At 38.6% G+C, this 72,089-nt stretch overlaps 2 protein-coding genes across 2 annotated transcripts; one reads left to right on the forward strand and one right to left on the reverse strand.

Moving 5' to 3' along the window:
• Positions 1-28,458: 28,458 nt before the first annotated feature.
• Positions 28,459-31,077, forward strand: LOC140875557 (pentatricopeptide repeat-containing protein At4g32430, mitochondrial). Its single transcript, XM_073279273.1, has one exon. The coding sequence runs from the start codon at positions 28,513-28,515 to the stop codon at positions 30,856-30,858; it is 2,346 nt and encodes a 781-aa protein (XP_073135374.1). The 5' UTR covers positions 28,459-28,512; the 3' UTR covers positions 30,859-31,077.
• Positions 31,078-31,506: 429 nt separating this feature from the next.
• LOC140879216 (uncharacterized) lies at positions 31,507-36,741 on the reverse strand. Its single transcript, XM_073282892.1, has 3 exons — positions 36,393-36,741; positions 35,392-35,560; positions 31,507-34,474 (listed from the first exon to the last, which is right to left on the reverse strand). The coding sequence occupies exons 1-3, from the start codon at positions 36,504-36,506 to the stop codon at positions 31,719-31,721; spliced, it is 3,039 nt and encodes a 1,012-aa protein (XP_073138993.1). The 5' UTR covers positions 36,507-36,741; the 3' UTR covers positions 31,507-31,718.
• Between the last annotated feature and the right edge of the window lie 35,348 nt (positions 36,742-72,089).

Here is a 72,089-nt window from a genome sequence, read left to right on the forward strand (position 1 = left end):
TTATGAGATGATGTTACAAGTAACGAAAGAATATTTTTACAAGAGTTGGAGATGAATATCTTCAATTTTTTTTAGAAAAACTATATGATTGATATTATTTAAATATTATTGAAGTCTGTAAATATATCTATGTTAATTAATCTACTACGGGTTAGTTAATAAAAAAAAAATCTAGAAAAATTATGAATGACACGTCTCACATTAAATTAAAGATCATGTAAAAATTACATTGATTCAAATTTTCAATCAAATGAATAAATAAAAAAAATATGCAACAAAACAGTTGAGATAAATATGGAATGTTAACATTTGTAATTAAAGACATTCAAAATTCAATCAAAAATTTCAGCAATTAGAGCATTGTAAGCAAAAAAAAAACCAGTAGATTTTGAAAAACGAAAAATCAAAAAGAAAAGAGGATGTCCAACAAATGCATTGATCGTTAACGATACTGACATACAAGTAATGGAAGACGATAACGTACCAGAATGCAGATGAGAATGATGAAACTATTGTTATTCTTTGCAAGTAAATATTTTTAGCAAAAAAAAGAGACCGTCGAATTAAATAATAACGACAAAAAAATGCAAATGATTGATGAAGATAGTATCACAAGAATTGTTATTAAAGATGATGATAATAATGATTCTTTCATGGAGAATAAAAAACACATGATATGAAAAATCGTTAAAGAGAGAATAATCCCAAATATAAAATAAAAAAAATATTTGACGCAATATTTTAAATTAAGGTTTAGAATGCATTATCTATACCAATTTTTTTCCATAAATAAATAGTGATCAACATATAACATAGAAAATTACAAAATCATATTTAATATAATTTGATTAACATATCTCACTTATTAACAAATAAAGAATAAATCATACATACATGAGATAGAAAATAAAACGAATTCATTGTAGGAAGCATGTCATAATTTCTCAAGATTAATAAAAAAAATAGAAAACTCGATTGAGCTGTAATAATTACATAAGTTTCAATATCAATATTGTGTTAATGTAAAACTACAACAAACGTAACACTTATATTTATAAGCTTACATGAAGTATTGATAAGTAATTTGTGTTAATGTAAAACTACAACAAACTGCAATGAATCTGACTTCTGCTTTTGTATTTATTCTAACTAGTAATTTGTGGACAACTATTCAAATTATGATCTGATGACAAGCTTGCTCGTCATGTTGAAAAATGTGTGATATTTGATTTTTTCCCCATGTTTATTGTCTTGTCTGTAGTCTGATGCTTCTTTTCTCCTGCAAATTGGCGCAAAATTTCTAAATTTTATCTATGTCTTGAAAAGTCGTAATATATTCCTTAAAAATTAAGAAGTCATATTAGCACCATTATATTTACAAATGAATACATGAGGGGAAGATTTGGAATGTAGTTAAGAAGATCTGACCCGACGAGGTTCTCCAAGTTTGAATCTAACCTGCCTCATGACCTGTTTTTCGTCACCCATTTCACCTCCAGATGATCCAGTTTCCGGGTTGTTTCCTGTATCCGAAGGCATCCCTGTGTAGTGTATGGCACAGTAGTGCAAGTTTGACTTTGTTTTATTATTCAAAATAATGTAGAGTAGATAAAAGTGGAATGAATTAGTTCACTATATTGCCAGAGTTTGTTAAGAATTCACATGCTTGCTTTCTAAGAACTCACTTCTACTACCTGCACTGCAGTGTAAAATCTGAAGAGGAGCATATTGTACCAAATTTTGGTATGATGTTGCCATGTTATCATAAAAATTACAACTATTGAAAAGTTAATTGGAAAAAAATTTGTCATTCACCTTAGACGAATTAGAACATAATTTTTAAATAGTATTAGGATATTATTTAAATTTGCCAACCCTCCTAATATTATTTAAATTTTTCATAATATGTAACATATTATGTACATATGGGGAGGATTAGGTTTGAGTTTAAGGAGTTAATAATCGGATTCAGAACGATCAAAAATGGTTCAGAGGGTTCAAGTACTTGGTCAGTTCGAAAGTTCCGAAGAGCGATTTGGATGTACCGAACTAGTTCAGAAGCCAATGGTGTGGATCGAAAGTACGGAGAAGTTTGGAAGTTTCAAACTGGAGATCGGAAGCTCCGATCTTGTGACAAGTCAGACAGAGTATGAGTTTTGATTGGGTGATTAGACTAGACAGAGTTCGGAAGCTCCGATCTAGATTTCGGTAGATCCAAACTATGTCGGCAGCAGTGAGTTGTCCAATCAGGACACGCGATCGGTAGAAGGAGTTCGGAAGGACGATCGGTGTAGTAGCCCGTTTCCAAATTACGTTAATCAAGTGTGAAAGGAATTTTAATTCCTTGATATTTCGATCTTAATTATTCAATAATATTCGATTTTGCTTTTTAGACAAGTTATAATATTTGGCAAATATTGTGTGTATATTTCGAATATCTTATGAAATATATTTGCCATGATCAATTATATCTTGATAAGGTAGATAATTGATATATTAAGTATTAGATATTATCAAGATACGATTTGCTAGATTTGATAGAGTTTTATTCCTACTTAAACTTGTTTCCTTATTCGTGTAGGACTCTATCTAAGAAAACCTTCAAGACTTGGATGTTAATTATAAAGGGAGGTTTTCACGCACAAGAGAGTAAGACTTCATACGTACAATTCTCTGCGCATAGACTGAAGAATTCCATTGAAGAATTCGAAGATTCTGAAGCAAGGTTTTTGCAACCTTCGTTGTTGATTGTCCCCGTGTTGCCGTTAGTGTTGAAGACATCGAAGACAACACTATGGGAACTGTGTTGTTGAAGATCTTTGTGTGTTTCTTCAATTAAGGCTACGTGAGTTGCATCTCATTAGTTTTTACTCTGATTTGTTTAGGATGCAAGTTTGATTTCTCAACCTATTGAGAAATTTAGGATTCATTGATTTTTCATAAAATCACTAGTATTGCTTTGTAAGACCGATCTTACGTTTTTTAGTGATATTTAGTCCTAAGGCACCCGCACGAGTTTTTATACTCATGCAAAATTATTTACTTGTGTTTTATTTACGCTTTAAATTTTCGCTGCACAGTGTTGTCATTGGTGCTACAACACCGAGTACAACACTGCCTGTTTCACATAACAAACCATGTACAACGTTTTTTTTTTACGTGGCATCAGAGCCACCACTTGACTTTACTAAGTGAGTTCCTGGTTTTTGTTACAGGTTTGTTATGGATACTCCGTACACCAATTTTGCAATTCGTCAACCTATTTTGGATTGGACAAATTACGGCCCTTGGAAATTGAAGATGAGCATATACATTCAATCCATTGAGTCCAGGTCCTGGCAATGTGTTCTTGATGGTTGGTCACCGCCTATGAGAGATGATGATATACCCGGACCAAATCCAAGAGCACAATGGACAGCCGATGAAAACACTGCGGCTATTTATTGTAGTGACCCTTACCCGAATCACCTACTAAACAGAACTTAGGCATGCAATTAACTTAATTAAACAAAAATCAGAATTCAACTGCGGAAACCATAACATTAATACAATCCCAAGAAAAGAAATCTGCAAAGATCCAAAATAATATACAACCAAATCGAATAACTGTATAAACTCAAAACAACAGAATAAAAACCTAAACGAAGCTCCAGCTGATCAACCACTGCCTAGCCCCTCTTGGATCCACCCGTCTCATCCAATCGCAAACCTGCCTCATGGAATAGGGTGTCCAGAAACACAGAGTACGAGACGTGAGCATAAAACGCTCAGCACGAGAGTATGAGTATACATGCATGCAAAGTGAACTTCCTATAAACTCGAGGTCAAGGATCAGATAACAGAGATAGACCGGGCCCTGGTATGTATCACGTTGTGCCATCGCTTCAGGAGGTGGCTCCCATACCAAAAATACCAGTGGATATGCCGGACTCAAATCGATGAAAGTCCAACCACTAACAGGATAGGGTAAAACCCAACTAAAGACATCTCGAACGAGATAGCTCAATATGCAAATGAATGCAGCATAAATCAATGACATATAAATCATGCAGTCACATAATAAATGCATACTCAGTTAGGATATCTCGAACAGTACTTTCGTACCTCAAATACTAGGCAAGTGCTATCAGCCATAGGTCCACGCCTATAATCCGCGCTACACTGCCAAATGATACTACTATCATTATAGCGCTCTAAAAGCCTTAACTAAGCTAAAGCATACTCCTAAATATTTTTAGGAAGAAAAAGCTATACCTTCGTCCGTCGTTAGCCCTTTGCTGTCGATTGCCTCAAAACTAGGCCACAGCTTCGCTACAACGCCTGGACTGCTATACCACTTCCGGATTCCCAACGGGACGCCTAGAATGCCCTAAATATAAGCTGGAAGACTAAGGAATCGAGAGAGAAGATGTGATCGGTGTGCTCAAAACTGAATCTCGGCCTTCCTATTTATAGACGTAGTTCGGGCCGTCCGAACTGGACTTCGGAGCGTCCGAACACGATCGGATCGTCCGATCCTGACTTTGGGTCGTTCGAACCCAATAATATGTCATTGCTTACATCAGCACAATGACGTCATCCATGAAGACTGTCGGCAGCACGTTCGGAGCGTCCGAACCACTCTTCGAACCGTCGGAACTCGGACTTCGGACCGTCCGAACTCACCAACGGATCCTCCGAACCCGACAACCCTCTAACCATTATCGAGCGTTCTGAATCCATTTCCGAACTCTGCTAATCCATCTGGGACTCCCTTAATCATGTTTTATTACATCTAAACATGATCGTATTATTAATTACTCGTAAATCGTTAATTCTGGATACGGGTTACTACATTCTCTCCCACTTAAGATATTTCGTCCTTGAAATCCGATCTTAAGTACCGAATGTAAAACAACAATCCAAAATATTCTTTATTCAACTAAACGATTACAGAGTTTACAACTGATTACAACTCAAAACGATATCAAAACAACTCAGGATGTTCTTTACGCATCCTGCTTTCGAGATCCCAAGTAGCTTCCTCAGCGCCTCGGCGCTGCCACTGAACTAAAACCAAAGGAATGACCTTGTTCCGCAAGACCTTATCCTTATGATCCAGGATACGAATAGGTCTTTAAACATAGGTCAAATCCTTATCTACTTGAACTTCAGACCACTGTAGAATATGAGATGGATCTGCCACATATCGTCGCAACAGAGATACGTGGAACACGTTGTGAATACTGGACAGATACGGTGGCAAAGTCAAACGATAAGCCAAATCGCCTATGCTCTCCAAGATCTCAAACGGACCGATAAATCTGGGAGACAACTTGCCTTAAGGCCAAATCTGAGAATCCTGCGGAAAGGTGACACCCTCATAAACACTTTCTCCCCAACATCAAACTGCAAAGGCCTACGCTTAGTGTTAGCATAGCTGGCCTGACGATCCTGTGCAGTCTTAATCCGTTTCTTGATCTGATCAACAATATCTACTGCCTGCTGGATAAACTCCGGTCCCTCAGCCTGTCTCTCCCCCACTTCTTCCCAGAAGAGTGCAGTATGAAAACGTCGCCCGTACAATGCCTCAAAAGGTGCCATCCCAATGCTAGTATGATAGCTGTTGTTGTATGCGAACTCGATCAAGGGTAAATGATCCTGCCAGGCTGAACCAAAATCCATAACGCACGCTCGAAGCATATCCTCCAACGTACGGATAGTGCGCTCTAACTGACCATCTATCTCCGGATGATAGGCAGTACTCAAACTGAGAGTAGTACCCATCGCACGCTGAACACTCCCCCAGAACCTAGAAGTGAACTTGGGGGTCTCGATCGCTGACAATGCTCACAGTCACTCCATGAAGTCGAACGATCTCCTGAACATACAATCGTGACATACGATCCACAGAGTACTCTCGACTATAGGCAATGAAATGTGCTGACTTGGTGAGTCGGTCCACCACAACCCAGATAGCATCACAATTCCTCAAGGACATCGGCAAATGGGTCACAAAATCCATCGTGATAAACTCTCATTTCCACTCCGAAATAGGCAGACTGTGAAGAAAACCTCCAGGTCGTCGGTGTTCTGCCTTGACTTGTTGACACACCAAACATCTTGAAACATACTGATACACGCTGCATTTCATCCCCTTCCATCAAAACCGAGTACGTAGATCCTTGTACATCTTGTTACTTCCTGGATGAATACTCAACTTGGTGCCATGTGCCTGAGACAAGATCTCCTATCGCAACTCTTCATCCTGCGGAATCACAAGTCTACCAGACAAACACAGAAAACCATCTGATTGATAGTGAAATCCAGACGAGCTACCCTCATTAGCTAGGCGAGCTAAATGCTGGGTCTTCGAGTCAGACATCTGAGCTTCTCGAATCCGCGAATACAAAGCTGGCACAGATAATATTGCAAACATCTGGATACTCTGCATACCTTTATTATGCTTGAAGGTATACCCCGAAGTACAACAGTCACTGATCGCACTAGACATCGAACAAGTCTGTAGTGCGGATAGTCCTACCTTGCGACTCAAAGTTTCAGCGGTGAGATTAGCAGCTCCCGGATGGTACTTAATCTCGCAATCATAGTCCTTAAGCAAATCCATCCAACGTCTCTGCCTCATGTTCAATTCCGCCTGAGTGAACAAATATTTGAGACTCTTGTGGTCGGTGAAGATCTCAAATTTTTCGTCATATAGATAATGACGCCAGATCTTCAAAGCAAACACAATGGCTGGCAATTCCAAATCATGAACTGGATAGTTGTCCTCGTGAAGATTTAGCTGTCTAGAAGCGTATGCAATCACATGCCCATTCTGAGTCAGGACACAACCTAATCCCTGAAGAGAAGCATCAGTGTATAACACATACCCTCCAGATCCTGATGGTAATGCCAACACCGGCACAGAAGTCAACCCAAATGGCATCACTAGAAACTCATAATGCCCATAGCGAGTACGAAATGCAGTCTTGGCTACGTCCTGATCTCGGACTCTCAACTGATGATACCCAGATCTCAAGTCAATCTTGGAGTAAACCAAAGTACCCTACAGCTGATCAAACAAGTCATCAATACGAGGCAAAGGATACTTGTTCTTCACAGTAACTCGACTCAGCATGGGGACCCAAAGAACTAGCAGGCCTCGACCGAGAGAAAGACATGTTCCGCCGAATGCTGTCCTCTGCCTGGTGACAATGGCTCACCAAACCCTCGTAGGATATGTCATCACCGACCGCCACACAGTCATGGATCTCAGGGTTAAGGCCCTGAAGGAACAGATTATACTTCATCTCAGAGCTGTCAGCAATCTCGGGGCAATAGGATAGCAGATCAAAGAACTTCTGCTGATACTCGTCAATAGACATGGCTCCCTGTCGCAGACTCAATAGCTCGCCCGCCTTCGACTGACGGAGTGCAGGAGGAAAATATAGCTTCTAAAAAGCTGTGCGGAACTCGGCCCAGGTGGCCACTCCTCTCTCCATAACAAAGGGTGCAGAAGTAAACCTCCACCACCTACGAGCTCGCCCATCCAGAAGATAGCTAGTTCTCCGCATCCTCCGGAGACTCACCTCCAACCAAGGGCTTAGGTGCCATCTGTAAGAATCGGCGCACGCTAAAACGTTCCTCATCACGACGACGATGATGATGGTCCCGACGACGCTCACGATCGTCATCTCCCCAGCGTCCACCTCCACTACCATGGCTACTCTGGTCATCGTAGTTCGCCATCTACAAAAGTACCTCACGGTTACCTTATGCAGAATCTAAATCCCAAGAATACTATGCATTCTCTGATACCATAAATGTAGTGACCCTTACCCGGATCACCTACTAAACAGAACTTAGACATGTAATTAACTTAATTAAACAAAACTCAGAATTCAACTGCGGAAACCATAACATTAATACAATCCCAAGAAAAGGAATCTTTAAAGATCCAAAATAATATACAACCAAATCGAATAACTGTATAAACCCAAAACAACAGAATAAAAACCTAAACGAAGCTCCAGCTGATCAACCACTGCCTAGCCCCTCTTGAATCCACCTGCCTCGTCCAATCGCAAACCTGCCTCATGGAATAGGGTGTCCAGAAACACAGAGTACGAGACGTGAACATAAAACGCTCAGCACGAGAGTATGAGTATACATGCATGCAAAGTGAACTCCCTATAAACTCGAGGTCAAGGATCAGATAACAGAGACAGACCGGGCCCTGGTATGTATCACGTTGTGCCGTCGCTTCAGGAGGTGGCTCCCATACCAAAAATACCAGTGGATATGCCGGACTCAAATCGATGAAAGTCCAACCACTAACAGGATAGGGTAAAACCCAACTAAAGACATCTCAAACGAGATAGCTCAATATGCAAATGAATGCAGCATAAATCAATGACATATAAATCATGCAGTCACATAATACATGCATACTCAGTCAGGATATCTCGAACAGTACTTTCGTACCTCAAATACTAGGCAAGTGCTATCAGCCCTAGGTCCACGCCTATAATCCGCGCTACACTGCCAAATGATACTACTATCATTATAGCGCTCTAAAAGCCTTAACTAAGCTAAATCATACTCCTAAATATTTTTAGGAAGCAAAAGCTACACCTTCGTCCGTTGTTAGCCCTTTGCTGTCGATTGCCTCAAAACTAGGCCACAACTTCGCTACAACGCCTGGACTGTTATGCCACTTTTGGATTCCCAATGGGACGCCTAGAATGCCCTATATCTAAGCTGTAATACTAAGGAATCGAGAGAGAAGAGGTGATCGGTGTGCTCAAAACGGAATCTCGGCCTTCCTATTTATAGACGGAGTTCGGGCCGTTCGAACTGGACTTCGGAGTGTCCGAACACGATCGGATCATCTGATCCTGACTTCGGATCGTTCGAACCCAATAATACGTCATTGCTTGCATCAGGACAATGACGTCATCCATGACGACTGTCGGCAACACGTTTGGAGCGTCCGAACCACTCTTCGGACCGTCCGAACTCACCAATGGAGCCTCCGAACACGACAACCCTCTAACCATTATCAAGCGTTCTGAATCCATTTCCGAACTCTGCTAATCCATATGGGACTCCCTTAATCATGTTTTATTACATTTAAACATGATCGTATTATTAATTACTCGTAAATCGTTAATTTTGGATACGGGTTACTACATTTATAATGCAAAAACTCTTAATGCTATTTTTATCTATGTTGATATGAACATGTTTAATCTGATTTGTACTTGTATTTGTGCAAGGGATGCTTGGAAAAAACTTCAAACTCATTGTGATGGCTCGGCAAGTGTCAAAAAACAAGGATGCATCTCATAACCTCAAAATTTGAGAAAATGAGAATGGAAGAAAACGAGACCATCATGCAATACAACACTAGATTGAAGTGTCTTGCAAATGAAGCCTCTGTTCTTGGTGATCCTATTTCGAACGAGAGACTTGTGTCCAAAGTGCTTCGTTTTGTCCCTAAAAGATTTCACACCAAAGTTTGTGCTATAGATGAATCCAAAGATACATCTATAATGGGTTTGTATGAGTTGAAAAGTTCTCTTCACACATATGAGATGGAGATGGAAGCAGAAGATGACTATAAAGGTAAGTCAATTGCCTTTCAAGTGTCTAATGATGTTTACAATGATTTTTCTGAAGTACAACAGGAAGTGAAAGAATCTGATCTTGAAGAAGATTCTATTGTCTTGATTTCGAATAAATTCACTGATTATCTCAAGGTAATGAAAGAAAAGAAGGATGTGAAAGGTGCACAACCTTCGAGATTTCCTAAGCTGCCTACTTCATAGAAGCCTCAAAAAATAGATACTACTCGAGGACCTCGTCAAAGGTATGAAGGTAAGAATCATTCCTCAAGTAAAAGTTTTGAGAACGTTCAATGCAGGGAAAGTAAGGGATATGGACACTATGCATATGAGTGTGTCAATCGCCTTCGTAAAGGTATGAATGTTTCTCTGAGTGATGATGATTCTGAAGGAGAACAGGAAAAGGCTGAACAGGTAGATCTCATATCTTTTACTGCTTTGCTAGAAGGTAAGAAAAATTTTCAGATTAATCCACTCGGTGTTGGATCTAGTGTTGCAACACTTGGGCACAACACAGTTCAAAAATCTGTTTGTTTTGTTGCTTCTAACCTTGATAATTCCAGTGATCATGAAGAACATGTAGCTGATGCTTACATTCTGGAAGGTATCCAGAAACTTTATGAAGAGTTGTACATTGACTGGATCAAGAGAAATAAGTTGAACACAACTATCACTAAAGATAATATTGAATTGAAAGCGTTTGTGGCTAGACTAGAAGTTATCATGAACAATCTGGAATTAGGATTGCTGAATTCAGAACTTGAAAAAGAAAAAACAACTCTTGCCAGATTTAATTCAAGTTTAAACAAACTTGATACTCTTTTGACTATGGATAAGGATGACAAGTTTGGACTCGGTTTTAAAAAAAGTGTTTTTGAAACTGGTGAATCTTCCAAATCACCAGTGTTTGTGAAGGAAGGTAGTGATTCCTTGAACCATCCTTCAGTTGCTTTTAAAGGTAAGAAACCTATTGATGAGAAAAATGTTTCTGTCCCAAAGCCAAAACAATGGAAGCGTCCTTTTGTGTGACATTACTGTCTCAAACCTGGTCACATCAGACCATTTTGTCATAAGCTTAAGAATGACTATCTTTTGTGGGAATCTAAGCAGGTGTTGCCTCCCGTGTTGCACAACACCAAGAACAACACTGGGAGAAAAAGACCCACTGTAAAGAAAATTTGGGTACCAAAATCTGATGGTAGATGTTTTGTTATTTATACTTCCCTAAAAGCTAACACTGCAGAAAGTTGGTACTTTGATAGTGGAAGCTCTCGGCATATGACAGGTTTGAAAGAACACCTCACAGACTACATTAAACAAAATGGTGGTAAAGTGACCTATGGAGGTGGTGCAAAAGAAAGAATTGTTGGCAAATAAACACTCAATGTGGAAGGATATCCAAAGCTTCATAATGTGTTTCACGTTGAAGGACTTAATGCGAATTTAATTTCAATTAGTCAACTGTGTGATGATGACTTGCATGTGAAGTTTGATAAGAATACTTGTGAAGTTTTTGATAATGCTAATCGTTGTGTTATGACAGGTACAAGATCAGTTGATAATTGCTACCAACTAGGTGAAGAATTGGCTTGTAGACACTCAAAGATTGATGAGTTTAGTCTATGGCACCAAAAGCTTAGACACGTGAATTTCAAGACTTTAAAGAACTTGAGTAAGTTTGAAGCCGTGAGAGGTCTTCCAAATTTAAAGTCTAGTGTTCCATACATTTGTGGTGCATGCCAAAAAGGTAAGCAAACCCGTGTTTCGCACCCCGTGTTACAACACTGCGGGACAACACGATGTCTTGAACTTTTTCATATGGATTTGATGGGTCCTATGAAATTTGAAAGTTATGGAGGTAAAAAGTATTCTTTGGTATGTGTTGATGATTTCTCTCGTTTTACATGGGTGAGATTTCTTAGAGAAAAATCTGACACTTTTGATATTTTTAAGAAGTTATTTTCCAATATTAGTAACCTACATACTTTGACAGTAGCAAGGATCAGAACTGATCATGGAAAGGAATTTGAAAACTCATTTTTTTCTTCTTTGTGTGATAAGAAGGGCATTTTACAAGAGTTCTCTGCTCCAAAAACTCCTCAACAGAACGAAATTGCCGAACGAAAGAACAGGACGTTGCAGGAGATGACTAGGGTGATGTTGAGCTCAAAAAATATCTCCAAGATATTTTGGGCAGAAGCATTGAATACAGCTTGTCATATTTTCAATCATGTTTATTTGAGAAGTGGTTCTTTGATGACCTCCTATGAAATACTCATGGGAAAGAGACCAAACTCAATTATTTTCATGTTTTTGGCTGTGTGTGTTATGTTTTGAATGATAAAAATCACCTAGAAAAATTTGATTCCAAAAGTTATAAGTGTTTGTTCCTTGATTATTCTACTAATAGTCGTGCATATAGGATGTATAACCTTAGAACCAGAACATTATGGAATCTATTAATTTTGTTTTTGATGATGGTGCAGATCTCAAAGGAAAAACTGCTGATGATGATATTGAGGGCTTGCTTGAAATTCATCTCAAAGAACACAGTGTTGACCCTGATGTTATAATACCAAACACAACACTGGTTCCTCCAGAAAATGTCCATGAAGAAAATTATCAAAATGATGAGGAGACTGAGGTAATTACTGAAAAGGACATTTCAAGCAAGATACAAAAGAATCATCCATCATTACAGATCATTGGAGATTTTCATGGAACTAGACAAACCCGAGCTAAGGACAAAGTTGACTACCGTAAGATGGTTGGGTTAGTATGCATGAGTTCTGTGTACTCACAGGTAATGCATTCTTGTTTTGTCTCCAATGTTGAACCTAATAATGTCAATGATGCTTTGAATGATAAATTTTGGGTAAATGCCATGCGGAACTTGAGCAATTTGTTCGAAATGATGTGTGGTTTTTAGTTCCACATCCTGATCATGGTAATGTCATTGGTACAAAATGGATTTTCAAAAATAAAACCGATGAATCAGGAAACATTATTAGGAACAATACAAGGTTGGTTGCTCAAGGGTATACGCAGGTTGAGGGGGTTGATTTAGATGAGACCTTCGCTCCTGTTGCCCTTATTGAGTCTGTCCGACTATTGCTTGATATTGTATGTCATATGGGTATAAAACTTTGTCAAATGGATGTGAAAAGTGCGTTTTTGAATGGTATTTTGAATGAGGAAGTATATGTGAAGCAACCCAAAGGCTTTGAGGATCCACACCACTTGGATCATGTGTACAAGTTGAAGAAGATACTTTATGGCTTGAAGCAAGCTCCACGAGCTTGGTATGGTAGGTTGATCGAGTATTTGCTGGAAATTGGCTTCAAACGAGGTGAGGTTGACAAAACTTCTTTTATTCAAAAGGCCAAATGTGAAATTATTATTTGTCAAGTTTATGTGGATGGCATAATCTTTGATGCTTCCTCTCAAAAGTATGTTGACAGTTTTGTTGAATGCATGTCTTCTACTTTTGAAATGAGTATGGTAGGAGAATTAACTATCTTTCTTGGATTGCAAGTTAAGCAATTGAGTGATGAAATTTTTCTTTGTCAAAGTAAGTATGCAAAGAATTTGGTGAAAAAGTTTTGCAAAGAGAATGTTAAGAACATGAAAACTCCAATGGGCTCGAGTGAAAAATTAGGAAAAGACAATGTTGCGGCTGGTGTTGACAACACCATGTATCGCAGCATGATAGGGAGTCTTTTGTATTTGACTGCTATTCGTCCTGATATCATGTTCAGTGTGTATTTATGTGCAAGGTATCAATCTGATCCAAAAGTAACTCATTTAAAAGTTGTTATGAGAATTTTGAAATATGTTTCGGGTGCATTGGATTTGGAATTGTGGTATACGAGGGAAACCAACACTAACATTGTAGGTTTTAGTGATGCTGATTGGGCTGGTGATGTGAATGATAGGAAGAGCACTACGGGTGGGTGTTTTTATTTTGGTAATAATTTGGTTTCATGGTACGGTCGCAAGCAAAATTGTGTGTCACTTTCGACTGCTGAATCTGAATATGTGGCAGCCGAAAGTTGTTGTTCACAACTTGATGAACCAAATGATTGAATATTATGGTTTTAAGAGTGAACCCCGCATTGTTTATTGTGATAATTCGATTGCTATTGATATATCAAAGAATCCAGTTCAACACTCATGCACAAAACACATTGACATTCCTCATCACTTTATTCGAGATTTGGTAGAAAAATGTATGATTCAAATGGAGTTTGTTGGAACCAATAACCAATTGGCAGATATTTTTACTAAAGTTTTAGATTTTGAGAGATTCTCAACCCTTCGGAGGTCTCTCAGCATGTGTGCATTATAATCCTTTGACTGTGTTGTCCTCGGTGTTACAACACCACAGACAACACTGTTGTTTTTCCTTTCATGCATTTTTAGGTTTTTAGGCATTCTGCATTCACTTTGTGGTGTTTAGTGTTTAATCTCTGTTACAGTGATTCGACTAATGCCAAGTTTTTCAGCAAAATTTTTCTTGTACAAGCTGGCCCTTGCAATTCGAATTCTGACTGAAACACCAAGTAGTTAAGGGATCTACGTGTATTCCATGTTCCTGTCCCATGTGAACGGTGGTTTCGCAAATTCAGTGTTCATATTTTTAATAAGTTTGATGACGAATATCATACGTACAAACTTTATAAATAATCGGAAAAAATAGAAAAAGTTACCTAATTGAGTACAATGAAGATTGTTCTTTTAGTGTGCAGGCTTCCACTTTTGGAATTTTTCTGAAAAACAAGGGTAATCAAGTGTGTAAGGTTCAAATACTTTTTGAAAAACTTTGGTGTTGTTGATGATGATGCAACACGAGAGATAACACTATACCTGTGAACATTTCATGTGCTTGTGATTGCATTTTTATTTTATGTTACATTCTGTTTTAGACATAAAATAGGTCATGCATATGCATTTTGCTAATAGGGATCTGTTTATGGGTAAGGGTCCAAATAAACAAAATTCGAAAAACTACCCTATTTACTAAATTTGAATTTTTGTGATTGATTCTTGTTTTAGTGGAGTTAAGCTGATGCGGAGTTAATTTTGGAAAATTTGGGCTGAAATATGTATCTTGGATTATTGCCTTATTTATGGGATTTTATCTCTAAATTTCAAATTTTATTTTCGGCCGTTGGGGAAAAGTTACCGTTGGTAACCTGTTGAGATAAGGAAATCAGTGTAATTATGAGTTTTTTAGGAAAATATTACCGTTTGTGATAGGGGTTATATATATGAGTTTTCGTAATTATCGGGCATTATCATCTTCTCAAAATTCTCTAATCCCGATTGTTTTTTCTGTAAACCCTACCTCTATCTCACTCCCAAATTGTTTTTTCAAATGGCAGACTTGAATCCCCAAGATATCCGAAGCGCGATGGGCCAAAAAGAACCCGATTTTGCCGCCAGTGTTGCAACACCGGAGAACCTATCTTTAGCCCCTTCTATGCCAATCATTCCAGTCCCAATGGAACCTGTTCCACTTGCTGTTATCGTACCAGGCAAACCTGGAAACGAGATTGATGTGCAGAATCTGCCAAATTTTGATGTCCTGAATCGAGTTCATCCTTCTCCACCAATGACTCATCGATCAAAGAGGCAAGATGGGTATAATCCCGATTTTAATCAGTCCATGAGGTTTTATAAAGGTCCTCGCATCTCCATGGCCAAAGAAGATCACACTTCAGGTGATGACTCTGAGGATGCGAATTATGAGTTCATGGCTCGAAAAAACCCCTCATCCACTGCTGCCTCTGCCTTTGCTCCGATTGTGGATTCTGCTTCCGAGAGCAGTGATTCACACTCTTCTGATGATGTTCCCCTTCCTGCTCAACACAAGAAAGCAGATGCGACATCATCCTCTTCTAAGGAGACTCCATTTTCTGATGAAGATGCCACGTTGGCACAAATCTTGGAGAGCCTCAAACAAGGGAAGGCTACTACCTCTGCTCCCATTGTTCATCACTCAGATGATGACCCTGATACTGAGATGTTGGAAGAATTTGCCTTGGGCAAAGAACATCAAGATGTAGTTCATTCCTCCACATCCTCTTCGACTGATTCTTCTGCAAGTTCATCTGACAAAAGTGCCAATATTGAAGAAGAAGAAGAATCTGATGATGTTTCCAGCATGGATGCTGATGAAGAACCTTTGGAGCAAGAGGTTGTCTCTGCTGGTGCAACCAGTGTTGCAGTTGGTGTTGTCAACACCACAGGCAAATCTGTTGTTGATGGATATGATGTGGAGAATGCTCACTCCCTCCAATTTTACTCTGGTGATGCTGCTGCTTTATGGCCACTTTATGTACACAAAGGGATGTGGGATGAAAAGAACATCGATTTGGAGTTCTACAACAGGTATAATGGATTGAATTTTTAAAGCTTCAAAAGCTCTACTCTACAGTTGTTGCTGTGATACCCTACTGTAAGAGAGTTATTTTGGAATTCTGCACCAACCTAAATTCAAGCATTGAAAATCCAGACTCGGCGAAGTATGGTTTGGTTTATCTTCGGGGTAGGCTGTTTGAGTTCACTCTAGCCGTAATCAATTCCATTTGCTCAACCCCTGAAGTATATGAAGGACACCACCCGGACATTCATGAAGTAATTTATGTCCTTACTGGTGATATGGTCAAGCAATTTTCTGAGCACTTTTCTGCAGCCAAGCTAACTTCATTTTATTTGGTCCTTCATAAGATAGCTGTGAGGAATTGGACGCCTTCATCAAACTCTATAGTGATCACAATACCACAGACGTTTGTTCTTTATGCCATTGGGACTGGGAGTCCTTTCAATTTTGGGAAGCTGGTGTTTAAAACTGTGCTCCAGTTTGCTGATGGAGGCCTCAAGTCAACAAAGTTGTCGTTCCCATCCTTGCTTTATGGCATTTTGGAATCTCAAGGGTTTATCCACAAAATCACTGTGGAATTAACTGATCAACCTGAGATTTTGAAGATTGCAGCTGGATTACTCAAGGGAAATCGTGTAAATTGATTTACCCTGGACCGCCACTTCTACTTTTGCTGCTGCAGTTGCTGATGTTGCACCCGGTGTTGCCAACACGGGTGACAACACTGAAGAAACAGTGCCTATCACTACTCCTCTGGAATTTACCACTACTACTATTCAGCTCTTGATTACTCGTCCTGAGGAGAAGATTGCTCAAGCGCAGGAAGACATTGCTTTCTATAGCACGGTATTAGCTGATTGTCGAAGACAACTTGGCATTTCTGGCCAAAAAAGGGGAGATAGTAGTGCACAATCTGATGAAGCTGGTCCATCTGGGACAAAAGACGATAAAGCTGATCGAGAAGGATCTGATAGTGATCAGTTTTATATTTGTTTTGCTTTCTTCTCTCATCTTTGCTTAGTTTTTAATGTTAATATAACTGTTTTTGTTTGCTCTAGTTATGCGCTTTCTTGTTCTAATCTATCCTAACTAGACTCACACCTTCTAATCCTCTTATGCTCTGTTATATGAATTATAAAATCCCTAAGTCATGCTTCGTGTTATCCTTGGTGTTGCCAACACGAGGGACAACACTTCAAGGGGAGACTTAAAATTCAGGGGGAGAAGTCTTTTAAACTCAGGGGAAGTTTATATTTAATTCTTACTTGTGCTTTGTTTTGTCCAGAAAGCAAAAAAAAGGAAGATTGAAAGGAATTTTAATTCCTTGATATTTCGATCTTAATTATTAAATAATATTCGATTTTGCTTTCTAGACAAGTTATAATATTTGGCAAATATTGTGTGTATATTTCAAATATCTTATGAAATATATTTGTCATGATCAATTATATCTTGATAAGGTAGATAATTGATATATTAAGTATTAGATATTATCAAGATACGATTTGTTAAATTTGACAGAGTTTTATTCCTACTTAAACTTGTTTTTTTATTCGTGTAGGACTCTATCTAAGGAAACCTTCAAGACTTGGATGTTAATCTATAAAGAGGTTTTCACGCACAAGATAGTAAGACTTCAGACATACAATTCTCTGCGCATAGACTGAAGAATTCCATTGAAGAATTCAAATATTCTGAGGCAAGGTTTTTGCAACCTTCGTTGTTGCTTGTCCCCGTGTTTCCGTTAGTGTTGAAAACATCGAAGACAACACTGTGGGAACTATGTTGTTGAAGATCTTTTTGTGTTTCTTCAATTAAGGCTACGGGAGTTGCATCTCATTAGATTTTACTCTGATTTGTTTAGGATGCAAGTTTGATTTCTCAACCTATTGAAAAATTTAAGATTTATTGATTTTTCATAAAATCACTAGTATTGCTTTGTAAGACTGATCTTACATTTTCTAATGATATTTAGCCCTAAGGCACCCGCACGAGTTTTTATACTCGTGCAAAATTATTTACTTGTGTTTTATTTACGCTTTAAATTTTCGCTGCACAGTGTTGTCATTGATGCTACAACACCGAGTATAACACTGCCCGTTTCACATAACAAACCACGTACAACGTTTTTTTTCAAAGTTCGTAATTATGTTTAATTGGATAAAACATGATTAAGGGTCTTCAAATGGGTTTAAACTTAAAGAGTTGGAAAATGGATTCAGAACACTTGGAAATGGCCCGAAAGGTTTAGGGTATCGAGTAGGATCGGAGGATCCAACCTAAGTTTGGACCATCCGAACTAAGTGATGATCGGACGCTCATGTTGCATAACTGAAGATATGGTCGAAAGCCGGTTAAAGGAATTGAATCTATGGAAAGAAGATATGACTACGGCAACTTGTGGAACAATGTGAACATAATACAATATGTACCTCGCAATTCATTTCTTGTTGTCTTCTGACCTTGTACGTCATTTAAACCTCCATTTCATAGGTTTCCAGTATTTCTTCCTAGACCAGTTGAAGATAGAAGGAGATTTAGGTTCTGAAAACTTGAAGTTTATAGAAAATAAGTGTGTTCTCATGCATAACTATATACCTTGAAAACTCATATAAATTGGGTTCCAAAGAAATTGGAAGATGTTCACACAAGTTTGGTAATTATCCGGGTAATGTACTCCAGTTTTGGGAGAAAACACATTTTGGTCGGTCCTAAAATTATATATAGGTGGTAAAGGGTGAGGGGCTCGAGAATATTGTAATAGTGATCATCTTCTGTCTTTTTTTTTTATTTTATTTTATTTTCTTTACATTAATTATGTATGATATATTAATAAATATATATTTAATTATAAATTTTTCACTTGCATCGCACGTGATCTTTCCTAGTTTATATAAATTCATAAAATACATAAAAAAAATATAAAATTAAATAATAAAAAAACACACATTTTTTAAAAAATAAATATTTTTAATAAAATATGATTGAAATTTTATGAATTCCATTTAAAACTCATATATATATATATATATATATATATATATATATATATATATATAAGAAAGTCTCGAGTTCAAGATCCAAAGTTATAAATATCACGTCTCAGACCCGAAGCGATGGACATCAGCGTTGTTCTCAAATTATTCATTCAAAAACAACAAGGCTCAGAAGTACAAAATTCAGAAATAAAACTAATTTTTTGTGTCAATATATTCTTTCCTTATTTAGTCTATTGAATATCTCTTTAAGATTTTCATTTGCATACACAATATCAGAGTACTCAGCCCAAAGATTCTCAAAGGAAGAATAAAACTCTTGGATTGACATGCTTTCTTGACTGAGTTGTCCCAACTCGAGTTCCAAATAAAACTTTCTTGCTGAGTTGCTTTGGTTATAAATTGTCTTAAAGTAACTCCACATTTCTTTAGAAGTCGTATAAGGCTTGAGATTGAGAAGTTTGGAGGGTTCCATACTCCCAAGGATCCAATACCTAATTTGAGCATCTTTCACCTCCCATTTTACATATTCTTTCTCCTTGTCGCTGTTAGGTTCAGAATTTGTGCCATCAATATAACCCCATAATTCCTTTCCATTAACAAAGATTTAGAATTGGAAAGCCCAAACAGAATAATTCTTTCCATTAAATCGAAGAAGAAAATGTTCTGATCGTTCCAAAGACATTATTCAACTAGAAACAAGAATTTAGAGATCAAGTCCAAGAAAACACCAAGATCTCAGAGTCAAATCCCTTGATCCTAGCCCTATTATAAGAAGAAATATAGCATAATTACAGCAAGAATATATACAACAATATAATGAAAATCTTAAAGAGATATTCAAGGGACTAAATTAGGAAAGAATATATTGGCATGTTGTTCAAAAACTGGAATGTATTGTCATCCATAAAACTAGAATTACACTCTTTTTACAATGCTTAAAATAAACTAATACAAATATTTACGCATCGGCTTAATAATATAAAACTAAACAATAAACAACAAAATTCACAAGTCTTTTTCACCAGCCCCAAAACAGATTTTGTTCATCTTCTTCCAGTTCTTCTTCGTTCTTATATGAGATGGTGTTTGGTAGGTAAGTAATATGGTTGGTAGGTAAGTAATATGGTCGTCACTCAATAATTAGGGAAATCATCACATCTTTTAAAATTATTTTTAATAGAAATCTCATATACATACATATCAGAACAGAAATTCATGTATTCATCATAAATAAACAAGAATCGTTTAATGCACAAATCCACTTATCAGTTTCGTGACTAATTAGTATTAGTCCCTTATATGTTAATCCTCTAAGGGACGAAGCATGAATCAGGTATGTTCAAAATATATATTTCTACCACTATTTCACATGTTTCAAGACAACAGAAAATGCAGGTTTCAAATTCATACTTTGAACAGATCATACACATACTGGAATCATTTAAGACATATTATCATGTTTTAAAACAGAAATCCAACTTACAGTAATTTGATAAAATATATTTTGTTTTTCCTTGAAAAGAATCTGGACTTGCTCAATTGGTCTACCTTTTTCCCGAAACTAATCTCCTTCCGCTTGAAATCTGCTTCCTTTCACTCAAATTTCTAGATGTTTATGATCAGAATTTGTGTAAAATGAGTGCTATTTATAGGGAGAAATCTTATTGTTAGGCTCCAATTTATTGCCATTATTTGTCATGATCTCGAGTTAATGCGTCAATTACAACATTGAAGCAGAAACTGGACTGTTGAAATTTCAGTCTGACTGATCTCGTTAGTCTAGCTGGACTGAACTAGTCCAACTGATTTGAACTTTATTAAATTGAAGTTGTCTAACTGAATTGAATTTGTTTGACTAGAATGATCTTGTCTAACTGATCCAGTTTTCTCTAATCAACTGATCAGTTTTCCTCCATCTATCCCAATTGATTTCGGGTTCTCATATTCCTCCCTCCTTATGAGATGTTTCATCCTCGAAACTTGATTCTTCCAATGGTTTGAAGATGTAAGGATATCATTTGTGCATATCTTCTTATAGTTCCCATGTAGCCTCACATGCATTTCGTGTGGTTGGACCACTAGACTTTGACATATGGTATAGTTATTCGTCTCAAAACTCGGTCCATGGTATCCAATATGCAGATGGAAACTTCTTCATATTGCAAGTACTCTTTCAGATTTTCACTGTTAAGGGTCTTATTTTCAGTACATGACTTGGGTCAGGTATGTATCTTCTCAACTGCCATACATGGAAAACTGGGTGAATTCGAGACAAGTTAGGGGATAGGGCTAACTGATAAGTCAGTGTCCCAAATTTCTTCAGTATTTCAAATGGTCCCACATATCTTGGATTCAACTTTCCGGCTTTGTTGAATCTAATCACCCCCTTCATTGGAAAAATTTTCACGTACACTTTTTCTCCCACATCAAATGTCAGAGGTCTTCTTTTAAGGTTTGCGCCCTAATTTTTGTCAGAATACAACCGGCACTAAAAGCCCAAATATATTTTCACATACATATTTAAAACATACAACTGACTACAGGCAATATAACTCCCAACAGCTCCTGGACCTGCATCTAACCCTGCCTCGATCCACTCGCTTCGTCCAACCTGAGACCTATCCCGTGTAATGGGATGTCCAAGATAATACCATGGACGTGAGTGATTAACGCCGAGTACGTAAATATGAGTATACAAAACTAATATGATTCATGCAGCGTGATATGACTGGGGTGACTGGTCAAATACTAAGTCTTGCTCATACTAGGTGCCAATGAGTATGTAGAACCATCTGGGAATCCGACCACGGGGTGTCTCACACACTCCTACAGACCACTGTAATATCAGTCTACGTGAATTGCGGTAACTCCCGGTTTTAGACAGTATAAACAAGTGTAAGCTATGAACGACCCTACGAGAAAAGCTATCTCGAAGGAGATACGACTCAACATGTATGTGCACATACAATATGTATGTAAAGCAATAAAACGTGTATCATGTTACATAAATGCAACATATAAGCATGCATACTCAGTTAACAATTTGAATCAGTACTTACGTACCTCTAGGTGATAGATCAAGTCTAATCAGAGTCTTGGTTCCAAGCCTACAGTCAAGTAATTATCATATCACTAATCATGCTTTAAAAGTCTTAACTAAGTTAACATATACTCCTATATTTAAATAGGATTCTCGAACCATACATTCGTATGTTGTTAGCCCTTTGATTTCGATAACCTAGTTTCTACTCACAACTTGATACTATTCCAGAAGCACCTCTCTATTATCTTCAGGCTCTCTATTTATAGAATGATCAAGAAGGAAATTCAGAAATTTTTGACTTAAAAATGAAGCAGTGAGCCCCTATTTATTGACGGAGTTCGGAAGCTCCAAACTCGAGTTCGGGCGTTCCGAACTCTACATGTGTGACATGTTTTTGGGTGCCTGATTTTGGACCTTTCCGAACTCTGCTTGCCGAGATGAGTCATCGATGCTTAGAATTCCACGTCTACGACAGGCTTCGGAAGCTTCGATCACAGCTTCGGAAGCTCCGATCGTTGACGTGGCCAATTTTCGAACGTGAATTCATTTTCTTATAACCTGGATGCTAGAGATCGGACTTCTGATCTACAGTTCGGAACTTCCAAACCAACCCACGTACACTTTGTTGCTTCCAAAGGGGGGGGGGGGGGGGATTCGGACCTTCCGAACTATGGTTCAGATCTTCCGAATTCTCCAGTAGTTCCGAAGTCCATAATTTATATTTTAACTCTATTTATCCCTTGATTTGTTCACTTAATAACCTTGAATCATATTTAACATTTTATTAACTTAAAATAAGGTACGCGCTACTAAAATTTTAGTCATTCTTCCTAAAAAAAACATGGGCATTCGTAATTATCCACGTGTGGATTACAAAACGTAAGGGGAAGGGTGTGTGCTCTACAGAGCCGAACCCACATGGGTTTTATTAGCTCAAACAATTGTCATCGGGGAGTTACAAAACCAATATTACATAGGAAAATTATATGCAATTTCTCCAATAATTAATGTATGATTTCAGAAAATTCATCGCATCTCATTGATGAAATATATATATATATATATATATATATATATATATATATAAAATAAGGTATCTAGTAAAATAATTAATAAATTAAAGAATAAATAAAATACATTAAATTCTAGGTAGATATCTATGTGTAGTATCATTAATTGTAATTAATATTAATGTATTGACACACGCGTAGCGTACTTGTTTAATATTTTTATAATTAATTTTATTTATATTCAAATAAAATTAATATCATCAGTGTAAAAAGTAATACAGGGTCATACTGTAATTTTAATTGATTATATTTATATGAGAGTCATATCATACTTTTAAAAATTAATGAGAGATTAAAATACAATTTGAAAAGATGAAAAAAAAAAAACAAAGGATAAAACGAAGACAATGACACTATGCTCTTCTATCTATTAAGCTTACACTTAAATAATAGTAATAGAATATTTATATGAGGATCATATCTAATTGTAAAAATCAATATGTGAGAGAGAGAGAGATTGATTTTAGGTATGATAGTTAAACTTTTTTTAAAATTCCACCAATATATTTTTCTTAAAGCAAAATATATGAAAAATTGTAATTAAAAATTATTCAATTTTTTTATATAAATTTATCAATCACACATTTTTAATTTTCCACTAAACAAATGAAAACCACATCAAATTTCTATGTTTAGTGTTTATCATTAATTGTTTCATATATAATGTGTATGTTTCGACCACTAGTTCATATCAAAGTTGTCATACATTATTTTTCTAGCCTTCCTGTCCACGTGTTGTGTTCATATCTAGTCGATTTTTTGGGCTAACGGTATATCGACTATTAAATTTTAATTTTCCAAAAACTCCATATGAAAATTTAATAAGCTAATATCATGTCCTTAAACTTTGTAACTTTGGCGCGCTTCACTCTAGCGACATGTGAGTGCACATGCTATACATGCAATTTTTTAAGGTATTTTGGTGTTTTTTTCACATGGTCTAACTTAACTCTTTCTACCTTCAAATTTTTTTTAATTATTATATTTATTTTTTTTCTTCTACGAGCACAAGATCGAGGGTTTGGTTTTATCAACTAACAAAAGTTGGAATTCAAGGCAATAATGGAATCTCAAAGAAGATGTAGAAAACCAACTCTGAAGCCCAATTTGGTTTTAAAGTATACGACCACTTTGTTTGTGCAAGATTTCGACTGATATTAAGATTGTGTGTCCGAGAACAAAAATAAAAAAGAATGTTATATTATAGTTTGGTAATGAACCAATGTGAATTTTTCCAATTGCGCAATCTTGAAAGTTATTTTTTCCTACCAAATGGAGGTGAAAGTGAATCATGTGGTGACCTAGGTGCGAGTTAAAACAACTACACTAGTAATGAGAGGCGTCATGAAGAAGGCCATGTCCGAAGTGCGAGAGACAAGCACTTATTAAAGGAAGTGTAGTGCATATGAATGGTGTTAGTATGATTTTTGTTTATGTAAACTTTTGTTAGGCGGATGAATGCCAACATAATTTCAATCATATTTTGTGGCTATGAATGAAGTTTGATTATGTTAATAATTTATTTTTCATTCAATTTGTTAATGTAATTTTTTAGAGAGGAAGGAAAAATTCTATAATGTAAATTATGTAAAATTGCACCAAAGATAACATTGTTCAATTTTATAAATTACGTAAACTTGCACCAAAAAGTAATATCATAATAGAAAATGACACCAAATAGAACAATTTTAAATTCTGAAATTTTGCATTCAAACATCAGTAATTAAATAACAACATTAAAAGTACAACATTGTTCAATTATTTGTATTTCACATAGCACCAAAACCTATAGTAGATACCAAACATGTCTCCAACCCCATCTCCGATCTCCATCGCATAAACTATAATATCAAGTCTTTAATTTAATCCCGTAAATTGAAATACAAAATATTTGATAGGCAAAATATATGCTAAACAAGAAACATCAAACAAGTTGATTGAAGTATAAAATCTTCATCTTGAAGACTTGTCTTTGCAAAGGCATCACCAGTTGTAATTCTTGTATTTGTTCCTTCAACGTGACCTCTTCACTACAAGAAAAATGGCAAACAACGCCGCTTTTTTCGCGTTGTTATTGTCACAAAAAAGCGTTGTCGTAACCAGTGTTGTGAAAGATCGCGGTCAAAGACAACGCGAAAAAAGGGTTGTCGTTTTGAGCAAAGACAACACATAAAAAACGTTGTGATATTTGAAAAATACAACGCTTTTTCCGCGTTGTCTTTTTTAGCAACGACAACGCTTTTTATGCGTTGTCTTTGAGTGGACTTTTTACAACACAGCCATTTACAATGCTTTTTCACAACGTTTTTAAAAGCGTTGTGTTTTGCAAAGACAACGCTTAAACCACCTACTACAACGTTTAAAAAGCGTTGTCTTTTCTCAAATAAAAAACAAAAAAAATAAAATTTAATTCACAAATTTTCAATATTATAAATCACTCAATATTCAAAATTTTTAAAAATTAAATCTAATATACAATATTTCAATATTATAAATCATTCAAATATAATAAAAATCATTCAAATATAACAAATAATTGAATTCTTCATGTTCATCTCGGCCATGTGGGCTATACTCTCTGCCTCAAACCGGAGTCGGCGATTAGACCAACTCTCAAGAACGAGTGTCTGCTCTCAAAGAGCTCATTATCTAATATAATATCTTTATCATCTGTGTTTTCAGGTACATCCACGGCAATCTGAAAAGGATCAAAAACCAAATATGAAAAATTAATGAACTAAAAATGTTGAGTGCAGAATTACCAGCAATCGAGACAAGAAATTTTCAGGTTAAATAAAGTACCTGAAGGAGGAGATGTTTTTCCGGGCAGCAGGATTGAATGTCTGTTTCCTTCGCTGGATTTTCCATCACGGCATGGCATCTGGGATTAAAATAACACAAAAAATGGTATTAAAGGCTCTAGGGAAATTATCCTCTGTAAAATTAATGTTATGTAGAAATATTAATTTCATTTCTTTGTTCTCCAAATTAATCACATGATTCAACACGCACTCAAGAATCATATTGGACATGCTGATGGTTTGCAGACAACTATCACTCAACTAGCATGAATAATAAAACACAGATTTATGGGGGAAAAAGGGAAACCCATTGAGAAGTGACACTATACCCACCGAGGCCATACAACATAAATACTTATTTATCCAAACCTTTTATTTAATCTCCTAAGTATGTGGCTTAAATACTTATTTATCCAAACCTTTTATTTAATCTCCTAAGCCACATACAGAATGCAAAATCATATGAAACACATCAAAAAATATCTACTTGCTGATTCAAAACAAGGCAGAGATTTCTCATGAGAGCAATACAGTAGATCTGTCTTCATGTTTCTTAGAGGAACAAAATACAAGATTCACTTTTATCAAAGAAATTATATATATGGAGCTGAATCGAATGCTACGAGCCTAAACCATTGGATAAAGTATGAAATTCAACAAACCACTTATATATAGAATATTCAGTGGAAAAAACTCAAATTTAGATCTTAGAACCATATATGCAACTAAAAAAGTAGATCTACTGAGAATATAAGTCCAACTGAGTTTTAAGGGGAAAAAAAAACAAAAACAAACCAAGAAAATTACATCACAAGCTTGAAACATCGATTAAAACTTTTAAATTACCATAAAAAAAAGATAAACATCACAGAAAAGTCATCTTCAAAATCAACGAAACCAAGAAATTCTGCAACAAAACATTACAGCTCTCGGGCCCTAGCACTGCAATATGTTTATACTTTTGACCCAGCCTGGGAATCCACTAACGGCTCTAAGTTTCTAAGTTTGGTAATTAACAGAAGTACTAAAGCACAAACTTAGAAACAAAACATTACACATCAAAAGTCTTGGGATTTACCTCTCGGGTCTAGCAGAGGCTTCCTCCCTTCTTTTATAGCCTTCCTTATATCTGCCGCTTTCCATGCTGCATACTTCTGTTTCTGCTCAAGCTGTAGGAAAGGGGAAACAGAGAGAACAATGGAAGAAAAGTGAAAAATATACGGTAGAAGAAATCTGCACGATAAAGTGTCTGAAATGCAATGTTGGTCAATAACTTATAATGTAGATTCAGGAATGCAGTGGGAAACCTAGAGTTTGCATTTGTTTCTTGAGTTGAACCATGAATAGTAACAATTGCAGCTTCTTTAGAGCTTCCCTCTCTAGTTGCACTTGATCTTGCTATTATTGTCTCTCTTACTTTTTCTCTTGTTCTTGCACTGACACGTGTACTAGAACTTGCACTGACATGTGCACTGGCACTTGCATTCCCTTCTAGACATTCCATTGCACTCGATTGAGTATTTGGTCTAGTATAATGGCTCATCCACACCCTTTTAGTTAGCATGATGCAATCACTTTGGATTATGCGAACCCTAATTTTTTGGTTTCGAACTCGATTAAACACTGGATTTGCTTAAGTAATGATCTTTTAATCATGTTTAACATTTTAATCACTTCGGATGATGCGAACCCTAATTTTTTGGTTCCGAACTCGATTAAACACCGGATTTGCTTAAGTAATGATCTTTTAATCATGTTTAACATTTTAATTAATTAAAATAATACTTGAGTCGCTACAGTTTTGTGTATATTTTATTTTGTGAGGGAAACTTTCGAAATAGAGTGATTAATTATGATATTTTTAAGAGTGTGAATTATCATACCACTTCATTTGTCAATATAAAAAAATACTAAATAAAATTTATAAAATAATAATTAAATTTTTTCGGCTATTTGATTGATAAAAAATCTGTCCATTAGAGAAAATATGATATCATCTTTTTTTTTTTGCCAAAATTACCCTTATATGATATAGATATTACCATTTTGTTATTTCCTTTGTTTTTTGTTTTATTTTTTATTTTAACATTTCAAATTGCAATTTGGTCCTTCGATAATTTTATACCTATGATATTACTACTATTTGAATATAATCAAATTAATTAAAAAAATATTATATAAGGACGCAACGCGTGCGTCCATACACTATTTATATATAATAGTTAAGCCCCTTAGATAAGGGACACTAATTTTTTTTTTTAAATTGTCATTATGTACTAATAAATATGTAAATTTGATTTTATTTGTACATAATTTTTTTCAACTAACAATTATTGATAAGATAAATAATTTTTCAATTTATTTATGCATTCCTATAGAAAATTTTAAAAAAAAATCATAATTATATTATTTATATATAACGTATAATAATAAATATATTATATTATTTTATACACACGCATCGTGTGTGCCCGATTATGCAGATGCTAGTTATTAATAAAACATTAATTAATTTAAATTGCTAATTATTGATTTTTAGATTTTATAGAAAATATGTTTTGGAAAATATAATAAAATTTTCCTGTGCAGTACAACATAAGATTCTGATGATAGCCCGCCAACTGAAACTCAAGATCCTCAACGAAATACCGATACAAGGATTTGGGTGTCGCAAGAACTTTTGCTTGTTTTATCATGGGCACTACCTGCTCGATGAAATTCCGAAGCCAGGCCTTTCATCTGTTCACAATCTCATGCTCAATCTCATACACCAGAATCGCCATGATGAGTCGATTAGTGTTTTCAAGAAACAGAATCAAAAGGGTCTCTCCAATATTGACGAAGTCGCGGTTGCTGTTGCCCTTAAGGCTTGTCGTGGGGATGCGAAACTTGGTTCTCAATTCCATGGTTTTGTTACAGCTTCTGGTTATATGTCTTATGTTTCCGTGTGCAACTCTTTGATGAATATGTACTGTAAATCACGGGAATTGAGCAAGGCTTTATCGATCTTCGAGGATTTGGTGAACCCGGATACTGTTTCTTACAATACGGTAATATCAGGGTTTGAAGATAGCAGAGATGCATTGTTTTTTGCTTGTGATATGCATTCGGCGGCTATTGGCTTTGATGCGATAACTTATACTAGTGTGCTTGCACATTGTGCTGATTGCTATGAGCTGGATTTTGGGATTCAGCTGCATTGTGTTGTTTTCAAGTTTGGTTTGAACAATGAGATTTTTATCGGGAATGCTCTAGTGACATTGTACTCGAAATGTGAAAAACTTGTGGAAGCAGAAAAAGTTTTCTTTGAAATGCCTCACAAAGATTTAGTTTCTTGGAATTCAATCCTCTCGGGCTATGCTCAGGAGGGGAGCTACGGATCGGAAGCCATTGTAGCATTTATTCAAATGGTGAGAGGTGGCATGTGTCTGGATCATGTCTCATTTACTAGCGTAATTACTGCTTGCGGCCAGAAAGGAAACTTAAATTTTGGGAAGCAGGTGCATACTTTGTCAGTGAAAAGAGGGTACAGAACACATGTTTCAGTTTGTAATGTTCTGATGTCATTGTATTCAAAGTGTGAGATTGTTGGAGATGCCCTATTGGTCTTTGAGAATACTGTTGATCGGAATGTAGTTTCGTGGACCACAATGCTTACCATAAATGAGGCCGATGCTGTGAACATATTTAGGGAGATGAGAAGGCATGAAATTTATCCAAATGATGTTACTTTTGTTGGGTTAATCCATGCCATAACAACAAATAGTATGGTGCGAGAAGGCCAAGTGGTACATGGATTATGTGTCAAGTCAAATTTCCTTTCAGAATTGAATGTCGCAAATTGTTTCATTACTATGTATGGTAAGTTTAACTTCCTGGAAGAATGCATTATGGTTTTTGAAGAGCTCAACTACAGAGATATTATATCATGGAATGCTCTATTATCCGGATATTCGCTAAATGGTATGTATCAAGAAGCTTTACAGGTGTTTTTATTGATTTCGTTTGAGTCAAGACCAAATCCTTATACATTTGGAAGTGTCTTGCATGCAATTGCCTCATCTGAATCACTTTCTCTAAGGCAGGGCCAACTTTGTCACTGTTTTATAAGAAAACTAGGATTGAATACCCATCCAGTTGTTTCTGGTGCACTCCTTGATATGTATGCAAAGCGTGGGAACATATCTGAATCCCAGAAGATCTTCAGTGAGTTGACAGAGAAAAACCAAGTTTCTTGGACTGCTATAATATCTGCCTATTGCAGGCACGGAGACTATGAATCAGTCATGAATTATTTCAAAGAAATGGTTATGGAAGATGTGAAGCCTGATTCAATCACATTCCTCTCAGTCTTAACAGCATGTGGTCGGAATGGAATGGTTGATACAGGGCTTGAAATTTTCAGTTCAATGGTCAATGACCATTCTATCGAACCCACACCTGAGCATTATTCGTGCATTGTTGATATGTTGGGCCGAGCAGGTAGGCTGGATGCAGCTGAACAGTTCATGAACCAGATTCCTGGAGGGCCAGGAGTATCTGTGCTACAAAGCTTGTTAGGTTCTTGTAGGATTTACGGAAATGTGGAGATGGCCATGAGGGTTTCTAATGCTTTGATTGCTATGGAACCCAATGAATCCGGTTCTTACGTACTAATGTCTAACTTATTTGCTGAAAAAGGGAAGTGGGAAAAGGTAGCAAAATTGAGGGCCATGATGAGAGATAGGAGAGTGACAAAAGAAATAGGATTTAGTTGGGCAGACATCGACCATGTCGATGATTCAGCGTATTTGCATGGATTTTCGTCGGGTGATAAGTCTCATTCGATGTCTAAGGAAATCTATTGGATGGCTGAGTTTTTAGGATCAGAAATGAAAAGAAGAAGAGAATACCATGCAACATTTGATACTAAGAAACTGGAATTTTCGGAGGCCTTGATATCTTCAAGTTGATCACTCTCTGAAAAGAAAACAAAACTATGTATGTTGCAGGTATGGTACCATTACCTTATGAGCTAATTGTATTACCAAGTGAGTCACAGTCAAGAGATGACATCAAAAAATTGCTCAAATTCAAGAACTCAAGAAATCTTCGAGTTGATTTTTTGGCTTCTAGTATTTCTGTTATCAATATTTGCATGTTCATTCAGGATGTGTATTATAACATTGATTACCAAAGCCTGCTAAAAATTATATGTGGCGATATGTCTCGATGTCATTTTTTTTATGGTCTCATCGATTTTTCAAACCAATTCTTCTTGTATACTTGTTTTTGAATCATATACCAATGCAACTTCTGAACAAGTATACTGATTGAAAATTAACTGAGCATTGCCGGCTCAACAAAAACTCAGTCATTTGTATATTCTGGGTCCAAAATGCATCCCAAAAATGAACCGACCGTGGACATTTGTTTATTGAGCTCGGTGATGGGATGTTGTAGCATACCCAACCTGTGATTTGTCTCCATTCCGGAGTAAAGACCATTGAGTAGGCAGTGTGGACGGGAGTTTTTACAGTATTCTGCTTAGTTTCTGCATCTGTTACTGATTATGATCGAAGCTACAACAAAAACACAGAATATGGAGTCCATGTCTACATTTTAGCTTGCAACAATCCTTTCATAATCGTGAAAAAGAATACAGTGTCTCTTATAATGCAATTTCACGAAATACATGGCACAAATTGCTTAAAGCATGTTTCAGCTCTATTTTCTGGAATAAGCACAAACTGCAGCTAACTCAAGCTCATATGTAAAATAATAATCCAAAAAATAAATTGCTCTGTTACCGCTGAGAAATTCCAAGAATCCCTCATCTTGAAGTCAAGGACTGCAACTTCTTCTCGTAAAGCTTGGCACGTCTAAGGGCGTCTAACGCCTCAGCTTGATTTCCCAAACGTTTCAAGTTCACTGCCTTTACCTTCTCAGCCTTCCACAGTTCCATTAACTTATCTCTCTCACTGTTACTATGATCGACATTGGACTTGGGTGGCTCCGTTGTTTCTGCATCACGATATGTATTTTGGGCATCTTCCAATCCAAGTGACCGCAAAGCAGACAATAGTTGAGGATCGAGAAAATCCTCGACACTAACATCATCAACTGGTTCAGAACTTTTAGAAGAATCCAAAGATTCCGAGTCCTGCAACTGAGATTCAAGGGCTTTTGCCAATTCTAATTCTGCGTCAGCTTCTGCTGTTTTTCCTTCCCTTCTAAGCTTCAGTGCTTGTCTCTTATGATTAAGGGACTCCTGCTGTAATTTGAACCGTTCACGACTGGATAATGGTTTCACTGCAGAACTAGTATTAGCCTCTTTCTTATCCGAGGAAGAGACTTCACTTATTGAAGGATTATTAGAGTTGGTGTTTGTATGAGATGTTTCCTCCACACGCTTTTCCAAGAGCTTTGCCTTCCGAAGCTCCTCCTTTGCTTCAGCCAATTTTCCTTCTCTTTTCAAGGTGACTGCCTTCCTCTTGTGAGCCAAGATTTCTGTTTGGAGGGAACTAAAATGCAGTTGAGTATCTGCAGCCTGAGAGGAAGTCAATTCATGAGTAATTGGCTCATCATTCTCACGAGGTATCTCTTCAGGTTTGTCAAGTCCAACATTTTCTTGGTTTCTTGAATCTCCAATTTTGTTCTCATGCAGATCAACCGGAAGGGATAATACGGTATTTTGGAGGGCATCAATGGATGCACTTCCTTCATTATTTCCATATGAAACTTCTGGTTGTGTTGCTTCTTCATATGCTTGCAATTGTGCCTCCAATGATTTTGCCATTTTCAGCACTTCATCAGCCTCCTCGGTCTCCCCTTGGCGTCTCAAAGTGAGAGCTTTTCTTTTCAATGTTAACAATTCCCTCTGGATTTCACTCTTACTTTTTCTAGGTTTCTCAGCTTGGACATCGAAAGTAGATTCTATAATAGAGGATCCACTCCTGTACTTTGAGCCCTTGTCTTTTTCTTTATATGTATTAGATGAAATTTTCGCATTATCTTCATCCTCCCACCCCATGTTCTTCAAAAGAGAGAGATAAGATGGATCATTCATATCTTGATCAGTCACTTCCTCTTCATCTCCGTCACCGGAAGTCATATTCCCCTCGTCAGGAATCTGCCTGTTTCCACTACTTGGCCGTGTGATAGAGGGGGTTTTATTCATATCCTCAAGCTGCTCCTCAAGAACCTTAGCCCTTTTCAGTTCTTCTTCCGACTCATCCAATCTCCCTTCCCTTCTGAGAGATAGAGCCTTTTTCTTCAGGGATATAAGCTCTTTTTGGATGGCCAGTTTACTCCTGCGGGTATTGTTGGCGGGGTTCAAATTTTCGACAGTTTCCTGGGTTGAAAAGGACGGTTCACCCACAGATTGGGAGATGGAACCTTGGTTAACTATGAAAGATCCGTGAGTATCAGAGTCCTCGAGTTCCTTCTCAAGTACTTTTGCCTTCTTTAGCATTGTCATTGCCTCTGCAGTATTACCAGCCCTTTTTTGTGTCACAGCTTCTCTTTTTAAAGATTGAACCTCAATCACTAATGATTCCCTGTTAGAAATCACATTCTTGTCCAGAAAATCCCCACTCTTGGTATCTTCAGTCCAACCCAGTGATTTCAAAGCAGAAGCCATTTCTGGATCATCCATATCTTCATCAGTCACCTCAAAATTACCATGAACACCGAGATCATCGGGAAGGACTACAAACTGATCTAAATCAAAATTAACATCAGATTTAAATCTTGCAGAAAAGTCATTGTTTTCATCAGCCGCCATACCACGCATCAGTAATGATAGTTCATCGTCAGAATCATCGGCCTGACCCAAAAGTTCCTCCTCCTCTATCTTTCTCTCAAGAACTTTTGCTTTTTTCAATTCTTCCTTGGCCTCAATGAGTTTCCCCGCACGCTTCAGTTCAAGAGCATTTTTCTTATGAAAAATAACCTGAGATTTTTCAACACTCAAAGCTTGGTTTTCTCGATGAGGTTTCTGTGAGACTTCTTTAATGAGAGCAGAAAGCTCACCCTCCAAAGTCAATGTCACAGGCTTTTTTTGAGTGTCACGAAGATCTAAGTCTGACCATCCCAATTCTTTGAGTGCGGAGGAAAGATCATCCTTTTCTTTAGTAATCCGTGTAACTGACTTATTCTTTTCAATGGGGGCTTTAAAATCATCTTTATTTTGCTGAATATCATCCATGTTACTTGATGATAAAGCCTTTTTGCGATTTTTTCTGATAGACAACTCCAGCGCTCCAGCCTGCCTTTCTAGTTCCTTTCCCCTTTTAAAGGCTCTCAATGCTTCTTCAGATTTTCCTTCAGCTTTTAAAGTTCGATAGTTATTCTTTTCAACTAGAGCTTGGTGCCGCAAGTCTTCAGGGGTAGCTGCTCCAACATCTGAAAATGGTTGAGCAGGCTGCTCAAGAGAGAGATTTCTAACTATATCTCCTTCAACCTGAGAAACTATTTCTTGTATGTTCGAGCATGATGCACTGTAAGCAGTTTTTTGAGAAGTGTTGTCATTACCCAAAACTTGGTTAAACATTTCATCCTCTTTCTTTGAAGTGAGTTTGGAGCCACCTGCAATGAGAGACACATGGTACAATGAGATACGATCTGCAAGATTTAGCATATACTACAACCTGGGAATTACAGAATCTTGACAACTCCATTTCCCAATCAAGATAGACATAAAGATTTGGTACTTAATTTCTGTATTTCATCAGCTGAAGGGAATTTAGAACAGCAGGCATACAACGTTTTCAAAATCCATTCCCAGTTTTACTCACAAGACAAAGGATTTCAACAAAATCTCTCTATCATAAATTTGAAAGATGAGTAATCTAAACAAAATTTGGAACTTTTCTCACCAAACGGTCAATGTAATCACATTAAATTACTGTAAGGATCAGAAAGTCGCTATGGGTACCCAGTCAAGTAACAAAAAGAGCTCATGTGACTAGAACATCGACCAAAATCATTTGCACAGATTAGACTACGGCATCTACAGCCAATCGTGGAGTAAGTTTATTTAGAAACACCATAAATTGTATCACTTTCAGTACACAAGTTTTAGAATTTTCTCTAGTAATAGAGCAAATTTATATCTACTCAGTAAAGTGTATTAAAATAGCATTTCAAAAAGTGATCCAATGGTGTGCAGAGAATATATTATGCTATTTACATAACCCATTTGTTTAAATAAAATCAAGAAATGATATCATGCTTTACTAAAATAGTGATAAATCTGGTAATATAAAGAGCCAGTATCCAAGGAATAAATTACAGAGCAAGTAAAACACGGACTAACAACAAATCAACAGGAGAACCACCATGAAAAGAGTCAAATTTTCCATAAATGGTAAAAATTGATATAAGAAAAGATCCCCAATCGAAGACAAATAGTGGCAACATAAAATTTACAGCGCTAAATTAATCTAAGAACAGATAACACAACCTTGAATAGTAATAAAGTAACATAAGTTTGAAAAAAATACCTTTCCCAGATCTATTTTTATATCCATAGCGCATTTCAAATCGCGCAGCCTCTTCTAATGCTTTGCAAGGTTCACAAATACGCACCGGTGAATCACCTTGTCCACGTAACACCATTCTTGGCTGGGTACAACTGTTACAGAACAGGCCCCCACACCTGCGGCAATGGTGCTGAAAATTCATTGAGAACTTCAATAGTTAACAGCGAGTGGAATTCAGAATATTCATGGGGTAATTCTTACAAAAGGAGAATAATAACAGTTTTAAATGAGATCGAAGTAAGATATGTAATCTATGCAGTACATTTAACCAACTTCTTCGGAAATATATGTCAACCTAGATGATATTTAGACTGCCAGATACTTAAAAATATATGCTATAAGAAAACATCGAAATCAGAGAAAGTTCTGCAACCATGAATAATTGCATAATGCACCTCAAGAACACAATTTCTACCACCGAGCCCAATGCCGAACATCCCATAACCGATTATTAAGCAAAAATATGAAGATCACCACTTCAAGATCATTCAACAGAACCCAAAAGAAACAATACGGGGGCCAGGTGCATATATATGTCTGTGTAAGTGTATATATATATATATATATATATATATATATACACATATATCAGAATAGAGATACTAGGTAGCTATCTAGCTATATCAAATTAACTATCTTAATAGATGCAAGGGATAACAAGACCTTTTCGAATCCACATCCAACTTATACATCATTTTATGATGTAATAACGCAATCAAGGTCGCGCACACTTGGCCACGGATCTAGACTTGCCCCTGGACCAGCTAGAGGAGAAAACTAAAGCAGCCACTCATAAATGATAGCTCAATACACCAAGAACCACTAAACCCCAGTAGGAAAAAACATCTTCAACATGGGTATCAGAGAAAACCACAAAAAAAAAACTGATGGGAATCGGATCAGGAACTGAAAACAAGAAAAAAAAAACCCAGAAGTCAAGGAAGATGATGAACTAAAGGGACCTTGCGGTTGATGAAAGTGAACTGCGATGAACATCCCTGGCAATGCGAGGCGTCAACCACCCAATTATTCCCCCTCAGAGATGGCTTCGGCGGCAAACCAATTTTCTCCAGCATCTTCCCCCTTTTCCCTTGTCGCTTCTTCGGTTAATTTTCAGATTCTTTGATCCTCAGCGCTTCTCGGAGGCGATAGTGATGGATTTTTTCATCGATCAAACATTATTCTTAAACAGAAAATCACAGAAAGATCAAAATATGGGATGGATAATTCATTCGTACGTAGGGGCCGGTCGAATCTTCTATGAATTTTCCTCCCCAAGTCCAGGCTTCTTAGCACCCAAGACGACGTCGTTTCCAGGATGTCCTATTTGGGAAAAATGAGCCATACCATATTTAAAACAATAGACTCATCTCCAAAGACTTGTACAATGGGCGAGTGGGCTTTCTCCTTATAGCATGTTTAACAATTTGATTAAACTTGTAATTAAAGTCTTTGCATGATTCAATAATATTACAAAGACACCATTTGGTTTGAGTGATAGGATAAGTAATACATAGATATGTAATATAATGTAAATTAAAAATAAATAAGAAAAAATAGTTAGTACATTATTTGATTTGATGAATAGATTGTAATTTATTTGATTTAACTAATGTAAAATTAATAATTAATAAATGGATAAATAATATGACGAGAATAACGCAAAATTAAATGGGATAAGTTATACATAGATTAATAATACATCCAACCAAACAATGCCTAAAAAAACAAAGTGATAACTTGTGGTATAGTGATTTTGTAATGGTGATGTTGAAATAATATTTTTTTATTTTACTAAATAATTTTTTTAAAACATTATAAAAATGCACATAAATATAACAAACTAAAAATAAACATAATTAAATTTAAAAATTACATAATAAAAATGCACATAAATATAACAAATTTAAAACAATTTTTTTAAAAACATAAAAAAATACACATAATTTTAAAAACATTACATAATATTCCAAAATAAAAAATACACATGAAAAAAAAAGATACATGAATTAAAATTGACAAAAGTAAATAAAAATGGACGAGTTCCACTGTTCATCCCCTTGTAAATTTCAAATATGTTCGATCAGGTCTTTTTGAAGCCTATGATGCAATTTTCGGTTTCGAATGCCGATACGTCGTTCTAGAAAGACGTTGAACTCTACAGTAGGATCTCTCGAAGGGACAACGTTTGGTGGCACATATTCATCATCTCTAGTTGAGAAATCGTGATTCTCGAGTATATCGTTCCTTTCGTCCTCCACAATCATGTTATGTGGAATTATACATGTTTTCATTATATAATCTACATTAATTATATCCCACAAGCGAGACGATCCTCTCACTATATGTCAGCATGCTTGGAGTATACCAAAGGCTCGCTCAACATCTTTTCTCACCCCTTCTTGATATCGTGCAAAAATCCAATATTTTTGCGAGAGGGTTTGTAGTGACCCTTACCGGGATCACCTACTAAACAGAACTTAGGTATGCAATTAACTTAATCAAACAGTAAACCAGAATTAAGCTGCGGAAACAATAAACATAAATACAATCCCAAGAAAAGGAATCTGCAAATATCCAAATAGTTATACAACCAAATCGAATACTGTATCAACCCAATACAATAAGATAAAACCCTAGGCGAAGATCCAGCTGGCCAACCACTGCCTAGCCCTTTTTGGATCCACCCGCCTCATCCAATCGCAAACCTGCCCCATGGAATATGGTGTCCAGAAACACAGAGTATGAGACGTGAGCATAAAACGCTCAGTATAAGAGTATGAGTATACATGAATGCAAGTGTACCGTCTACTTACTAGAGGTCAGGAATAAGTTAACAAAGACAGACCGGGCCCTGGTATGTAGCACGCTGTGTCGTCGCTTCAGGAGGTAACTCACATACCAAAATACCAGTGGATACGCTGGACCCAAATCGATGGAAGTCCATCCACTAACAGGATAGGGTAGAACCCTACTAACAGACATCTCAAAAGAGATAGCTCAAGATGCAAATGTATGCAGCATAAAATCATGTCATATTAAATCATGCAGTCACATAATACATGCATACTCAGTCAGGATATCTCGAACAGTACTTTTGTACCTCAAATACTAGGCACACTCTACTAGCTCTAAGTCCACGCCTATAATCCGTACTATAATTCCAAATGATACTAATATCATTAAAGTACTCTAAAAGACTTAACTAAGCTATTGCATACTCCTAAATATTTTTAGGAAGCAAAAGCTATACCCGTCGTTAGCCCGTTGTTGTCACTTGCCTCAAAACTAGGCCACGACTCCGCTACGACGTCTGGATCGCTACGACAATTCCAGATTCCCAATGGGATGCCTACAATGCCCTAGATCTAAGCTGGAAGACCAAGAAATCGAGAGAAGAGAGGTGATTGGTGCGTCTGAAAGTTAATCTCGACACCCCTATTTATAGACGAAGTTCCGGTCGTCCGAACCCCACTTCGGAGCCTCCGAACACTTTGGACCGTCCGAACTCAACTTCGGAGCGTCCGAAGTCCCATCAACACGTCAGCCGTGACGTCGTCTTGCTGACATAAGCAATGAAATAATACTGGACTCCGATCGGACCATCCAAACCTGCCGACGGAGCGTCCGAACACGTTCGGAGCCTCCGATCTTCCTTTCGGAGCGTCCAAACTCAAATTTAGTAAAAGCGATTAGTTTCTCAATTTCTTTAATTGGTTACGGGCTACTACATTCTCCTTCACTTAAGATATTTCGTCCTCAAAATTAAATCTTAAGTACTGAAAACGAAACAGCATGCAGAAACATCTTTTATTCAAAAGCAAAATTTACAGAGTCCATAACTGAATACAATTCGAAATGAAATCAAAATAACTCAGGATGTTCTGTATGCATCCTGCTTTAGAGCTCCCAAGTGGCTTCTTCAGTGCCTCGACGCTGCCACTGAACTAAAACCAGATGAATGACTTTATTCCGCAAGACCTTATCCTTATGATCTAGGATACAAATAGGTCTCTCAACATAGGTCAAATCAGTATGCACCTGAACTTCAGACGGCTGCAGAATATGAGACTGATCCGCCACATACCGTCGCAACAGAGATACGTGGAACACGTCGTGAATATTGGACAGATACGGTGGCAAGGATAGCCGATAAGCTAAATCGCCAATGCTCTTCAAGATCTCAAACGGACCGATAAATCTGGGAGACAACTTGCCCTTGAGGCCAAATCTGAGAATCCTGCGAAAAGGTGAAACTCTCAGAAACACTTTCTCCCCAACATCGAACTGCAAAGGCCTATGCTTAGTATTAGCATAGCTGGCCTGACGATCCTGTGCAGTCTTAATCCGTTTCTTGATCTGATCAACAATATCTGCTGCCTGCTGGATTAACTCCGGTCCCTCAGCCTGTCTCTCCCCCACTTCTTCCCAAAAGAGTGGAGTGCGACAACGTCGTCCGTACAATGCCTCAAATGGTGCCATCCCAATGCTACGATGATAGCTGTTGTTGTACGCGAACTCAATCAATGGCAAGTGATCCTGCCAAGATGAACCAAAATACATGACGCACGCTCGAAGCATATCTTCCAAAGTACGGATTGTGCGCTCTGACTGACCATCTGTCTCCGGATGATAGCCAGTACTCAAACTGAGAGTAGTGCCCATCGCACGCTGAACACTCCCCCAAAATCTAGAAGTAAACCTGGGGTCTTGATCTCTGACAATGCTCACAGGCACTCCATGAAGTCGAACAATCTCCTGAATGTACAATCGAGCCATATGATCCACATTGTACTCTCGACTATAGGAAATGAAATGAGCTGACTTGGTGAGTCGATCCACCACAACCCAGATAGCATCACAATTTCTCGAGGATACAGGGAAATGGGTCACAAAATCCATCGTGATAAACTCCCATTTCCACTCAGAAATAGGCAGACTGTGAAGCAAACTTCCAGGTCGTCGATGCTCTGCCTTGACCTGTTGAAAGACCAATCATTTCGAAACATACTAATACACACTGCGTTTCATTCCCTTCCACCAAAACCGAGTACGTAGATCTTTGTACGTCTTGTTACTCCCCAGATGAATACTCAACTTAGTGCGATGTGCTTGAGACAAAATCTCCTCTCGCAACTCCTCATCCTCCGGAATCACAAGCCTACCAGAAAAACACAGAAAACCATCTGACTGATAGTGAAATCCAGACGTGCTACCCTCGTTGGCTAAACGAGCCAAACGCTGAGTTTTCGGATCAGACATCTGAGGATCCCGAATCCGAGAATACAAAGCTGGCTCAGATAATACTGCAAACATATGGATACTCTGCATACCTTTCTTGTGCTTGAAGGTATACCCTGAAGAACAACTGTAAGGCCCGAGATTATTTAATTTTAATCCGAGAATATTTAATTTGAGAATTTTTGGAGTTTAGATTTAAATTCTAATATTCTTAAATTATTTAGGATTGAAATTGAATTAAAAAGAAGTTTCAAGGGCTAGTTTGCAAATATTGAAAAGTTGAAGGGCCAAAGTGCAATTATGGCTTTTTGAGTGGGACACTTATCTAAACATGCATATTCACGTGTATTACCACCATTTTGCATCAGATTTATCAGATTATTCAGTCAAGAAACCGAGAGCTATCTTCTTCCTTGCAAATTTCATCTTTAATCTTCAATATCTTAAGATACGGGCATCCGAATTAAATTCCGGGCATAGTTCCGCGATCCTTGGAAGACAAGCTTCGTTTTGGTGTAAGTATATTTATGATCCAGCATATTTCGAAATTGAGATGATACAAAACTCAGAATTTGATGTTAGATATGTGTTCTTGAGCTTCTATGTGTTGTATTATCGCAATCGGATCGAAAATTGGATGTCGTTTGTATTTCTTGTGAATTTTACAGCATGTATTTCGAAACTATAGCTGCTGATATGCTGGTATATTGATGTATGTTTGCTGGTATATCATGTATATGAAGTTGGTTTGATTGATAGATTGGTTAGATTTTAGTTTCGGTTACCGATTTCGTACCGTTATGCCGTCGGTTTGAAAAATGATTAAGTTTGAGTCTAGATTGTTTGAGCTGAGTATGATGTGAGTTCTTGCTGATGTTCTTAGACATGTTTGATGTATTTTCAGATTGAAAACTGGAGACTTCAAGTTAAGAATCACGACTTCGAAACCGATCGACGGATGAACAAGGTTTGTGACTTGTTAGCCTTGAAGATTGAGAAGAGTATGAGCAGATTTTGATTGTGTTCTTGTTGTGCAGCTATATCAGATTTGAAGAGCTTTGAAACCAAGTTTGAAAGGTATAAGACAACCTTAGAATAAGGGCTTTGAATATTCAAGAGGTTTCCTTGAATGCCCTTTTCAAAAGCACATACTATGTGCTTATATGTGTTGTATTTGCACATTTACTTGCTTGTTTGACTTAGCTTGTTATTAGTTGGTTTTTACTCTTATGCTTTTAGATTTTGATGCATTCATCTTGAGCCAACAACCCTTTGAGATTTGAAATGGCAGATTCGCCAAAAGAATACGGATGTTTGGATATATATAAAGGAACCTAGGAGATAGATCAACTCATATGGTTAAAAACTTGATATAATATGCCAAAGTCCGGGAAAAGAGCTCAACGCCACCCCGAAAGGGAGATTTGTTGTGTTCTTCTTCCCCGGGATCCCAAGAGCTGATATAGAACTTGATAGCAGATTTTTTTAAAATCATGCATTGCAATAGATTGGTTTAATGCTTGTTGAGAGGTTTATATGAGTATTTCTTTGAACTATATGTTATGCATGATCTAGTTTTTTTATACTGGGATTCAATTCTCACCGGAGATATCTGGCTATTTCTATGTTTGTATGTGTGCATGGGAATAGATGGGGCGAGCACAGGACAAAGAAGATTGTAAGAAGAACGAGTGCAAGAGTAGCATGTGGTGAACTCGGGTTTATGCAGTAGAGTTGATGTCAACCTTTGTATTTAGATCTTGTCTATGTTTTGTTATAAACACTTGCATATAAAGACTTGTATGAATGGCAAGAATAAGAACATTTGAACATATAGATATGTATGTTTGTCAAGAACAAGAGTATGTAAGATCTTGTGGGTTGTATGTCAAGTTCCATGTTTAGTTACTTGATTAGTTAATGGATTTGCATGTTTTCATCTAGATTTTGATGTTAAATTCATGCTATATATGTTTGTCAATGTTTGAGGATCAAAACAGGGACAAAGACATCATTTTTCAGCTGTTTGAAAGGCAAATCAGAGGGCCAGGCGCGCCCGCCCAGCCCAGAGGCGCGGCCGCGCCTAACCAAGGCACCTTGGGTGCCTTGGACCGAGCCCTATGCGCGCCTGCGCCACATGAGGCGCGCCCGCGCGTCAAGGTCTACTAAAAAAAATAATAATAATAATTTGTTGATCTTTTGCGACGTGTTTTTGCGTCACCAAATGTATGGTTTTGCGTCGCCAAATGTCCTGTATTATTTATTTGATTTTTAAGCAGATTAATATTCTGATTGAATATTTCTTGTTATTAATCGCCCTATAAGATGAGATTAGCACCCGAGGTCCCCACAACAGGTGGTATCAGAGCGTAAGTTCTGGACTGATTAGAGAGAAGCGAGCGGGGTAGATCGAGTCCTCTTGATTGATTGATTTTGCTTGCATGATTTAATGTTTTAGATTAAATTGATCACATGGTTATGTGTATTGATTTTATAATCATGCCTTATTGCTTTATCAAGTATGTATTATTTGAGAATGAATTAGAACCGGTTTTGGATCAGAACTTGATCTCTAGAGAAGGCATGAAAATGCTAATCAGAGGGGGACTGAAACAGAATGGGTGAGTCTGATATATTGATACTTTTGTGTGCTAATCCTTTTGAATATCAGATATGCCTCCTCGTCAAGCGCCGGTTACTAGACAGACATTGGCCGTTCCTCCACCAGAACAGGCAGATGTGCCACAGGCCGCAAAAGCTCCTAGACTAGAACAGGGCAGTACATCCAATGATCCAATGGATGTTACAGCAACACCTATGGAGACTTTACTGAAAAGATTTCAATCCTTCAAGCCGCCTACTTTGAAAGGAACCGAGAACTCAGTTGAATGTGAAGGCTGGTTAGAGGATATGGAAATGTTGTTTGATTCCCTAGATTATGCAGATGACAGAAGAGTCAGACTGATTGGGCATCAACTACACGAGGTTGCCAAGAGTTGGTGGATAACAAACAAGAGAGCTCTTGAAAATCAAGGTACACCTATCACTTGGAAAGTATTTACAAAAGAATTTTATCAACGTTTCTTTCCAGTATCGTACAGAAAGGACAAGGGTGCAGAGTTTGCAAATCTGAAGCAGGGGAATCTGAATATAGAAGAGTACGTTGCCAAGTTCTCTACATTACTAAAGTTTGCTCCACATGTAGCTGGAAGTGAAGAAGCCAAAGCTGATCAGTTCATTAATGGACTGAATCCAGATTTCTTTACCCTTGTGAACTCTGGGAGGCCGAATAACTTTGCTGATGCACTTGATAGAGCAAAGGGAGTGGAGGCTGGTTTGATTAAACAGCGAGGAGCATCATTTGTTGCACAGTCTCAACGACAATCACAAACCCAAGCTCAGTTTCAACAATCATTTCCTAGATTCGAGGGAGGTAGCAGCAGCGGTGGTAAGAAAGATTATCTGAAAGCAAAAGGAAAGCAGTTTAAGATGTCAGGCAATGGTTCATCCAGCTCTAGTGGGCCAAGACAGAGCAGTGCTAGATAGGGTTCAGGCTATACAGGAATGTATTGCAACAAATGTGGAGGAAGACATCCTAGTGATCAGTGCAGAGGTGTGTCTGGGAATTGCAACATATGCCATCAGCTAGGACATTTTGCCAAGGTGTGTACACAGCGTGGTCTTGTGAGGTCTCAAGGTGCGGGGTCATCACGATCAGTGGCTCAGCCTGAAAGTCAAGCATCTACTGTACACTCCTTCCAACCACAGCCTCAGCAACAGAATAGAGCAGGAGGTAGTCAAGCAATGAATCAACCTCCAAGACAACAAGCTTGAGTCTTTGCCTTGACTGAAGAGCAGGCTCAGGCAGCACCTGACGACGTTATAGCAGGTAACTGTACTCTCTGTGGTTATCCTGCTTATGTGCTCATAGATACAGGTGCATCTCATACGTTTATATCTGAACAATTTTCTATATTACATGCATTGTGCTTGGATTGTCAGACTTTGATTGCATTATCGGAATCGATATGTTAACCAAGTACAGGGCTGTATTGTGCTTGGATTGTCAGACTTTGATTGCATTATCGGAATCGATATGTTAACCAAGTACAGGGCTACCGTAGACTGTTTTCAGAAGGTTGTGAGAGTCAGACCAGAAATGGCAGGGGAATGGAAATTTTACGGTAAAGGTTCGACATCTCGAATACCTTTGATATCAGTTCTATCTATGACTCGTTTATTGCAGAAAGGGGCAGAGGGATTCCTTGTTTATGCAGTAGATATGTTGAAAAATAGCCCAGAATTGGCAGATCTGCCAGTGGTTAGTGAGTTTGCTGATGTCTTTCCAAATGAAATTCTAGGATTACCTCCAGCTCGGGAGATAGACTTCAGTATTGAATTGATGTCAGGTACGTTACCGATTTCTAAAGCACCTTACAGAATGGCACCAATAGAGTTGAAAGAATTAAAAGAACAACTTGAAGATCTATTAGCAAAAGGGTAAATTAGACCGAGTGTTTCACCCTAGGGCGCTCCGGTTCTATTTGTACGAAAGAAAGACGGTTCAATGAGACTTTGCATTGACTACCGGCAATTGAACAAGGCGACGGTAAAGAATAAATATCCATTGCCTAGAATAGATGATTTGTTTGACCAGTTGCAGGGTTCCTCAGTGTATTCCAAGATTGATTTAAGGTCCGGATATCATCAGTTAAGAGTTCGGGATGAAGATATATCGAAGACCGCATTCAGAATGAGGTATGGTCATTTTGAGTTTATTGTTATGCCGTTTGGTCTGACGAATGCTCCAGAAGTATTTATGGGTCTTATGAATAGAGTATTTCAGAAATATCTCGATGACTTTGTTATTATTTTTATTGACGATATTCTGATTTATTCTAAGAATCTGTGTGATCATGCCGAGCATCTCAGAATTATTTTAAAGACTTTGAGAACAGAAAAGTTGTATGCCAAACTGTCAAAGTGTGAATTCTGGTTGAAGAAAGTGGTCTTCCTTGGACATATTATATCCGGAGATGGGATTTCTGTTGATCCTAGCAAAATTGAAGCTGTGATCAGTTGGCATAGACCGACATCTGTACCAGAGATACGGAGTTTTATGGGCTTAGCAGGTTATTATCGCAGATTTATTAAAGATTTCTCCAGTATTGCCAAGCCTATTACTCAGTTGACTCAGAAGAATGCACCGTATGTCTGGACTGAAGCATGTGAAGCCAGTTTCCTTGAGTTGAATAAGAGATTGACGAGTGCACCAGTCTTGACTATTTCTTCAGGTACTGGTGATTTTACTGTATATTGTGATGCTTCTCACAGGGGATTAGGTTGTGTGCTTATGCAGCGAGAACATGTCATTGCTTATGCCTCGAGACAGCTAAAACCACACGAGACCAGTTATCCTATCCATGATCTGGAACTTGCAGCCATCGTATTTGCATTGAAGATATGGCGACATTATCTATACGGTGAGAAATTTGAGATTTATTCTGACCATAAAAGTTTGAAATATCTATTTTCACAGTCTGAGCTGAATATGAGGCAACGAAGATGGCTAGATTTACTGAAAGATTTTGATTGTGAGATTAAATATTATCCGGGAAAGTCCAATGCAGCTGCAGATGCCTTGAGTAGAAAGGTATGTGCCTTATCCTTATCTACGATAGGTATCACTAAATTGGCAGAAGATTGTTGTGTTTTTGGATTGATATTTAAAACAGATATGAAGTTTATCAGAATTTGTGCACTTCAAGCTGAGCCAGAATTGTTGGTTAGAATCAAAGAAGCACAGAGAAATGATCAGAGTATTCAAAAGTCCGTTGACATGGTCAGATCAGGGCATCAGTCTGAATAAAAGGTTAGTGTAGATGGTGTTTTATATGTGAATAACAGACTTGTTGTTCCAGATATTTCAGATTTGAAACAGCAGATATTAAAAGAGGATCATTGTAGCAGATACAGTGTTCATCCTGGTGGCAGAAAAATGTACAATGATTTGAAAACTCAATATTGGTGGAAACAGATGAAATCTGATGTTACAGAGTTTGTATCTCGTTGTCTGAATTGCCAGCAGGTAAAGGCTGAAAGAAAGAAACCAGGTGGTTTATTGCATAGCTTAACTATTCCAGAATGGAAGTGGGATCATATTTCTATGGATTTTGTAACGAAGCTACCGCGTTCATCCAGAGGTTGTGATGCTGTTTGGGTAGTTATCGACAGATTGACGAAATCAGCCTGTTTTATTCCGTATAGAATGACATACAGACACGATCAGATGGCAGAGATTTATGTCAGAGAAGTGGTAAGATTACATGGTGTGCCTAAATCTATCGTTTCAGATCGAGACCCTAGATTTACATCGCACTTTTGGCACAGCTTGCAACAAGCTCTTGGTACTCGATTGCATTTGAGTACTGCATATCATCCTCAGACTGACGGACAGTCAGAGCGGACTATCCAGACACTCGAGGATATGCTTAGAGCTGTAGTGCTAGATTTTGGCACTAGTTGGCAAGATTCATTACCACTTGTGAAGTTCTCGTACAATAACAGCTACCAGACTAGTATTGAGATGGCTCCATTTGAAGCATTGTATGGAAAGAAATGCAGATCTCCTCTTTATTGGGATGATATCTCAGAGACACCTGATATTGGGCCAGATATGATTCGAGAGATGACCGAGAAAGTAAGACTGATTCAAAAAAGAATGAAGACAGCACAAGATAGACAAGCCAAGTATGCAAATGTTCGACGCAGGCCTTTGTGTTTTGAACAGGGGGACAGAGTATTCTTAAAGATTTCACCTTTCAGAGGCACTGTCAGATTTGGCAAGAGAGGGAAATTATCTCCACGATTTATCGGTCCTTACGAAATTCTTGAGAAGATAGGCAATCTTGCCTATAGACTTGCTCTTCCTTCAGCTCTTTCTGGAATACATGATGTCTTTCATGTTTCTATGCTGCGGAAGTATCAACCTGATATTTCTCATGTTCTCCAGCCAAATGAAGCAGAATTAGATGAGACTCTGAGTTACTTTGAGAAGCCGATACAGATACTTGATCAGAAAGAAAAACAACTCAGAAACAAGACTATTTCCCTTGTGAAAGTTCAGTGGAGTAGACATGGAGTTGAAGAAGCAACTTGGGAAGTCGAATCAGATATGAGACAACGCTTTCGAGAGCTATTTCACTGATGTGAAAACTTATTCAGTATTTCTATTATTTCCTTATCTTATATGCGTACAGATTGCATGAGATTTTGAGGACGAAATCATATCTTAGAGGGGGAGAATTGTAAGGCCCGAGATTATTTAATTTTAATCCGAGAATATTTAATTTGAGAATTTTTGGAGTTTAGATTTAAATTCTAATATTCTTAAATTATTTATGATTGAAATTGAATTAAAAAGAAGTTTCAAGGGCTAGTTTGCAAATATTGAAAAGTTGAAGGGCCAAAGTGCAATTATGGATTTTTGAGTGGGACACTTGTCTAAACATGCATATTCACGTGTATTACCACCATTTTGCATCAGATTTATCAGATTATTCAGTCAAGAAACCGAGAGCTATCTTCTTCCTTGCAAATTTCATCTTTAATCTTCAATATCTTAAGATACGGGCATCCGAATTAAATTCCGAGCATAGTTCCGCGATCCTTGGAAGACGAGCTTCGTTTTGGTGTAAGTATATTTATGATCCAGCATATTTCGAAATTGAGATGATACAGAACTCAGAATTTGATGTTAGATATGTGTTCTTGAGCTTCTATGTGTTGTATTATCGCAATCGGGTCGAAGATTGGATGCCGTTTGTATTTCTTGTGAATTTTACAGCATGTATTTAGAAACTATAGCTGCTGATATGCTGGTATATTGATGTATGTTTTCTGGTATATCATGTATATGAAGTTGGTTTGATTGATAGATTGGTTAGATTTCAGTTTTGGTTACCGATTCCGTACCGTTATGCCGTCCGTTTGAAAAATGATTAAGTTTGAGTCTAGATTGTTTGAGCTGAGTATGATGTGAGTTCTTGCTGATGTTCTTAGACATGTTTGATGTATTTTCAGATTGAAAACAGGAAACTTCAAGTTAAGAATCACGACTTCGAAACCGATCGACGGAAGAACAAGGTTTGTGACTTGTTAGCCTTGAAGATTGAGAAGAGTATGAGCAGATTTTGATTGTGTTCTTGTTGTGCAGCTATATCATATTTGAAGAGCTTTGAAACCAAGTTTGAAAGGTATAAGACAACCTTAGAATAAGGGCTTTGAATATTCAAGAGGTTTCCTTGAATGCCCTTTTCAAAAGCACATACTATGTGCTTATATGTGTTGTATTTGCACATTTACTTGCTTGTTTGACTTAGCTTGTTATTAGTTGGTTTTTACTCTTATGCTTTTAGTTTTTGATGCATTCATCTTGAGCCAACAACCCTTTGAGATTTGAAATGGCAGATTCGCCAAAAGAATACGGATGTTTGGATATATATAAAGGAACCTAGGAGATAGATCAACTCCTATGGTTAGAAACTTGATATAGTATGCCAAAGTCCGGGAAAAGAGCTCAACGCCACCCCGAAAGGGAGAGTAGGTGAAAGATTTGTTGTGTTCTTCTTCCCCGGGATCCCAAGAACTGATATAGAACTTGATAGCAGATTTTTTTAAAATCATGCATTGCAATAGATTGGTTTAATGCTTGTTGAGAGGTTTATATGAGTATTTCTTTGAACTATATGTTATGCATGATCTAGTTGTTTTATACTGGGATTCAATACTCACCGGAGATATCCGGCTATTTCTATGTTTGTATGTATGCATGGGAATAGATGGGGCGAGCACAGGACAAAGAAGATTGTAAGAAGAACGAGTGCAAGAGTAGCATGTGGTGAACTCGGGTTTATGCAGTAGAGTTGATGTCAACCTTTGTATTTAGATCTTGTCTATGTTTTGTTATAAACACTTGCATATAAAGACTTGTATGAATGGCAAGAATAAGAACATTTGAACATATAGATATGTATGTTTGTCAAGAACAAGAGTATGTAAGATCTTGTGGGTTGTATGTCAAGTTCCATGTTTAGTTACTTGATTAGTTCATGGATTTGCATGTTTTCATCTAGATTTTGATGTTAAATTCATGCTATATATGTTTGTCAATGTTTGAGGATCAAAACAGGGACAAAGACATCATTTTTCAGCTGTTTGGAAGGCAAATCAGAGGGCCAGGCGCGCCCGCCCAGCCCAGAGGCGCGGCCGCGCCTAACCAAGGCACCTTGGGTGCCTTGGACCGAGCCCTATGCGCACCCGCGCCACATGAGGCGCGCCCGCGCGTCAAGGTCTACTAAAAAAAAAAAAAAAATTTGTTGATCTTTTGCGACGTGTTTTTGCGTCACCAAATGTATGGTTTTGCGTCGCCAAATGTCCTGTATTATTTATTTGATTTTTAAGCAGATTAATATTCTGATTGAATATTTCTTGTTATTAATCGCCCTATAAGATGAGATTAGCACCCGAGGTCCCCACAACAGGTGGTATCAGAGCGTAAGTTCTGGACTGATTAGAGAGAAGCGAGTGGGGTAGATCGAGTCCTCTTGATTGATTGATTTTGCTTGCATGATTTAATGTTTTAGATTAAATTGATCACATGGTTATGTGTATTGATTTTATAATCATGCCTTATTGATTTGTCAAGTATATATTATTTGAGAATGAATTAGAAACGGTTTTGGATCAGAACTTGATCTCTAGAGAAGGCATGAAAATGCTAATCAGAGGGGGACTGAAACAGAATGAGTGAGTCTGATATATTGATACTTTTGTGTGCTAATCCTTTTGAGTATCAGATATGCCTCCTCGTCAAGCGCCGGTTACTAGACAGACATTGGCCGTTCCTCCACCAGAACAGGCAGATGTGCCACAGGCCGCAGAAGCTCCTAGACCAGAACAGGGCAGTACATCCAATGATCCAATGGATGTTACAGCAACACCTATGGAAACTTTACTGAAAAGATTTCAATCCTTCAAGCCGCCTACTTTGAAAGGAACCGAGAACTCAGTTGAATGTGAAGGCTGGTTAGAGGATATGGAAATGTTGTTTGATTCCCTAGATTATGCAGATGATAGAAGAGTCAGACTGATTGGGCATCAACTACACGAGGTTGCCAAGAGTTGGTGGATAACAACCAAGAGAGCTCTTGAAAATCAAGGTACACCTATCACTTGGAAAGTATTTACAAAAGAATTTTATCAACGTTTCTTTCCAGTATCGTACAGAAAGGACAAGGGTGCAGAGTTTGCAAATCTGAAACAGGGGAATCTGAATATAGAAGAGTACGTTGCCAAGTTCTCTACATTACTAAAGTTTGCTCCACATGTAGCTGGAAGTGAAGAAGCCAAAGCTGATCAGTTCATTAATGGAATGAATCCAGATGTCTTTACCCTTGTGAACTCTGGGAGGCCGAATAACTTTGCTGATGCACTTGATAGAGCAAAGGGAGCGGAGGCTGGTTTGATTAAACAGAGAGGAGCATCATTTGTTGCACAGTCTCAACGACAATCACAAACCCAAGCTCAGTTTCAACAATCATTTCCTAGATTCGAGGGAGGTAGCAGCAGCGGTGGTAAGAAAGATTATCTGAAAGCAAAAGGAAAGCAGTTTAAGAAGTCAAGCAGTGGTTCATCCAGCTCTAGTGGGCCAAGACAGAGCAGTGCTGGACAGGGTTCAGGCTATATAGGAATGTATTGCAACAAATGTGGAGGAAGACATCCTAGTGATCAGTGCAGAGGTGTGTCTGGGAATTGCAACATATGCCATCAGCCAGGACATTTTGCCAAGGTGTGTACACAGCGTGGTCTTGTGAGGTCTCAAGGTGCGGGGTCATCACGATCAGTGGCTCAGCCTGAAAGGAAAGCATCTACTGTACACTCCTTCCAGCCACAGCCTCAGCAACAGAATAGAGCAGGAGGTAGTCAAGCATCTACTGTACACTCCTTCCAGCACAGCCTCAATCTTGCTCGGATCGACAGAAATTCCCTCCCTGGATATAATATGGCCAAGAAAGACCACTTGATCCATCCAGAACTCACACTTGCTCAGTTTGGCGTACAACTGCTCATCTCGAAGAGTCTGCAGTACCAACCGCAAGTGAGAAACATGCTCGTCCGCATTACCCGAATACACCAGGATGTCGTCAATGAAGACCACGACAAACTTTTCCAAATACTCCTTGAAGACACGGTTCATCAGATCCATAAATATAGCCGGCGCATTAGTCAAACCAAATGGCATCACTAGAAACTCGTAATGCCCATAGCGAGTACGAAATGCAGTCTTGACTATGTCTTGGTCTCGGACTCTCATCTGATGATACTCAGATCTCAAGTCAATCTTGTAGAAAACCAAAGTACCTTGCAGCTGATCAAACAAGTCATCAATATGAGGCAAAGGATACTTGTTATTCACAGTAACCCGATTCAGCTGCCGATAGTCAATGCATAACCACATAGACCCATCATTTTTCTTCACAAAAAGAACTTGAGCTCCCCAAGGAGATACACTAGGACGAATGTACCCATTGTCCAAAAGATCCTGTAACTGATTCTTCAACTCTCTTATATCTGAAGGAGCCAGACGATACGGTGCTCGAGAAATAGGCGAAGTACCCGACATCAACTCTATGCCAAACTCGACTTCCCTAGCAGGAGAAAAACCCGGAATCTCATCTAGAAATACATCTGGGAATTCATCCACAACCGGAATACTCTCTATCCCAACGCTCTCAGCGGACAAATCAACTGCATAGATGAGGTAACCTTTCCCGCCAGACTCTATAGCTCGACAGGCTCTCAAAGCTGATACCAAAGACATCAGGGGTCGCGCTCCCTCACCATAGAAAAACCAGCTATCACTCTCATCCGGATGAAAGCGTACTAATATCTGATAGCAGTCCACTGAAGCTTGATAGGTAGTCAGTATGTCTATCCCTAGAATACAATCGAAATCATCCATCGCAAGAACCATTAGATTCGCTAACAGAATGTTCCCTTAGAACTCTAAAGGAAAACCTATCACTGGACGCTTAGCCAAAGCAGATTTTTCCGTCGGAGTAGAAACAGAAACTACTACATCTAGTGCAATGCATGGTAACTTATGCCTCTTAACAAAACGTGCAGAAATAAAGGAATGAGATGCACCAGTGTCAATAAGTACAAGAGCAGGTATAACATATAACAGAAATATACCTGCGATGACCTTCTCATTCTCCTCCACTGCCTGATCGTGCCTCAAAGAAAACACCTGGCCAGAAGCCCGCGGCTTCAAGTGAGAACTTCCAGCAGGCTGTCCCTGCGAACTCTGCTGAACGGTGGCCTGAGAACCCGATCCCGAACCAGAACCAGAACCGCCTCCCCCAGATAGTGGACAATCCCTCCAGAGATGTCCAACCTCTCCACAATCTTTACAACATCTGTCGGTCAGATGGTTCTTCCCGCAATGGTCGCACTTTTCCTTCTTCCCAAAATGAACAACACCAACGGAACCAGAGGAAGAAGAAGTAGATCCGGACTTCTTGAAAGACTGAGCACGGGGACCCAAAAAACTCACAGGCCTAGACTGAGAGTAAAACCTGTTACGCCAACTGCTATCCTCCGCATGGTGACAATGGCTTACCAAACCCTCGTAGGTCATATCATCACCGACTGCCACCCGGTCATGAATCTCCGGGTTAAGGCCCTGAAGGAACAGATTGTACTTCATCTCGGAACTATCAGCGATCTCGGGGCAATAGGACAATAGATCAAATAACTTCTACTGATAATCCTCAATAGACATAGATCCCTGACGCAGACTCAGTAACTCACCCACCTTCGTCTGACGGAGTGCAGGAGGAAAATACAGCTTCTGAAAAGTTGTGCGGAACTCGGCCCAAGTGGCAACTCCTCTCGCCGCAACAAAGGGTGCAGAAGTGAATCTCCACCACTTTTGGGCTCGCCCATCCAAAAGATAACCAAGATTCTCCATCTTCTGATCCTCAGTACAATGAAATGTCTAGAAATTCATCTCCATACGATCTAGCCAGTTCTCCGCATCCTCCGGAGACTCGTCTTCAACCAAGGGCTTAGGACCCATCTGTAAGAATTGGCACACACTGAAACGCTGATCATTATGGCGATGATGATGGCGTTCTCGACGATGCTCCCGTTCGTCATCGCCCCAATGTTCGCCTATACTTCCATGGCTACTCTGATTACCGTGATCTGCCATCTACAAAATTACCTCACGGTTATCTTATGCAGAATCTAAATCCCAAGAATACTATGCATGCTCTGATACCATAAATGTAGTGACCCTTACCGGGATCACCTACTAAACAGAACTTAGGCATGCAATTAACTTAATCAAACAGTAAACCAGAATTAAGCTGCGGAAACAATAAACATAAATACAATCCCAAGGAAAGGAATTTGCAAATATCCAAATAGTTATACAACCAAATCAAATACTGTATCAACCCAATACAATAAATAAAACCCTAGGCGAAGCTCCAGCTGGCCAACCACTGCCTAGCCCCTCTTGGATCCACCCGCCTCATCCAATCGCAAATCTGCCCCATGGAATAGGGTGTCCAGAAACACAGAGTACGAGACTTGAGTATAAAACGCTCAGTATGAGAGTATGAGTATACATGAATGCAAGTGTACCGCCTACTGACTAGAGGTCAAGAATCAGATAACAAAGACAGACCGGACCCTAGTATGTAGCACACTGTGCCGTTGCTTCAGGAGGTGACTCACATACCAAAATACCAGTGGATACACCGGACACAAATCGATGGAAGTCCATCCACTAACAGGATAGGGTAGAACCCTACTAACAGACATCTCAAAAGAGATAGCTCAAGATGCAAATGTATGCAGCATAAAATCATGTCATATTATATCATGCAGTCACATAATACATGCATACTCAGTCAGGATATCTCGAATAGTACTTTTGTACCTCAAATACTAGGCACGCTCTACCAGCTCTAAGTCCACGCATATAATCCGCACTACAATGCTAAATGATATTAATATCATTAAAGTTCTCTAAAAGCCTTAACTAAGCTATTGCATACTCCTAAATAATTTTAGAAAGCAAAAGCTATATCTGCGTCCGTCGTTAGCCCGTTGCTGTAAGTGCCTTAAAACTTGGCCACGGCTCCGCTACGACGCCTGGATCTCTACGCCACTTCCGAATTACCAATGGGACGCCTAGAATGCCCTAGATCTAAGCTGGAAGACCAAGGAATTGAGAGAAGAGAGGTGATTGGTGCGTCTGAACTCAACTTTGGAGCGTCTGAAGTCCCATCAACACGTCATCCGTGACGTCATCTTGCTGACATAAGCAATGACATAATACTGGACTCCGATAGGACCGTCCGAACCTACCGATGGAGCGTCCAAACACGTTCGGAGCCTTCAATCCTGGCTTCGGATCGTTCAAACCCGTTTGGAGCCTCCGATCTTTCTTTCGGAGCGTCCGAACTCAGATTTAGTAAAATCAATTAGTTCCTTAATCTCTTTAATCCGTTACGGGCTACTACAGGGGTCGAGGGATAGTTTTGACAAGCAGCCCAAGATGGATAAATACAGTCGACAAGATAGTATCCCATGTCGTACTCATTCTCGTTCACCTCAAATTGCACTGCAGGGGCTTCTCCCTTTGCAAGATTTAAGAACAAGTTGGACCTCTCCATTACGTTGATGTCGCTGTTCAACCCTGTTACGCCAAAATATGCATGTCAAATCTATAAATCTTTTGATGCAACCGCTTGTAGTATGATTGAAGGTTTTTTTTTGTGTTCACTTTGATATTGCCCTGCCCAAGGTGCCGGACAATTTTTCAAGCCCAATGCATGCAATCAATGCTTCCAAGCATCCCAGAAAATCCCATTTGAGCATTTCAGCATTTAGCCGAGCAATGTCCTCAAGTGTTTGTTGCCTAAAATATTGTTCATAAAATATATCATACACCCCCTGCAAAATGTTTTCAAACACCAACGTTGTCGATGCACATATCCTCAAATATTCATAACAACATCGCCTGCAACATCATATGCAAGCATCCAGACTACAACCGTAACCTATTGTAGTGATGACAACCCGAGTTTACCAGTTGCGTCCCTCCGTTGGACAAAGTAAGAGATATTGGTTTGTAGAGCTTCCACAATTCTCAAAAAAAGTTCTTATCATACGGAATCGCCTTCGAAAATCATGCCCGTTGTAGACGGGAGTTTCGGTGAAGTAATATTTAAATAATCTTTGAACCCCGGCAACACGTTCTCAATTTTTTTATTTTGGTTTGTAGCCACTACGTGATTTGAATCCCCCGATTGAAGCGCAAAGAAGTTCATTATTAATTTCTGGGTTATTGAACGTGTTGGTGGGAAGAAAAAGTCTTCCATCATCGGATCGTGTGACATAATTTCATCGTCCGATGATGAAGAACTCAAGTACACAATGAAAAATATTGAAGATTGTGTGTGTGGGAATATGTAAACAAATTGGAGAGTGTATGTAAAATGAAAATAAAATGAGTGTGTTTATAGAAAATTTCATGGATTTTGAAAAATATAGTTGTTGGCCTTTTTTAATTTTTTTTATTAATTGTTTTGATTTGTTTTTAAATTTAATTAATTTATTTTTAATTAAAATAATTTTTAAATATTAAAATAATGTTTGTCCATTCTTTTTATAAAAAAAGAAAAAATAAAAAGAAGATTGGTGGGCTTGTAGTGACTCGCTCCGTGATCACCTACTAATAAGAAACTTATGCATGCAATTAAACAATAAATAATCATTATCAGAGTAACTGAGGAAATATAAAAAATCCAGAACCGACAGAATACAACCGGTAAATAAATCCAAATTTATACAACCCAATTGAATTAACTTAATACAAGTAAGGTAAAATCTAGTGGTTAACCCTGCAATCCTGTCTTAGTCACCACCTAATCCCCAAATCCCTGAGAGAACTACCTGCATCTGCCCCATCGAATGGGGTGTCCAGACAATATAAAATAATTGGACGTGAGCGCTAAATCTCAGTACGCTATTACGAGTAAACATATGTATATGATGCATGCAATGTAATGAACGAGTATGATATCTGGGTATACAAATCAAAATCAGCTCAGACTGGTCCCTAGGATTGAGTTGTAATCTCGGGGAATCAAACCATTGGATGCGACCACTCACTCCTAACCGAACGTGAACCAAAAAATGTCCCCTAGATCACTAGAGTCCGCTTGACCCATTGGCTACTGTGACTCTCAGTGTCAAAACGTCCTAACAAGTGCGAGCAACCTATAACACAGGCTTATCTCGAAGGAGATCCAAGATCAATATGAATGCACATGCAACATAATATCTCAAAGCAGTAACATGCATCATGTCATATAATATGCAACACATAAGCATGCAAACCCGCTGAAAATCTCAATCAGTACTTACATATCCTACCATCAATACTAAAAGGAAAAATACCCATGCATTATAAACTTGCTCTAAAAGCCTTAACTAAGCTATTTCATACTCCCTATTCTTTATAAGGAGCTAGAGCTATGCCTTCATCCATCGTCAGCCCGCTGATGTCGATTGCCCAAGAACTTGGGCACAGCTATGCTACAACCCTGGAGACGCCTTGTGTGAGACTTCGGTTCTAAACAACAATTAAAGGAGTAATTCAATAAGTAAGCAATTAAAAGCCAAGAGCATTTTTTTTTTAAAAGGGGACGCGCGGGCGCGCCGCTTCAAGCGTGGGCGCGTATGGCAACCTGTCCAAGCCCTCACGCGGGCGCGCCACCCGAGGCACGGGCACACCTGAAGCTCTGCCCAAAACTTCCGAAATGAAGTGCGGGATGCGCGGGCGTGCCACCCGAGGCGCGGGCGCGCATGGCCTGCTGAATTGGCTCAAAACAAGCCTCCAAAAGTGCAATAACATAACCAAAAGAACTCTAACATGATCCAATTAATATATATCCAACAACATAGCATTTAAATACATAAAAATGAAGAACACGCATCGATGCTAGCTATTACAAGCCGAATACAGAATACAAGAGTTCTAACCACAAGCAAGACCACTTCCAATCCAAGTTCCAGTTCTTAACATGCTTCAAAACATAAACTAGATTTTCATGCTAACAAGACTTCTAAACCGAGTCTCACTTCTACATCATTCCCTCAAAGCTAACCATGCCTCTTCTGACTTGATCCTGCCCCACCTGTTGCCAAGTACACATACAAAACAAAGCAACAGCCGGAAAACCGGTGAGAATGATAATCCCAGTAAAAGCAACATACAAGTGATACAACAACAAACATGCTTTCACAACAACAACAAAATCAATAACAACGTAATGAAATGCATGTCTTTAAACCGGGATATCAAATCTGATAAAAGAGGGATTTCTGTTGTGCTTTTGGGATCCCGAGGATGAGATCACGTAACCACTCACCGACTCTCCCAATCGAGGTGGTGCCACGTATCCCATTCCTCTAGACTTTGAGCAACTATAATGAGTATGCTAGCACTAGGTGAAATGACTACGACCTAGGCCACTCAATTATAGTTCCCAAACGTCTAAACAAAAAGGGCTATTCTGCCCGCTGAAATCAAAGTTGGCTCAAGATGAATGCATAACAGAATATAAAACATAGCCATAATAATAAAAGCTCAAGCAATTCAACAAGACACAAGTTCCTCATGCTAGAACAAGTGTAGATGCAAGTATGTGCTTTTAAGGGAAACTCGAGAACCAACTATCCCGAGTATGCTATCCCGCTATTGATGACTGCTTTTACCTTTCAAGGCAGTAGTTCCAACTTCTGGGAAGCTACAACAAAAGATTGTATCAAAGTCTAACCAATCTAAACAACAACAAGGCTTAAGGTAATTATCTATACCGTTCTTCGTCCAAATCTCTGAAACAAACAAATGTTGTTAACCCTGAACTCCAAACGAATCTGTTCAGATACCAACAAATGATCAATAACCACGATCAACTTACAAGCCAAGATCACAACTCAATAACGGTTCGAAATCCCCAAAACTCAAACCGACGGCATAACGGCTATAAACTGAACAAACCTACAACGCAGACAGCAGTTCAATAGCGATATCAACTCAATTCAATGCTAATACAACAACAACAAGACAAACATAACAAATCTCAAAATCATGATTTTCGAAAATAGCTTCAAAAAATCATAACAATTCCGAACGTCTCTCTAATTCAAAACCGACAGATAATAAACGATCAGAACTCCGCCAAGAACAACATACTAGAATCTAGATCGATTCTAACAACCTCCGAAAAACAAAACATATCTGATCGGAGAAATACTTACGGTATAACGGAGTTCTCACTGCAGTGATCACTAATATGCCTTCAGAAATAATTTCTAACGGCCGGATCGAGCTCGGGAGGAAATCTGGAAGTTTGGAAAAGCTTGAAGGCGTCTTCAATGGAGGAGCTCGATTTAGGGAAGAGGATGAAATGATTTCCAAGTCAAACAAATGTGTAGATAATATATAAAAATCAATATTTGCGTTTTAGTCCCTGAAATTTCCAAAATATGCAAAAAGGACCCTGATCAAAATCAAACCAGCTCGAGAACTCTGTAATATCTGATTAACTCAAATAAACTCATTTAAGATAAAAACAGGGCGTTACAATTCTCCCCCACTAAGAAGAGATTTCGTCCTCGAAATCAATGAGAACCACAACTCATAAGATAGAATAAAGAACTAAAGACAATAAGAAGAACTCACATCATCCGAATAACTCCGAAAATCGTTGTCTCATGTCAGACTCTGTCTCCCAAGTCGCTTCCTCGACGTCGTGATGGCTCCACTGCACTTTCACCAACGGAATCGACTTGGTCCTGAGTTGTTTCTCCTTCCGATCAAGGATCTGAATCGGTCACTCAAAGTAGCTCAGAGTCTCGTCTAACTCGGCTTCGTCAGGCTGAAGGATATGTGAAGGATCTGGATGATACTTTTGCAGCATAGAGACGTGAAAAACGTCATGAATACCAGATAAAGACGGAGGAAGTGCAAGGCTGTAGGCAAGATCGTCTATCTTCTCGAGAATCTCGTACGGCCCGATGAATCTCGGAGATAATTTCCCACTCTTACCGAATCTGACAGTGCCTCTGAACGGAGAAATCTTCAGAAAGACTCGGTCTCCCTGATCAAAACTCAGAGGTCTACGCCTGACATTTGCATACTTCGTCTGTCTATCTTGAGCTGACTTCATTCTGGTCTGAATGATCTTAACCTGCTCTGCCATATCTCTAAGCATATCCGGTCCCAAATCTGGTGACTCGGACAAGTCATCCCAAAACAACGGAGATCGGCATTTCTTACCGTACAATGCCTCAAAAGGCGCCATACCGATACTCGCTTGGAAGCTGTTGTTGTAAAAAAACTCGACAAGAGGCAAAGAATCCTGCCAACTAGTGCCAAAATCTAGCACTACCGCTCGCAGCATATCCTCTAACGTCTGGATAGTCCGCTCTGACTGTCCATCGATCTGAGGATGATAAGCTGTACTCAGATGCAATCGAGTACCAAGTGCCCCCGAAAGACTGTGCCAGAAGTGAGAAGTGAATCTAGGATCTCTGTCTGAAACGATCGACTTCGGCACACCATGCAATCTCACAACATTGCTAACATACAACTCAGCCATCTGATCATGATGATACGTCATCCTGTACGGAATAAAACACGCAGACTTCGTCAATCGGTCGATCACTACCCAAATGGCATCGCATCCTCGAACGGATCGTGGTAGCTTCGTGACGAAATCCATGGAAATGTAATCCTACTTCCATTCAAGAACAGATATATTGTGCAACAGACCTCCTGGTCGCTTCCGTTCTACTTTCACCTGTTGACAATTCAAACACCGAGATACAAACCTCGCTACGTCGCTCTTCATTCTCTTCCACCAGAACTGGTTCTTCAGATCGTTGTACATCTTACGACCTCCATGATGAATACTAAACTGACTGCAATGAGCCTCTCGAAGAATACGCTGTCTCAATTCCGAAATATCAGGCACAACAATATGGTTATTCACATACAGTACATCATCTCTAACCTGGAATTCAGACTGATGACCCGATCTGACTTTCTCTACTGAAATCTAGATGCTCGGCTCAGACTTCTGTGCTTCTCTAATTGCAACAAACAACTCTGGCTCGGCTTGAATAGCAAACACTCTGATAGTCTCCCTATCTGTTTCAAACTCTAAACCAGAAGTGCAACAATCATCGATCAACTGAGAAACACCGATAGTAGAAAGAGATAAAGAACAAAGCTTTCGGCTCAAGGCATCTGCAATTGCATTAGACTTCCCCGGATAGTACTTGATTTCACAGTCGAAATCCTTCAACAGATCTAACCATCTTCTCTGTCTCATATTTAGCTCTGCCTGTGAAAACAAGTACTTAAGGCTCTTATGGTCAGAAAAGATCTCGAAAGACTCACCATAAAGATAGTGACGCCAGATCTTCAGAGCAAAGACGATCGCAGCTAGTTCAAGATCATGGACCGGATAACGAGTCTCGTGCGGTTTCAGCTGCCTCGATGCATACGCTATCACATGCTTATGCTGCATAAGAACATAACCCAAGCCTCGGTTAGAAGCATCACAATAGACTGTGAAACCTCCAGTACCCTTCGGAATAGAAAAAATTGGAGCACTGGTCAGTCTCCTCTTCAGATCAACAAAGCTAGCCTCACAATCTGGAGTCCAAACAAAAGGCGCATTATTCTGAGTCAGCTGGGTAATAGGCTTGGAAATAGACGAGAAACCCTCGATGAAACAACGGTAATAACCAGCTAAACCCATGAAGCTTCGGATCTCCGGCACTGAAGTAGGTCTAGGCCAATTCATAACCGCTTCAATCTTGCTGGGATCGACAGAAATCCCATCTTCAGAAATAATATGACCGAGAAAGACAACTCGATCTAACCAGAATTCACACTTAGACAGCTTGGCAAACAACTGCTCAACTCGCAAAATCTGCAGTACGGTCCTCAAGTGCTCTGCATGGTCAGTATGGTTCTTCGAGTAGATAAGAATATCATCGATAAAGATAATGACGAACTCATCTAAATAACGCTGAAAGATACGGTTCATCAAACCCATAAAAATCGCTGGGGCGTTAGTCAAACTGAACGGCATGACTATAAACTCAAAGTGACCATACCTCGTCCTGAATGCGGTCTTAGGAACGTCTTCCTCTCGCACTCTCAACTGGTGATAACCTGACCTCAGATCAATCTTAGAGTAGACAGAAGAACCATGCAGCTGATCAAACAAGTCATCTATTCGGGGTAAAGGATACCTGTTCTTAACTGTAGCCTGATTCAATTGACGATAGTCGATACAGAGCCGCATAGAACCATCCTTCTTCCTAACGAATAGAACAGGAGCACCCCAAGGCGATACACTAGGTCTGATGTATCCCTTGGCAATCAAATCCTCAAGCTGCTCCTTCAACTCTCTCAATTCAACAAGTGCCATACGATAAGAATCTTTTGAAATAGGTTGAGTACCTGGCACTAAGTCAATGCTGAATTCGATTTCTCGAATAGGCGGAAATCCAGGAACATCTTCCGGGAACACATCCGCAAATTCTCTAACCACCGGTAAATCTACCAAAGCTGGGCTAGATTTTAGTACATCAACTGCATACACCAAAAATCCTTCTGCACCTTTCTGTAGCAAACGAGTCATAGATAACACTGAAATCAAAGGAATTCTAGATCGAGAACCCTTACCAAAGAATTTCCACTCGTCTGCCATTTCAGGTCTGAACCTGACAACTTTCTGGAAATAATCGACTGTCGCCCTGTACTTGGTTAAAGCATCTATCCCGACAATACAATCAAAATCTGATAGTCCAAGTACAATACAGTCGAATTCTAACAAATTTCCTTCAAAACACAGTTCACAGTTCCTGACTAATCTGACAGAAACAATTCCTCCACCCAAAGGTGAAGTAACAGCTACTACTGTAGGCAACAATTCAGTTGGCAAAGCATGCAATAATACGAATTTCTCAGAGATAAAAGAATGGGAAGCACCTGTATCTATCAATACATGAGCAGAATAACCGAAAATCGAACAGTTACCTGCTATAACATCGTCAGGTGCTGCTTGAGCCTGATCCTCTGTCAGAGTAAAGACTCGTGCTTGCTGTCTCGGAGGCTGATTTTCACTGGTACTACCTCCCTGTCTGTTCTGTTGCTGAGGCTGGAAAGAGTGCACTGCAGAAGACTGCCTCTCAGGCTGAGCTGCAGGTCTAGATGAACTCCCACTCTGAGCTCTATCTCTATTACGCTGAGGTCACACCTTAGAGAAGTGTCCCGGTTGCTGACATGTGTTACAATTGCCGAAGACTCCCACACACTGATCCGGTGAGTGCCTTCCTCCACACTTGCTGCAGTACAAGGACAATGACCCAGAACTCGGTCCTGAACCAAATTGCTTCGAACCACTGGAACTGGACGAACTGTTCCCCTGCCTCTTGAACTGTTTACCTCTTGCCTTGTACTGATCCTTTCTGTTTCCCCCACTGTTACCACCTTCATACCTCTGCTGCTGGTTCTGATGCTGAGGTGGCTGATTCTGATACTGAGAGGGTTGGTTCTGATACTGCCTCTGCTGCCGAGGTGCTACCTGATTACCTCTTTGCCTCCACAAGCCTGCTTCTGCTCCCTTTGCATGATTCATGGCATCCGCAAAGTTGTCTGGCCTAGCAGTGTTTACCAAAGTGAAGATGTCAGGATTCAAGCCATTTATGAAGTGATCTGCTTTAGCTTCTTCATCTCCGGCAATTAGTGGTGCAAAATGCAATAGACTATCAAACTTGACAACGTACTCTTCGATGTTCAGATTCCCTTGTCTCAAATTGGCAAATTCTGCTCCTTTGTCCTTACGGTACGAGATAGGGAAAAACCGCTTATAGAATTCAGATTTAAAAAAAGTCCAAGTAACTTCCGTACCTCTATTCTCTATTGCTTTCTTTTTCATGATCCACCAGCTCTTAGCAACCCCACGTAGCTGATGAATGACTAACCTGATTCTGCGGTCATCTGTGTAATCAATGAAATCGAATAGCTGATCAATATCATCCAACCAACTCTCGCAGTCAACTGGATTTTCTGAACCCATCAATAATGGCGGATTGAACGACTGAAACCTCTTCCACAAGGTTTCCATAGGCGTTGCTGAAGCATCCAACTGATCAACTTCAGTGCTAGCTTGCTCAGTCGCAGGGATAACTGGCGGTGTGTTTCTGTTTATCACTCGACGAGGACCCATCTGATAATCAAAGGTTAGGACACGAGATATCTCAATCGCTACAATCAGTGCCCTTACAACCGCTTGGAATACCGGATACCAGTCGATAACAAAAACAGTTATATTTCAAGTAGATCATGCTTTATAAATTAAATCACATAACCATGTAATTCAATAATTCTCAATAATAAAGCATGCTCGCATGGAATTAAGTACACAGTCAAAATAATTCAAACACATGCGAGGAGCCAATACACGCAAACTTGACCTACCCGCTCACTCTAGTTCGACCAAGAATCTTAACGCTCTGATACCACTTAATGTGAGACCTCGGTTCTAAACAACAATTAAAGGAGTAATTCAATAAGTAAGCAATTAAAAGCCAAGAGCATTTTTTTTTAAAAGGGGACGCGCGGGCGCGCCGCTTTAGGCGCGGGCGCGTATGGCATCCTGTCCAAGCCCTCGCGCAGGCGCGCCACCCGAGGCACGGGCGCGCCTGAAGCTCTGCCCAAAACTTTTGAAACGAAGTGCGGGATGCATGGGCGCGCCACCCGAGGCACGGGCGTGCATGGCCTGCTGAATTGGCTCAAAACAAGCCTCCAAAAGTGCAATAACATAACCAAAAGAACTCTAACATGATCCAATTAATATATATCCAACAACATAGCATTTAAATACATAAAAATGAAGAACACGCATCGATGCTAGCTATTACAAGCCGAATACAGAATACAAGAGTTCTAACCACAAGCAAGACCACTTCCAATCCAAGTTCCAGTTCTTAACATGCTTCAAAACATAAACTAGATTGTCATGCTAACAAGACTTCTAAACCGAGTCTCACTTCTACATCATTCCCTCAAAGCTAACCATGCCTCTTCTGACTTGATCCTGCCCCACCTGTTGCCAAGTACACATACAAAACAAAGCAACAGCCGGAAAACCGGTGAGAATGATAATCCCAGTAAAAGCAACATACAAGTGATACAACAACAAACATGCTTTCACAACAACAACAAAATCAATAACAATGTAATGAAATGCATGTCTTTAAACCGGGATATCAAATCTGATAAAAGAGAGATTTCTGCTGTGCTTTTGGGATCCCGAGGATGAGATCACGTAACCACTCACCGACTCTTCCAATCGAGGTGGTGCCACGTATCCCATTCCTCTAGACTTTGAGCAACTATAATGAGTATGCTAGCACTAGGCGAAATGACTACGACCTAGGCTACTCAATTATAGTTCCCAAACGTCTAAACAAAAAGGGTTATTCTGCCCGCTGAAATCAAAGTTGGCTCAAGATGAATGCATAACAGAATATAAAACATAGCCATAATAATAAAAGCTCAAGCAATTCAACAAGACACAAGTTCCTCATGCTAGAACAAGTGTAGATGCAAGTATGTGCTTTTAAGAGAAACTCGAGAACCAACTATCCCGAGTATGCTATCCCGCTATTGATGACTGATTTTACCTTTCAAGGAAGTAGTTCCAACTTCTGGGAAGCTACAACAAAATATTGTATCAAAGTCTAACCAATCTAAACAACAACAAGGCTCAAGGTAATTATCTATACCGTTCTTCGTCCAAATCTCTGAAACGAACAAATGCTGTTAACCCTGGGCTTGACAAACTCCAAACGAATCTGTTCAGATACCAACAAATGATCAATAACCATGATCAACTTACAAGCCAAGATCACAACTCAATAACGGTTCGAAATCCCCAAAACTCAAACCGACGGCATAATGGCTATAAACTGAACAAACCGACAATGCAGACAGCAGTTCAATAGCGATATCAACTCAATTCAATGCTAATACAACAACAACAAGAAAAACCCAACAAATCTCAAAATCATGATTTTCGAAAATAGCTTCCAAAAATCATAACAATTCCGAACGTCGCTCTAATTCAAAACCGACAGATAATAAACGATCAGAACTCCGCCAAGAACAACATACTAGAATCTAGATCGATTCTAACAACCTCCGAAAAACAAAACATATCTGATCGGAGAAATACTTACGGTATAACGGAGCTCTCACTGTAGTGATCACTAATCTGCCTTCAGAAATAATTTCTAACGGCCGGATCGAGCTCGGGAGGAAATCTGGAAGTTTGGAAAAGCTTGAAGGCGTCTTCAATGGAGGAGCTCGATTTAGGGAAGAGGATGAAATGATTTCCAAGTCAAACAAATGTGTAGATAATATATAAAAATCAATATTTGCGTTTTAGTCCCTGAAATTTCCAAAATTTGCAAAAAGGACCCTGATCAAAATCAAACCGGCTCGAAAACTCTGTAATCTTTGATTAACTCAAATAAACTCATTTAAGATAAAAACAGGGCGTTACACCTTGCCAAGGCCCGAACCACGCCTATATAGCTAAAAACCCTTAATAAGCCTAAGAGACCAGAGGAAAGCTTGAGGAATTGGCAATCAAATGTGAGCCTCAGACCCCATATTTATAGACCACGATTGGAAGCTCCAATATCCTGATCGGAAGCTTCGATCTTGCACGCATGCCCCGTTCCGAACGTACACGATCAAAAGCTCCGATCACCTGCATGCAGCTACGTGTTCAAGAATCATTGCCACGTTAAAAGACACCACGATCGGAAGCTCCAATCTCCATTCGGACGTTCCGATCGTCCCATAGCTTCCAAACTATTTCTCTTGATCCGATACCTTTGGAACCTCCAAACTCAATTGGCTATAAAGTTCGGACCTTTCGAACTTCCCATTCCCAAAATGTGCTCTTATGCCATTTTTGGACATTTTGGATCCGATTTCTTGGTCCGTTTAATATGATAAAAATTCCTTAATCATGTTTTTTAATTCTAAATATGTTTAATCACTTAATCTTGTAAAATAAAACCGGGTTACTACATTCTCTCCCACTTAAGATATTTTCATCCTCGAAATAAATCTTAAGTACTAATATGAACTTGTAATAGTAATTCATTCTATTACATCCGAACATTTTACAAAATACAGAGCTGGTTAAAATATCTTCGGATAATCTGCTCGCATATGGCTCTACATATGTTGAATCTGTTTTTTAACGACATCAGTAGTCTATTGGACTAACTCAAGTCCTTCTACCTGTCGCTCCCCCACTTCATCGTGATTTAACTGATTTAAAAATAGACTGTTAAATAATAGAAGAATTCGCCGTGATTTAAGATTAAATCTGGATCCTAGATTTACTACAAGTTTGTATAATTTTTTTGGTACCTGCGTGCACCTTGATCGAATCTTTCTCTATTGAATTTATTACCCAAGTCGTTGCTGCATTTTTATTTAAATTTATCTCATTAGTAATTTATATGTTACTTTTAGTTTGATCAAATATATTAAATCAACTTTTATTGTTTGGTCTAGATTAAGTTTAAATAATTATATTTTGGTAGTCATAAAAATCAGTCTTTGAGAGATTGATATCTGGACTCTTATCCATTTACTATTACTTGACCTAGTGGAGGCACGACTGTGAAGGATCCTTTCGTCTATCTGGAGCGATTCTTGTCGATCTGCGACACGTTCAAATTCAATGGGGTAACATCTGATGTAGTGAGACTGGGGTTATTCCCATTTTCTCTACAGGGAGATGCAATTGAGTCGTTGGATGATATACCTACTGGTTCTATTACCACCTGGATAGGGCTTGTTCAAACTTTTTTAAAAAATTATTTCCCACTTACGAAGATGGCTAAACTATTATATGATATTATTTCGTTTAAGCAGAAGGATGGGGAGTATTTGAATGCAGTCTGGGCCGGATTTAAAAATATGTTGAGGATGTGTCCTCAACATAATCTCACTCAAATCTAGTAGACCCACATGTTCTACAATGGAGATGATCAATCGGTGCGATCTATGTTGGAAGCTGCGGCCAATGGAAGTCTATTCAGGAAGATGCCAGCAGACGCATGGGAGATCATTGGCAATATGGTGGAAAGTAATGTGGGATGACCGAATTTGAAAAAAGAGAAGAAAGCTGGTGTTCTGGAGGTTGACACATTGAAATCACTGAATGCGAAGATTGATGCTCTTAAACATCAGATGTCACTTATGTAGAAATCACCGACAAATCAAGTACAGCTGAACATGCCCGAAGAGCAGCAGCTGTTTGAGGTGGATGCAGCGAATTTCGCGGGTAACCAAGGAAGGCAGCCGTACAATCCCTACAACAATACATACAATCCTGGCTGGAAAAATCATCCCAATTTTTCATGGAAGCCTGCAGAGAATACGGCCAACTCTTCAAAACCAGTGGAGAAGAAGCCAAATTTTGAGGAGATTATGATGAATTATGTTGCTGGTACTGAGACTCGGTTGCAAAATCATGAAGCGATGCTGCAAAAGTTGGAGACGCATATGAGCATATAACAACCCAACTGTCAACTAGGCCAACAGGATCGTTGCCTAGAAATACTGAAAAAAATCCAAGAGACATGAATTCTATCATGGTAGTTACAAGGTCACAAGCTGAAGAAAGGGAAAAGAATGTTGATAGTTAGAACACAAAGGCGCCGAGCACTGATAATAAGCTGGAGAACAAGCCAAATCCTACAGTGTCCTTGCCTACTGGTAAAAGAGGTAAGTCTTCTAACTCAAATGTTAATGAAAATATTGATTTGAGTAAGCTCCCCTTTCCCCAAAGAGCGAAGCAACTGCAATTGGATAATCAATTTGCTAAATTTTCAAAAAGCTTCATATTAATATTTCATTTGCAGAGGCTTTGGCTCAAATGCCCAATTATGCCAAATTTTTGAAAGAAATTTTATCTAATAAAAGAAAACTGGTGGATTTTGAAACTGTTAAGTTGTCAGAGGAATGTTCGACAAGTTTACAAAATAAACTCCCTCTGAAACTTAAAGACCCAGGTAGTTTTTCAATTCCTTACACCATAGAACAGTCTTTCTTTAATAAGGCATAGTGTGATCCGAGTGCTAGTATTAATCCTATGCCTTATTTGTGTTTTCAAAAGCTTGAGATTGGTGAGGTTAAACCAACCATAATTTTCCTACAATTGGCTGATAGATCTATTAAATATCATAGGGAAATTGTAGAAGATGTGTTGGTGAAAGTATATAAGTTTATCTTTCTAGTTGACTTTGTTGTGATTGACATGGAAGAGGATCGTGAGATACCTCTCATTTTAGGAAGACCATTCCTAGACACTGGAAAAGCTCTAATTGATGTGCATAAAGGAGAATTGATCTTGCTTATGAATGATGAGAGAGTGGGTTTTAATGTATTTCATGGCCTTAGATATTGTAAGGCCCGGAATTAATTAATATTAATCCAAACTTATTGTCTAAGGAATTCAGAACTTTGAGCAGAGAAGTCGATTTTCTTCGTTTTTGGTTTGATTTCATAATTTTCGAATTGCCGTAACTTTTGCTCCGGTTATCCGATTTCGATTCCGTAAATTGTTCTGGAATCCTTGCAACAAGGGCTTCGATCTCGTGTAAGTATTATGATGTTTTTGATGAATTTTGAAATTAGTAGATGGCATAGATCAGATTTTGATGTTATGATCTTATTCTTCAACGTATACGCGATTATATATCAAAACCGGATTGATGAGCTTATGTTGTTTATGTTTAAGCATGATTCCAGCTTGTATTTGATATGTTAAGTGGTTGGTATGAATATTTAGATGCTAGTTATTGAATTGAATATAAGTATCAGTTGAGTTGAAGTTAGATTTGATTTCGAGATATTTTGTCGGTTACCGATTTTCAATCTCTACGCTGTTGAATCGAGTTTTTAGACTGTTTTGATAGCCTCTACCTGAGCTGAAGTCTTTATCTAGATGTTATGAATGTTATAGCATTTTTATTCTCCAGTTTCAGTTGAGTTTGAAAGCTAATGATACAAGACGCCGAGTTGAATCGAATAAGAAAAAGTTGAGGTTTGAAATGAGATTGGTTGACGATCTATTGATGGTTTTGATTCGTTTCTGATATAATAAGCTTGAATGAAGTTTGATATGAGTATTTTGATTGTTATATTTCAGATTGAAGAATTCAGAACTGAGATATTCGAAGGTATAATGACGACATCGCAAGTTAGGGACTTTGAAACTCAAAGAACGACTATTCTTGAGTTAGCCCGCAAAAACCACATACTGATATGTTTTGATTTATGTTTGATTTTGTCGATCCATCTCAGGTAGTGGATCTTTAAGTTTGAATCAATACGATAGTATATTGAATTGGTTTTATGCCAAGGTTGCGGTTAACCTTATTTTCTAGCTCAGAATGGCTACGATAGATGGATATCCATGTCAAGATCATTTATGAATCTTGATGGCCTCGAAGTTATATGAATCAGTTCTTATGCGAAGCATTAATTTACTCTATTTGTTGAGTCGAGTTTAAATAGAGTCGATATGATTTATTTAACGCTTTCTATATGTTTGTTATACTGAGATTGATTTCTCACCGGAGTTTATCCGGTTGTTGTCTTGTTTTGTATGTGTGCATGACAATAGATGGGGCAGGAGCTAGTCAAGGACGACGATAGTAGCTCATGAGTGAAGATTAGATGTGGACTCGGGTTGTGTCTAGCTGAATCGAGGTGTTTAAGTTCTAGCATGAATGTTGAAAAAACTTGAAGTAGCTGATATTGAGTTGTGAGTGAACAACATATGTAAATTGTAACTTTTGCTAGACTTTAATCTTCTAGTTGATGTATCGATTTCCTTATGAGCATGTTTAGATCTGGTTATATGTTAATCTACATGTTCTAGACTTGAATTTGATGGATTGGAATTGATTGAAAGGATCATAGTTGCTGACAAAAGAACAGAGCAGGCTTTCTGCCCAGGATGCGCCCGCGCGGCATAAAACTACCGCTCGCGCACAGCCTGGTGGTCAGCCTACTATTTTGGAAAAATAACAGGGGCGCCCGCGCGGCAGTTTTTGACCGCCCGTGCGCACCCCTTTTTGAAAAAAAAAATTCTTGATCCTTATTCTTTCCTTATTATATTAATGATGCTTATTCATTAATTGCCCCTTAAGATTTGAGATTAGCAACCCGAGGCCTCACAATAAGTGGTATCAGAGAGTTAAGTTTCTTGGACTGAGAATAGATGAGCGGGGTAGATCGAGTCTTTTATTCTGCTTTATTTATTGCTTTCATACTTGTATGGTATATGAATTCTTGTTCCCCGATGTTTATTTATCACATGATGTTGTGATAAAGTGAGAAGAGTATGCCGTACAGTTTTCTGAATTACATGCGATTTGATTATTTGATGGAAGAAATAGCATGTATTGAATAAGTATGAATCAGATTCGATCTCTTGAGAAGACATTATTGTGCTACTCAGAGGGAGACTGAAACAGAAATGTGTTATGATATGATTACATTTTACACTAATCTGGTTGATTATCAGATATGCCTCCCCGACCAGCACCGAGAGTTAGACAGACTTTGGCAGTGAATGAAATAGAACAGACAAATGCTGCACAGGTCCCAGTGACAGCAACTGAATATGGACAGAGTAGTAATTTTGTTGATCTGTTTGGTGATGCCAATCCGATGAAGAAGCTTTTGAAGCGATTTCAGTCCTTCAAACCACCGACACTGCAAGGGACTGAGACCTCTATTGACTGTGAGAACTGGTTGGAGGATATAGAGCAGTTATTCGAGTCACTTGATTATGCAGATGAACGACGTGTGAGATTAGTGATTCATCAGTTACATGGCCTGGCAAAGAATTGGTGGGTAGCGACAAAGAAAGCATTTGAAAACCAAGGTACAGTTATTACTTGGACTGTATTTAAAACTTCTTTATATCAGCGTTTCTTTCCTGTGTCTTATCGAAAGGACAAAGGAGCGGAATTCGCAAGTTTGCAACAGGGCCAGATGAATATCGAAGATTATGTTGCAAAATTTACGAGTTTGATGAAGTTTGCTCCACATGTTGCTGCTAGTGACGAAGCTCAAGCCGATCAATTTATAAATGGCTTGAATCCAGATGTGTTTACTCTTGTGAATTCGGAAAGACCCAGTACCT

This window comes from Henckelia pumila, chromosome 1 (genome assembly GCF_033568475.1).
Source record: "Henckelia pumila isolate YLH828 chromosome 1, ASM3356847v2, whole genome shotgun sequence".
NCBI classification, from domain to species: domain Eukaryota; kingdom Viridiplantae; phylum Streptophyta; class Magnoliopsida; order Lamiales; family Gesneriaceae; genus Henckelia; species Henckelia pumila.

Bases quoted from the DNA above. Each gene is read 5' to 3' on its own strand.
- LOC140875557 (XM_073279273.1), top strand. From the start codon at position 28,513: ATGATAGCCCGCCAACTGAAACTCAAGATCCTCAACGAAATACCGATA.
- LOC140879216 (XM_073282892.1), bottom strand. From the start codon at position 36,506: ATGCTGGAGAAAATTGGTTTGCCGCCGAAGCCATCTCTGAGGGGGAAT. The intron at 35,561-36,392 runs GTCCCTTTAGTT...ATGAATTTTCAG, and splicing joins TCACTTTCATCAACCGCAAG to CACCATTGCCGCAGGTGTGG. The intron at 34,475-35,391 runs GTATTTTTTTCA...CTCTCATTGCAG, and splicing joins TAAAAATAGATCTGGGAAAG to GTGGCTCCAAACTCACTTCA.